Source organism: Oncorhynchus kisutch, linkage group LG8 (genome assembly GCF_002021735.2).
Source record: "Oncorhynchus kisutch isolate 150728-3 linkage group LG8, Okis_V2, whole genome shotgun sequence".
Lineage (NCBI taxonomy): Eukaryota > Metazoa > Chordata > Actinopteri > Salmoniformes > Salmonidae > Oncorhynchus > Oncorhynchus kisutch.
The window spans coordinates 6,417,385-6,489,077 of record NC_034181.2 but is presented as its reverse complement, the minus strand read 5'-3'; the positions used below and the strand labels follow the sequence as shown (position 1 = coordinate 6,489,077).

The following is a 71,693-nucleotide window of genomic DNA, read 5'->3' as shown; positions in this document are numbered from 1 at the left end:
CTACTATGTATTACCTGTCTCTACTACTATGTATTACCTGTCTCTACTACTATGTATTACCTGTCTCTACTACTATGTATTACCTGTCTCTACTACTATGTATTGCCTGTCTCTACTACTATGTATTACCTGTCTCTACTACTATGTATTACCTGTCTTCTACTACTATGTATTACCTGTCTCTACTACTATGTATTACCTGTCTCTACTACTATGTATTACCTGTCTCTACTACTATGTATTACCTGTCTCTACTACTATGTATTACCTGTCTCTACTACTATGTATTGCCTGTCTCTACTACTATGTATTACCTGTCTCTACTACTATGTATTGCCTGTCTCTACTACTATGTATTGCCTGTCTCTACTACTATGTATTGCCTGTCTCTTTTACCTGTCTCTACTACTATGTATTACCTGTCTTCTACTACTATGTATTACCTGTCTCTACTACTATGATTACCTGTCTCTACTACTATGTATTACCTGTCTCTACTACTATGTATTACCTGTCTCTACTACTATGTATTACCTGTCTCTACTACTATGTATTACCTGTCTCTACTACTATGTATTACCTGTCTCTACTACTATGTATTACCTGTCTCTACTACTATGTATTACCTGTCTCTACTACTATGTATTACCTGTCTCTACTACTATGTATTACCTGTCTCTACTACTATGTATTACCTGTCTCTACTACTATGTATTGCCTGTCTCTACTACTATGTATTGCCTGTCTCTACTACTATGTATTACCTGTCTCTACTACTATGTATTACCTGTCTCTACTACTATGTATTGCCTGTCTCTACTACTATGTATGCCTGTCTCTACTACTATGTATTGCCTGTCTCTACTACTATGTATTGCCTGTCTCTACTACTATGTATTACCTGTCTCTACTACTATGTATTGCCTGTCTCTACTACTATGTATTACCTGTCTCTACTACTATGTATTGCCTGTCTCTACTACTATGTATTGCCTGTCTCTACTACTATGTATTACCTGTCTCTACTACTATGTATTACCTGTCTCTACTACTATGATTGCCTCTACTACTAGTATTGCCTGTCTCTACTATATACCTGTCTCTACTACTATGTATTTACCTGTCTCTACTACTATGTATTACCTGTCTCTACTACTATGTATTACCTGTCTCTACTACTATGTATTTACCTGTCTCTACTACTATGTATTAACCTGTCTCTACTACTATGTATTACCTTCTCTACTACTATGTATTACTGTCTCTACTACTATGTATTACCTGTCTCTACTACTATGTATTACCTTCTCTACTACTATGTATTGCCTGTCTCTTTTACCTGTCTCTACTACTATGTATTGCCTGTCTCTTTTACCTGTCTCTACTACTATGTATGCCTTGTCTCTTTTACCTGTCTCTACTACTATGTATTACCTGTCTCTACTACTATGTATTACCTGTCTCTACTACTATGTATTGCCTGTCTCTTTTACCTGTCTCTACTACTATGTATTGCCTGTCTCTTTTACCTGTCTCTACTACTATGTATTACCTGTCTCTACTACTATGTATTACCTGTCTCTACTACTATGTATTACCTGTCTCTACTACTATGTATTGCCTGTCTCTACTACTATGTATTACCTGTCTCTACTACTATGTATTACCTGTCTCTACTACTATGTATTACCTGTCTCTACTACTATGTATTGCCTGTCTCTACTACTATGTATTACCTGTCTACTCTATACCGTCTACTACTATGTATTACCTGTCTCTACTACTATGTATTACCTGTCTCTACTACTATGTATTACCTGTCTCTAACTATATGTATTACCTGTCTCTACTACTATGTATTACCTGTCCTCTACTACTATGTATTACCTGTCTCTACTACTATGTATTACCTGTCTCTACTACTATGTATTACCTGTCTCTACTACTATGTATTACCTGTCTCTACTACTATGTATTACCTGTCTCTACTACTATGTATTGCCTGTCTCTACTACTATGTATTACCTGTCTCTACTACTATGTATTACCTGTCTCTACTACTATGTATTACCTGTCTCTACTACTATGTATTACCTGTCTCTACTACTATGTATTGCCTGTCTCTACTACTATGTATTACCTGTCTCTACTACTATGTATTACCTGTCTCTACTACTATGTATTACCTGTCTCTACTACTATGTATTACCTGTCTCTACTACTATGTATTACCTGTCTCTACTACTATGTATTACCTGTCTCTACTACTATGTATTACCTTGTCTCTACTACTATGTATTACCTTGTCTCTTTTTTTACATTGTAGCATTTCATTTATAGCCCGGTCTTTATAATTAAGGTATTTCACATGTTAGAATTATGTTTGCCAAAATAATGTGGAATAAGTTATCTAGGCTAGTTCATTCTCAATAATGCCCTGTTAATGTAAAACCATAAAAAACAAAAAAGGAGTGATTCCGTCAGTCCAGTTATTTGTCTCGGCTACTAATTACAAGGCATAGCCAAAGATTTATATAACTAACCCAGATAGACCACAGCCTGCTGTTTCCAATAGGAACAAATGAGTCATAGTGGGCAGATCAAGCAAGGGATGGGCAGAGTCAAGCACGAGCTAACGAGTTTCCTATTGGTGCATTCTAGCATCTATCTGCATATTTCCATTACAGAACGCCTCTTCTGTGAAGTGCGCCGTGTGCAATAAATCAATTCGCCTTTGAACTCCTTCTAAACAAACTTTTGCAAAGGGTGAAGTCTACAAAACTATTGAGATTAAATGTTTCATTGATGAGAAAATGTGCAGAATATTGGCCAAAAGCCATTTCCTCCCATTTTCTCCCACTCCCAGCCGCTGAGCTTCCTCTCACTACCATATTTGGTAGTGAGTGGAAACGCCAAGCAGATTCACATTTATACATCTGGTGAAATATCTGTCTTTGTTCTATCTGTTGCATAGCCTACTTGAACAGGGGGAGTGGGAGAGTACACACGTTCAGCCTCCGTATGGCAACACCCCAGATGCACAAAAGTTTGCAGTTAGGGAGGTGTTTTAGCATGGGGACACCCCCGGGTGTTTTAGCATGGGTACACCCCCGGGTGTTTTAGCATGGGGACACCGCCAGGTGTTTTAGCATGGGGACACCCCCGGGTGTTTTAGCATGGGGACACCCCCGGGTGTTTTAGCATGGGGACACCCCCGGGTGTTTTAGCATGGGGACACCCCCGGGTGTTTTAGCATGGGGACACCGCCAGGTGTTTTAGCATGGGGATACCCCCGGGTGTTTTAGCATGGGGACACCCCCGGGTGTTTTAGCATGGGGACACCGCCAGGTGTTTTAGCATGGGGACACCCCCGGGTGTTTTAGCATGGGGACACCGCCAGGTGTTTTAGCATGGGGACACCCCCGGGTGTTTTAGCATGGGGACACCCCCGGGTGTTTTAGCATGGGGACACCGCCAGGTGTTTTAGCATGGGGACACCCCCGGGTGTTTTAGCATGGGGACACCCCCGGGTGTTTTAGCATGGGTACACCCCCGGGTGTTTTAGCATGGGGACACCCCCGGGTGTTTTAGCATGGGGACACCCCCTGGTGTTTTAGCATGGGGACACCCCCGGGTGTTTTAGCATGGGGACAGCCCTGTGAAAATACGTCATTGAAGTGAGTATAAAAGGTATTTAGCCCGTCTGGTAGGCTCGCGTCACTGGGCAACTCGCAGAATGGTTTTCCTTTGTAGTCCTTAATAGTGATAAGCTGAGCTGAGTGATAAGCTGAGTGATAAACTGAGCGTGTAGAGAACTTGATAAGGAAGCTCAAGCTTAATATAGGTTTTTATTACTGGCATAAGGCTTGTTTTTCTTTTGAGGCCAGGAAGGAGCTGGTACGATGTACATTACTGGAGGTTATAGATTTTAGCGATGTTATATATGTGCAGGCCTCAGCCACGACCCTGAGAGCACTTGATTCAGTGTATCATGCAGCTCTCAGGTTCATTACATATCAGAAACGTCTAACACATCATTGTGATGTCAACAGCGCTGTTGGCTGGTCGTCATTGACCTTGCGTAGGCTTCAACACTGGTATACACTGATTTATAAGGCCATATTGGGTAAAATGACATTTTATCTCTGTTCTTTTGTAGTCAGGTAGGTAAATAAATATCAATTACGGTCCCATTCTCATTTGCTTCTTAACAGTACCAAAAATTAGAACAGGTCATGGTAGAAATAGTTTTAGTTACTAAGCAACGTGGTCCTGGAATTCTCTCCTGAACATTTTAAAATGTGATGATCTAGTTTCGTCGGTGGAGTTTAAACACTTGATCGATGTATATCATAGAAGAGTGGATTTGTTTTTAGTCCAGATGTTTTTAGGCCAGATGTTTTTAGGCCAGATGTTTTTAGGCCAGCTGTTTTTAGTCCAGATGTTTTTAGGCCAGATGTTTTTAGGCCAGATGTTTTTAGGCCAGATGTTTTTAGGCCAGATGTTTTTAGGCCAGCTGTTTTTAGGCCAGATGTTTTTAGGCCAGATGTTTTTAGGCCAGCTGTTTTTAGGCCAGATGTTTTTAGGCCAGATGTTTTTAGGCCAGATGTTTTTAGTCAAGACTTTCGTGTTTTTAATGTACAATGTTTTTGTTATACTGTATGTGTGTTTATAGTTGTGTTTAATGGTGTGTTAGTGTATGTAGTGTGTGTTAGTGTATGTAGTGTGTGTTAGTGTATGTAGTGTCTGTAGTGTGTGTTAGTGTATGTAGTGTGTGTTAGTGTATGTAGTGTGTGTTAGTGTCTGTAGTGTGTGTTAGTGTATGTAGTGTGTGTTAGTGTATGTAGTGTGTGTTAGTGTCTGTAGTGTGTGTTAGTGTATGTAGTGTGTGTTAGTGTATGTAGTGTGTGTTAGTGTATGTAGTGTGTGTTAGTGTATGTAGTGTGTGTTAGTGTCTGTAGTGTGTGTTAGTGTATGTAGTGTGTGTTAGTGTCTGTAGTGTGTGTTAGTGTATGTAGTGTCTGTAGTGTGTGTTAGTGTATGTAGTGTGTGTTAGTGTCTGTAGTGTGTGTTAGTGTATGTAGTGTGTGTTAGTGTATGTAGTGTGTGTTAGTGTCTGTAGTGTGTGTTAGTGTATGTAGTGTGTGTTAGTGTATGTAGTGTGTGTTAGTGTATGTAGTGTGTGTTAGTGTATGTAGTGTATGTAGTGTATGTAGTGTGTGTTTGTGTATGTAAGTTGTTTTGTCTGAAACGTTGTTCCCCCTGCTGCTATTGGACCAGGTCTCTCTTGGAAAAGAGATGTTATCTCAATGAGAAAAAACCTGTATAAAAAAAGGTAAAATTACAAATTAAAACATAGTTTGCAAGCCCTGCACATCCGACGAGCGTCAGAGCCGGTGTACTACAATTTAATCTTAGTTCTGTATTGAATCTTTACCTATTTGATGGTTCGTCTGAGGGCATAGCAGGATTTCTTATAAGCGTCCGGACTAGTGTCCCCCTCCTTGAAAGCAGCAGCTCTACCCTTTAGCTCAGTGCAGATGTTGCCTGTAATCCATTGCTTCTGTGGGGAGGACGTCGTCATCGATGCACTTATTGATGAAGCCGGTGACTGAGGTGGTGTACTCCTCAATGCCATTGGATGAATCCCAGAACATATTCCAGTCTGTTCTAGCAAAACAGTCCTGTAGTGTAGCATCCGTGTCATCTGACCACTTCCGTATTGAGCGTGTCCCTGGTACTTCCTGCTGTAGTTTTTGCTTATAAGCAGGAATCAGGAGGATAGAATTATGGTCAGATTTGCCAAATGGAGGGCGAGGGAGAGCTTTGTATGCATCTCTGAGTGTGGAGTAAAGGTGGTCTAGAGTTTTTCCACTGGTTGCACATGCTGGTAGAAATGAGGTTAAATGGATTTAAGTTTGCGGCCACTAGGAGCGTCACTTCTGGATGAGCATTACAGCTCATTGAGTGTGGTCTTAGTGCCGGCATTGGTATACGATGGTAAATAGACAGCTACGAAAAATATAGATGAAAACTCTCTTGGTACAGTAGATAGTGTGGTCTACAGCTTATCATGAGGTACTCTACTTCAGGCGAGCAATGCCACGAGACTTCCTTAATATTTGACATTGCGCACCAGCTGTTATTGACAAATAGACGCACACCACCACCCCTCGTCTTACCGGACATAGCTGTTCTGTCCTGCTGACGCATGGAAAACCCAGCCAACTGTATATTATCTGTGTTGTTGTTCAGCCACGACTCGGTGAAACATAAGATATTACAGTTTTGTCCCGTTGGTAGGATAGTCTCAAATGGAGCTCATCCAGTTTATTCTCCAGTGATTGGCCATAAAATGGATGAATTCGCTGACGAATTCTCACAAGGCACCCCATTCTGCACCCCATTCTGCACCCCATTCTGCACCCCCTGTACCTCCGTCTTTTCTTCATGTGAATGGGCCTGGTCTCGGAGAAACAGTACAGCCAAAGGTTTGGAGAATGACACAAATATGAATTTTCACAAAGTCTGCTGCCTCAGTTTGTGTGATGGCAATTTGCATATAATCCAGAATGTTATGAAGAGTAATCAGATGAATTGCAATTAATTGCAATGTCCCTCTTTGCCATGCAAATGAACTGAATCCCCCCCAAATATTCCCCTGCATTTCAGCCCTGCCACAAAAGGACCAGCTGACATCATGTCAGTGATTCTCTCGTTAACACAGGTGTGCGTGTTGATGAGGACAAGGCTGGAGATCACTCTGTCATGCTGATTGAGTTCGAATAACAGGCTGGAAGCTTCAAAAGGAGGGTGGTGCTTGGAATCATTGTTCTTCCTCTGTCAACCATGATTACCTGCAAGGAAACATGTGCCGTCATCATTGCTTTGCACAAAAAGGGCTTCACAGGCAAGTATACTGCTGCCAGTAAGATTGCGCATAAATCAAACATTTATCGGATCATCAAGAACTTCAAGGAGAGCAGTTCAATTGTTGTGAAGAAGGCTTCGGGGTGCCCAAGGAAGTCCAGAAAGTGCCAGAACCGTCTCTTTGATTCAGCTGTGGGATCAGGGCACCACCAGTACCACCAGTACAAAGCTTGCTCAGGAATGGCAGCAGGCAGGTTCGAGTGCATCTGCATGCACAGTGAGGCAAGACTTTTGTAGGATGGCCTGGTGTCAAGAAGGGCAGCAAAGAAGCCACTTCTATCAATGAAAAACATCAGGGACAGACTGATATTATGCAAAAGGTACAGGGATTGGACTGCTGAGGACTGGGGTAAAGTCAATTTCAAAGATGAATCCCCTTTCCGATTGTTTGGGGCATCCAGAAAAAAGCTTGTCCGAAGAAGACAAGGTGAGCGCTACCATCAGTCCTGTGTCATGCCAACAGTGAAGCATCCTGAGACCATTCATGTGTGGGCTCACTCACAATTTTGCCTAAGAACACAGCCATGAATAAAGAATGGTACCAACACATCCTCCGCTGAGCAACTTCTCCCAACCACCCAGGAACAGTTTGGTGACAAACAATGCCTTTTCTAGCATGATGGAGCACCTTGCCATAAGGCTAAAGTGATAACTAAGTGGCTCGGGGAACAAAACATTGTTATTTTGGGTCCATGGCCAGGAAACTCCCCAGACCTTAATCCCATTGAGAACTTGTGGTCAATCCTCAAACTCCAAGCATTGATTATGCAAGAATGGGCTGCCATCACCCAGAACTTAATTGACAGCATGCCAGGGCAGATTGCAGAGGTCTTGAAAAAGAAGGGTCAACACTGCAAATAATGACTCTTTGCATCAACTCAATGTGTCACGCCCTGGTCTTAGTATTTTGTGTTTTCTTTATTATTTTGGTCAGGCCAGGGTGTGACATGGGTTTATTATGTGGTGTGTTTTGTCTTGGGTTTTTTGGAGGTATTGGGATTGTGAATTAGTAGGGTTATCTAGAAAGGTCTATGGTTGCCTGAAGTGGTTCTCAATCAGAGGCAGGTGTTTATCGTTGTCTCTGATTGGGAACCATATTTAGGCAGCCATATTCTTTGAGTGTTTCGTGGGTGATTGTTCCTGTCTCTGTGTTTGTTGTCACCAGATAGGCTGTTTAGGTTTGTTAGTATATTCATGTATAGTTTCTTTATTAAAGAACCATGAATAATAACCACGCTGCATTTTGGTCCTCCTCTCCTTCATCGGAAGAAAACCGTAACATCATGTAATTGTCAATAAAAGTCTTTGAGACTTATGAAATGCTTGTAATTATACTTCAGTATTCCATAGTAACATCTGACAAAAATATCTAAAGACACTGAAGCAGCAAATTTTGTGAAAATTAATATTTGTGTCATTCTCAAAACTTTTGACCACGACTCTATATTCTTCGCATCAGACTCATTAAAGAAAAAATATTTGTCAAGTTCGAAGTGAGTAATCGCTGTTCTGAAAGCACTACAAACGATTATGTTAGGTCCCCACCAAGCCACAGAATGAACACAGCCATTTTTCCAGCCAAAGATAGGAGTCACAAAAAGCACAAATAGAGATAAGATTAATCACTAACCTTTGATGATCTTCATCAGATGACACTCATAGGACATCATGTTACACAATATATGTATGTTTTGTTTGATAAAGTTCAAAAATCTGAGTTTACATTGGCATAAAACAAGTTATACACATGGAATTATAGATATACCTCTCCTTAATGCAACCGCTGTGTCAGATTTTTTAAAAACTTTACAGAAAAAGCAAACCATGCAATAATCTGAGACGGAGCACAGAAATATAATAAAATTAGCCACCATTTTGGAGTCAACATAAACCACAAATTACATGATAAATATTCCCTTACCTTTGATGATCTTCATCAGAATGCATTCCCAGGAATCCCAGGTCCACAATAAATGCTTGATTTGTTCGATAATGTCGCGTTTGGTACACCTATCCAAACGCTGGTGCTGGTCGACCATATCGTCGGACAAAAACTTCAAAAAATTATATTACAGGTCGAAGAAACATTTCAAACTAAGTACTGAATCAATCATTGGGATGTTTTTATCATAAATCTTCTAAAGTTCCAACCGGAGAATTCCTTTGTGTCTTGAGGACGTCCTAGTGGAAGCCCCAGGAAGTGAATCTTCATTCATATTACAAGGGGATTTCAATAGGGAATGGGTTGAAAATATACCAACCTCAGATTTCCTACTTCCTGTTTGGATTTCTTCTCAGGTTGTTGCCTGCCATATGAGTTCTGTTATACTAACAGACATCATTCAAACAGTTTTAGAAACTTCAGAGTGTTTTCTATCCAATACTAATAATAATATGCATATATTAGCAACTGAGACTGAGGAGCAGGCCGTTTACTCTGGGCACCTCTGTGCACCTTTCATCCAAGCTACTCAGTAGTGCCCCTGCAGCCATAAGAAGTGAATGACTCCCCCCAGTCAATGGAAGACCAATCCCCATCTGTTAATGACTCCCCCAGTCAATGGAAGACCAATCACCATCTGTTAATGACTCCCCCCAGTCAATGGAAGTCCAATCCCCATCTGTTAATGACTCCCCCCAGTCAATGGAAGACCAATCCCCATCTGGGAAACTCCCCTGGTAGTGGGTCTTGACACCATAGGAGCGGCAGATAGTCTAATTAGATTGTTGGGACAGTAACTGAAAGGTTGCTGGATGGAATCCCGGGGCTGACAAGGTTCAAATCTGTCGTTCTGCCCCTGTACGAGGCAGTTAACCCACTTTCCCCTATGCTGTCCTTGTAAATAAGAATTTGTTCTTAACTGACTTGTGTAGTTAAATAAAGCTTAAATCATTTTTTATTTAATTTTTATTTTAACCATTCTCCTCAGCCTAACAACCTGGCCATTGACATCTTTATGTGTGTCTACTTCCTGAATCATCAAACATCACAACATGTATCAATGATGTCGTTCCTGCGTGCCATTCGACACTTCAAATCAAATCAAATCAAATGTATTTCTATAGCCCTTCTTACGTCAGCTGATATCTCAAAGTGCTGTACAGAAACCCAGCCTAAAACCCCAAACAGCAAGCAATGCAGGTGTAGAAGCACGGTGGCTAGGAAAAACTCCCTAGAAAGACCAAAACCTAGGAAGAAACCTAGAGAGGAACCAGGCTATGAGGGGTGGCCAGTCCTCTTCTGGCTGTGCAGGGTGGAGATTATAACAGAACATGGCCAAGATGTTCAAATGTCCATAAATGACCAGCATGGTCAAATAATAATAGTTGTTGTCGAGGGTGCATAAATGTCAGTTGGCTTTTCATAGCCGATCATTAAGAGTATCTCTACCCCTCCTGCTGTCTCGAGAGAGTTGAAAACAGCAGATCTAGGACAGGTAGCAAGTCCGGTGAACAGGTCAGGGTTCCATAGCCGCAGGCAGAACAGTTGAAACTGGAGCAGCAGCATGGCCAGGTGGACTGGGGACAGCAAGGAGTCATCATGCCAGGTAGTCCTGAGGCATGGTCCTAGGGCTCAGGTCCTCCGAGAGAGAGAGAAAGAAAGAGAGAATTAGAGAGAGCATACTTCAATTCAAACAGGACACCGGAAAAGACAGGAGAAGTACTCCAGATATAACAAACTGACCCTAGCCCCCCGACACATAAACTACTGCAGCATAAATACTGGAGGCTGAGATAGGAGGGGTCAGGAGACACTGTGGCCCCATCCGAAGATACCCCCGGACAGGGCCAAACAGGAAGGATATAACCCCACCCACTTTGCCAAAGCACAGCCCTCACACCACTAGAGGGATATCTTCAACCACCAACTTACCATCCTGAGACAAGGCCGAGTATAGCCCACAAAGATCTCCGCCACGGCACAACCCAAGGGGCTGCACCAACCCAGACAGGAAGATCACGTCAGTGACTCAACCCACTCAAGTGACGCACCCCTCCTAGGGACGGCATGAAAGAGCACCAGTAAGCCAGTGACTCAGCCCCTGTAATAGGGTTAGTGGCAGAGATTCCCAGTGGAGAGGGGGGGGAACTGAAGCTTGCTTCAGAGCTCGGGTATTTTCTGTATACCAGGGAGCTAGTTTCTTATGACAAATGTTTTTAGTTTTTAGGGGTGCAACTGCATCTAGGGTATTGCGCAAGTTTAAATTGAGTTCCTCAGTTAGGTGGTTAACTGATTTTTGTCCCCTGACGTTCTTGGGTAGACAGAGGGAGTCTGGAAGGGCATCAAGGAATCTTTGTGTTGTCTGAGAATTTATAGCACGACTTTCGATACTCCTTGGTTGGGGTCTGAGCAGATTATTTGTTGCGATTACAAACGTAATGAAATGGTGGTCTGATAGTCCAGGATTATGAGGAAAAACATTAAGATCCACAACATTTATTCCGGCAACCACCAGGCCAATTCTTCTACCTGCATCATAAACTTTACTTTATATGACTGAAACATTTGTTCAGCATATCAGAACACCGACCACAACATTTGCAACACTTTCCCAATACCACAAAAGTCAGAGCTTTCAAACACGCACACACACTTGCTGCTTTTTGTCCTATGTTGCTCTGTCTGTATGCTATGTCTTGCTTGTCCTATGTTGCTCTGTCTGTATGCTACGTCTTGCTTGTCCTATGTTGCTCTGCGTGTGCTCACTGCTCATTGATTGTCTGTATTGTAATTGTTTTTAATAACCTGCCCAGGGACTGAGATTGAAAATGAGTCTGCTGGCTACAACAGGCACTTTTACTGAAACGTTGATTAGTGTGCACTGTCCCTGTAAAAATAAACTCAAACTCACACACACACACACACACACACACACACACACACACACACACACACACACACACACACACACACACACACACACACTGGATAGGCCTTTGGTGTTTGCTTGGTTTGATTTGATTACAGGAATGTTGACATGTGCCGAAGGGGGGAAAGGTGTGTGTTTGTGGTGACCTCCTGTCATTCAGAGGGGGTTTCCTCACCTGGCCCCTGACCCCTGACCCCTGTGATGTCACCACGACGTATCATTCAAAAACACACACAACAAGGATGAAATTGAGGAAGGCAGGGCGCAGAATGTAGCTTTTTCCACACAGGCACAGTAGGCAACTTTCTATCTACTCCCCGCTGAGCAATAAAACTCCCCCCCCCACACACAGCTAGATGACCAAGCCGCAAAGTCAAAACGGTCTATATCGTTAATATGTATGAAAACAAAATGTTGCTTTTTTTATCTTAGTTTAAGGTTAGCAGTGTGGTTACGGTTAGGTATAATTTAAGGTAAGGTTTCAAATCCGATGTTAAGAAGAGAACTAGGAGGAGCTTCCTACTTTGCAACTTGGCCAGACAGTGACAACTCTCTTGATTGACATTTTTTAAATGTATATTTTACCTTTATTTAACTAGGCAAGTCAGTTATGAACAAATTCTTATTTTCAATGACAGCCTAGGAACAGTGGGGTTAACTGCCTGTTCAGGGGCAGAACGGCAGATTTGTACCTTGTCAGCTCGGTGATTTGAACTTGCAACCTTCCGGTTACTCGTCCAACGCTCTAACCACTAGGCTACCCTGCCGCCCCAATAATGAGGATATGATATAAAAAATCTAACATTGACATATTTCACCTTTATTTAACCTTTATTTAACTAGGTAAGTCAGTTAAGAACAAATTCTTATTTACAATGACGGCCTACCCCGTCCAAACCTGGACGACGCTGGGCCTATTGTGCGCCGCCCTATGGGACTCCCAATCACGGCCGGTTGTGATACAGCCTGGAATCGAACCAGGGTGTCTGTAGTGACGCCTCTAGCACTGAGATGCAGTGCTTTGGAGCCCTGATATGATAGGATATTATACGATTGACATGATGGGAATATGATTGGATATAGATAGAGATGATGTTACAACAGTGATAGTGTACAACACAGGGATATGTTTAAAGAATGTCCAAATTGTCCTAATGATGATGTTATATAATAGCCTAGAACAGATTAGAGTGGAATAGAGTAGAATAGAATGTTCCGAAGAGTTCACATTGCTTAAATTATTAAAGGTGTGATTATATTTGTGGTTTCGCTTAAGTAAGCATATCACGTTTCTTTTTAATATAAATTGAAATGTTCATAGTTGGTATCCTTGATGCCGTTAGTAAATAAAACAAGACGCTTGCTGTCAGAAATAATGGGCTTCCTCCTTTGATAAACTACTTTCGAGTCAGCTTGTATGGCCAAAGAGTGGCTTGGGCTATTCTTCTAGAAAACGAATAATTTTCTCACTGATGATGAACACTCAGAACAATGAACAGCGGGCAGTTCAGCACAAGTGCCGCTGAAGGGTCCATCGGTTACTACCGAACTGCGGGAGAGAATGCGGGAAAGAAAATGCGTCTCCAAGGCAACTGAATTAGGAAGTATTTCAGCGGGTGAAATGAATGGTAGACTAAATAGGCCTATAAATGTAATCAGTAACAGATTAAACCGCTGAGGAGGAGGAGAAAAAGAAGGATGATGACGATAGCGGTGACGATGATAAAGACAAAGGTGATGATGATGATAATAAAACATACATTTAGATAAAATACATGCCTGCTGAAAATATCCATTCTCTCTCTGTAATGACATTAAGGGAGAAGCATCTGTTGTCTCTCCTGTCATTGAGCGCACCTGTAACATCAAGGCCAGACTGAGGCTGAGGATCAGGGTGTGAGGAAGAGAGGCATATGGGAGTGGGATGCGGTTCTATAATCAAATCCCTCTCTTCCGCGGTTCAGTCAGGTTGATTCGTAAGGAATTGCCCGCGAGCAACCGAGGGCTTTCTGGGTTGATCTCATTCTCATAGCCAATCAGGACCACTTTATCTTCGTGTAAGTTTACAACAAAGATGGCAACAACAAAAATGGTAGCCTCTAGTCTAGTAGGTCTAGACAATGATAGACTAATTGTAATAACATATTCATAATAATAACCTCATAATAAGATGCATAATTGATTCGTCAACATGTTATTGTTAGTAAAAACACGAATACATAAGTCTAATTTGTTTTCTATCCCAAACCATTCGATTTTCATTTTTTTACTAGTCGAAGTTGAAAAGCTGAAATAATATATTTTGGCATCAGGTAAATCAGGTTCACTTGGTGCAGAGTGAGATTCTTTTTGGGCTACAATAAAACATACAAAAACGAAAAATACAAAATCAATTAAATGTGCAAAATCGAATTATTATTGCAGAGCATTTTCAATTGTCTCTAACTATCCCCTGCTGATCAAATTAAATGTTATTTGTCACATGCTTAGGTATAGTAGACCTTACAGTGAAATGCTATTTGTCACATGCTCAGGTGTAGTAGACCTTACAGTGAAATGTTATTAGTCACATGCTCAGCTGTAGTAGACCTTACAGTGAAATGCTTACTTACAAGCCTTTAACCAACAATGCATTTTTAATAAATAAATAAATAGATAAGTAAACAATAAGAAAGGAAAGTAACAAATAATTCAAGAGCAGCAGTAAAATAACAGTAGCGGGGCTTTTTACAGGGGGGTACTGGTTCGTCTAGGTAATTGAGGTAATATGCACATGTAGGTAGAGGTAAAGTGACTATGAATAGATCATAGACAGAGAGTAGCAGCGGTGTAAAAGGGAGGGGGACAGTACAAATAGTCTGGGTAGCCATTTGACTAGATGTTCAGGAGTCTTATGGCTTGGGAGTAGAATCTGTTTAGAAGCCTCTTGGACCTAGAGTTGGTGCTCCGGTACCGCTTGCCTTGTGGTAGCAGAGAGAACAGTCTATGACTAGGGTGGCTGGAGTCTTAGACAATTTTCAGGGCCTTCCTCTGACACCGCCTGGTATAGCTCCATAGCTGGATGGCAGGAAGCTTGGCCCCAGTGATGTCCTGGGCCGTACGCACTACCCTCTGTAGTGGCTTGCAACTAGTCAGGATGCTCTCGATGGTGCAACTGTAGAACATTTTGAGGATCTGAGGACCCATGCCAAATATTTTCAGTCTCCTGAGGGGGAATAGGTTTTGTCGTGCCCTCTTCACTACTGTCTTAGTGTGCTTGGACCATGATAGTTTGTTGGTGATGTGTTGTTACCTACCCTTACCACCTGGGGGCGGCCCATCAGGAAGTCCAGGATCCAGTTGCAGAGGGAGGTGTTTAGTCCCAGGGTCCTTAGCTTAGTGATGAGCTTTGAGGGCACTATGGTGTTGAACGCTGAGCTGTAGTCAATGAATAGCATTCTCACATAAGTGTTCCCTTTGTCCAGGTGTGAAAGGGCAGTGTGGAGTGCAATAGAGATTGCATCAATTGTGGATCTGTTGGGGCGGTATGCAAATTGGAGTGGGTCTAGGGTTTCTGGGATAATGGTGTTGATGTGAGCCATGACCAGCCTTTCAAAGCACTTCATGGCTAAAGACATGAGTGCTACGGGTCGGTAGTCATTTAGGCAGGTTACCTTAGTGTTCTTGGGCGCAGGGACTATGGTGGTCTGATGCAGTTAATTACAGTTTATGGCGGAGACCGACAGTTTGAAATCAATTAAGACTATATTTTAATTTATTTTTTAGTCAGTTAAGAACACATTCTTAATTTATAATGTCGGCCTACCAAAAGGCCTCCTGCAGGAACGGGGGCTGGGATTAAAAATAAAATAAAACTATTTGACAAAACACACATCAAGACAAGAGACACCACAACACTACATAAAGATAAATTCGCTCTGGCTATCTACTCCGATTTCAGAGCACTCTCGTCTTCTGAGTGTAACAGAGCGCAGAATAACTGATGAATTTACGGACGCTCAACACCAGTTAAATATGGCCGGTGTCAGTAAACGTTGGCACAAAAAAAGGCGTGTTTAAATTGTTGCCAGCGGGACAGTTACAGTCACCAACGCTCTAGATAACATGAAAACAGCCCAAAAACAGCCTGGCGGGCGTAAAATTGTCAGTATGAGGTGTTCTCTTATTAAAAATAAATAAAAGGTGTTCTCTAATTTGTGTCTGGAAATAGCTAGCCAGTTAACGGGTGATTGACTGCTGTTGTGAGGTTAGAAAACGTCAGTGTGCGTCTCTGAACGCTCTGAATTTACCGAACGCCCAGAGCGCACTCTGAACACATCGCACATCATTGCTGCGTTTGGCTCTGTTGCTTCTTTAGGTCACTGTGGTAGTTCTTGTCAGTCTCCAGGGCAACCAGGACGCGTTTACTGAGGGGATCCTGCTAGTGACTGAGAAACACGTTTCTGTCCACCAATGGCCAGCCGGGGAACAGGCTTCCCGCTCCATCAACCGCCCCTGCGCGTATTTGTACGAGGCACAGAGAACAGGCACAGGTGCACATTCAGCCACAGTGAATTGAAGGGTAACAAGTGACTACTACCAGACAGTAAAGTTTTCACCTGAATTATTTCAGTTATATGGACTTGAAGTTAAATAGATATTCTAATTGTAAAGTTAATACCGAGGACAGTTGTGTGTTGTTGTGGTCTAATACCCGTCGTCGAATTCACCTGTTGCTGTTGTAGTGTTGTTGTCTAATACCGTCAGCAATAAGGTCATGTAAACTAATGTCTTTCTGACTGGCAGGATAACATCACGAGGAGATTGCTGGGGGATTTCAGGACGAAGAGGAGACATTGCTCCAGCCAGAGGGTAAGGAGGTGTTATCAACATTGTACACATTCCCATTTAAAGCAACGACCTGGGGAATAGTTACAGGGGAGAGGAGGGTTAGTAGGCAGTGTAATGTAACATGTGATTGGTTAGTAGGCAGTGTAATGTAACATGTGATTGGTTAGTAAGCAGTGTAATGTAACATGTGATTGGTTAGTAAGCAGTGTAATGTAACATGTGATTGGTTAGTAGGCAGTGTAATGTAACATGTGATTGGTTAGTAGGCAGTGTAATGTAGCATGTGATTGGTTAGTAGGCAGTGTAACTGTAGCATGTGATTGGTTAGTAGGCAGTGTAATGTAGCATGTGATTGGTTAGTAGGCAGTGTAATGTAGCATGTGATTGGTTAGTAGGCAGTGTAATGTAGCATGTGATTGGTTAGTAGACAGTGTAATGTAACATGTGATTGGTTAGTAAGCAGTAATGTAACATGTGATTGGTTAGTAAGCAGTGTAACTGTAGCATGTGATTGGTTAGTAGACAGTGTAATGTAACATGTGATTGGTTAGTAAGCAGTAATGTAACATGTGATTGGTTAGTAAGCAGTGTAACTGTAGCATGTGATTGGTTAGTAGGCAGTGTAATGTAACATGTGATTGGTTAGTAGGCAGTGTAATGTAACATGTGATTGGTTAGTAGACAGTGTAATGTAGCATGTGATTGGTTAGTAGGCAGTGTAATGTAGCATGTGATTGGTTAGTAGGCAGTGTAATGTAACATGTGATTGGTTAGTAGACAGTGTAATGTAACATGTGATTAGTTAGTAGGCAGTGTAATGTAACATGTGATTGGTTAGTAGGCAGTGTAATGTTAACTGACTGTTATCTGATTCGTCAGCTCACGCTACAGCTGCCCTCTAAACTCTCACCTGAAACTCCGCCTCCACCTGGGTGTGAACTCTGCATGCAGGGGTTTTCTCCATCCCTGCACTACCACACCTGATCCTATTACTCCGCTGTTCCTTGTGACATTGATTAGCTCAGGGATGGGCAACTCCAGTCCTCAGGGGCCTGATTGGTGTCACACTTTTGCCCCACACATAAATAATCAACTAATCATGATGTTCAGTTAATCAACTGAGGACTGGATTTGCCATCTTTGGGTTATCTGAATTAGGTGTTAGAGCTGAATTAGGTGTTAGAGCAGAGCTGAATTAGGTGTTAGAGCAGAGCTGAATTAGGTGTTAGAGCAGAGCTGAATTAGGTGTTAGAGCAGGGCTGAATTAGGTGTTAGAGCAGGGCTGAATTAGGTGTTAGAGCAGGGCTGAATTAGGTGTTAGGACTGAATTAGGTGTTAGAGCAGGGCTGAATTAGGTGTTAGAGCAGATCTGAATTAGGTGTTCGGCTGAATTAGGTGTTAGAGCAAGGCTGAATTAGGTGTTAGAGCAGGGCTGAATTAGGTGTTAGAGCAGGGCTGAATTAGGTATTAGGGCAGGGCTGAATTAGGTGTTAGAGCAAGGCTGAATTAGGTGTTAGAGCAAGGCTGAATTAGGTGTTAGAGCAAGGCTGAATTAGGTGTTAGAGCAGGGCTGAATTAGGTGTTAGAGCAGGGCTGAATTAGGTGTTAGAGCAGATCTGAATTAGGTGTTTGAGCTGAATTAGGTGTTAGAGCAGGGCTGAATTAGGTGTTAGAGAAAGGCTGACTTAGGTGTTAGAGCAGGGCTGAATTAGGTGTTAGAGCAGGGCTGAATTAGGTGTTAGAGCCGGGCTGAATTCGGTGTTAGAGCAGGGCTGAATTCGGTGTTAGAGCAGAGCTGAATTAGGTGTTAGAGCAGGGCTGAATTAGGTGTTAGAGCAGGGCTGAATTAGGTGTTAGATCAGGGCTGAATTAGGTGTTAGATCAGGGCTGAATTAGGTGTTAGAGCAAGGCTGAATTAGGTGTTAGAGCAGGGCTGAATTAGGTGTTAGAGCAGGGCTGAATTAGGTGTTAGAGCAGATCTGAATTAGGTGTTAGAGCTGAATTAGGTGTTAGAGCTGAATTAGGTGTCAGAGCAGATCTGAATTAGGTGTCAGAGCAGATCTGAATTAGGTGTTAGAGCAGGGCTGAATTAGGTGTTAGAGCAGATCTGAATTAGGTGTTAGAGCTGAATTAGGTGTTAGAGCAGGGCTGAATTAGGTGTTAGAGCAGATCTGAATTAGGTGTTAGAGCAGGACTGAATTAGGTGTTAGAGCAGGGCTGAAAGAAGGAAACACATGCACCTGCTACGTTAGGCTAGGCTGCCCATTCCCTCTCCTCTGTTCTGATTGGGCGGCTGGGAGGCAGTGTCTCGTTAGCTGATTGGTCTGTTTTATCAGTTTACCTGCTGCTGCCCTCTAGCTGTCCATGTAAACCGTCACTGGGGTTGAAATGAAACGGTACACTCATCAATTTCCCTCATTAGGATCAACAAAGTACTGCTACCAAGTGTTGAGTCCACACAGACCATCTGAGAAAAATCGAGACTCATCAACTGGTTCAAATATTGTCAGTTGAATTCAGATTTTTTTAAATCTTGGAACCACAGAGGTTGTCCGATTTTGTTATTATTATTTTTTCTTCTCCTTCACTTTTCTCAGGTGGTCTGTGTGGACTCGGCTTTGTTTCCATCATGCGTCACGATGAGGCAGTGCTGTGTTAGCTGACTGTTCTCACTTCAGCTGTTACATACTTCCATGTCACCACACGTGACTGACTACCTGACCACGATGGAATAAGATAAATTAATTAATTTACATTGCATAAACGTTTCAGAGTCTATTCCTTCTATAAAATCAACTCATTCAAGTGTCATCTGAATATTTGAAATCCAACCTTTGTAAACATTTATCTATAAATCCAATAGTGGTAGAGATGTTATACGTTACATTATTTTTCTACATTACTGTAAACGTGGATTAACATGTGTAAAGAACAGTCTTTTAATCTGAAAATTACAAAACAAGTAACAACCTGCTTTAAATCAGACATATCTATGTTACACATAATAGTGGTTCTTTGAGGGGATTATACTGGTTTAACAAGCCATGGTGGTTGTCAGGGAATTCACTATGGACCTGGTGGTTGTCAGGAAATGTCAGTGTCACCCTCTTAGTGGCACAACACACACACCCTTTAATCTCTTATTGCAATAGTCATCATCTTCAGTCTTCATCTTCAGAAAAATAATGGCAAATCCTTTCCCATACCACAAGGCACTAGCCCTAAAGTCACCACTCAGCACCGAACAACAGAGTTGACTTTGTATCTTAATTAATACCTCATAACCTTTAATTCTTACTCTGAAACTATCAGAGGTGTCCTTATTCCACTCCTCGCCATCCCGTCAGAGCTCTGTCCTTTTCTTTAGAATAATCTGACGCACCATGGTTATGGCCTCCTGACGAATGCTGTCGACTGGCTCCTCTGCCTTCCAGAACCTCACCACCTGGCCTTCAGGGTTCACCAGGAACTTCCAGAAGTTCCACTTCGGAACCTTCTTCACAGAATCTGTATGGTGAATGGAAACAAATGGTTACTAGGCCCAACGTCTTTGTTGTGTTGTGTGCCAATGTGCCATAATAACTGCAATTCCTCCCACACCCACATTTCCCATGAAAAATATTATCTTGAATATAATATTTTACTATTTTAAAAACGTTAGACTAAATATAGGCATGTATGGCTAGGCTTGGTTAAACTACCCTTCGTTTTTCTTGTCCTTAGAAATAGCATAAACTGTCTTTATTAAATATCAGACTTATAATAAGCCTACTGTGCTTACCTGTTATGAATTTGAAGGCTGGCTCCGCCTCCGACCCCATGATTTTGACCTTACTGAAGATGGTGAAGGTGACGCCATAGGTGTTCTTGGCGTAGGCCTCGATGTCCCGGCTGGCCCCCATCTCGGTCTCCCCGAACTGGCCGCAGGGAAAAGCCAGGACGTTGAAATGGGACGTACCCAATTCCCGGTGCAGCTCCTGCAGAGAGCGATAGTTCATCTCAGTGTGTTCGCTGAAGCTCGCCACGTTGACAACCAGAGACGCCTGTGCCAGGGGGGAAATATATATATATATATATCGGGGAATTGTAAACATGCTACATCTCAGAAACAAGTTATCAACCTTATAGATAAACTCACTGACTTTTGCAGTAGACAGGGTTAGAGTTTTGCTGATGTGGACTTACTTTGCCTCGGTATCTCTCCAAAGAAACGCTTCTCCCTTTGGCGTCCTTCACCTCAAAAGAATAGAAATCTTGCGGCTTCCGGGACTTGGAGATTTTGAGAAAACTATGTAGCATTAATAAACATCCCATGCACACCGTCATACTCAGTAGAACCCTGACCATTCGGGCTCTCGGGTTTAAGGGCTTGGTCGGGTAGCCCCCCAAAACCTCCAGCGCCTCCATCTTGGAGGGGGAATAAGGAAGGTTTGGGGCGGGGGAAGGAGTTTGGGAACGGGGGTTGAATCTGGTTGGGCGGCGGGAACATAGTGGATTTCACGATTGAGGAGGTCTCTTCCGTTTTAGGGATCAGATTTCTGTAAGGGAATTCCGTGTTTTTGGGGCGATTTAGCAGCACTTTAATCTCATCATCTAATTTTATCTGAGATTTTACAGCCATTCCAGATATGATTCGTTTTTTAAGACCTGTAATCATTATTAAAAAGAACATTTAAAAAAAGAACATGGAGAGTCAGGCAGGCAAATCTGGAAATGTTTACTTTAGTCTAACCTACTTTTTTTTAAAAGTGAAAATTATGTAAAAATAGGCCGATAATTTATCCAATGGCTTTCAGTTAATAAGTCATCTTTTATCAGACATTATTCTAATGTTAAGTAAATCGTTTTTTCTGTTTTTCTTTAAACAAGAATTGAGGCATCTTGATCATCTCACAAGCTCTTTTAAATCGGATGGTGAGCAGGAGGCTGAGCGCAGAGCAGACTTTAGCCAATATCCCCGTAGCCACCAGATGGCGCCATTCTCCCTGCCTGGAATTCCACGTTCTGCCAGAGACTGTCTGTATTCACCGCAAGAAGAGAGCACAGAGACACTCTTCAAGGCTTGAGTGAATGAATCAATAAATACTGTAATATCCAATAGGGGAAATTGCATTGCAATGTAAATACTACTAAGGCAAATAAGTTTACACACCTTCAAATTCACACACTATTGGTCAGGTGCAAAACGGCCAAATCTATTGTACACCCAAAAGACTGTAAAGGTATACAAACACCCATGATGCAAGCTGATGGTGTGACCTTTCTCTGTCAGACACAGTGGTGGAGGCCGGACTGTCACACAGGTAATATGACACCTGTCATAAGATTAACCACCTACAGGAGGAATGTGCCTAAACAGGTCTGTCCGTACACACACACACACGCGCATCACAACACACCACACCAAAACTCTTGATTGGCGTTAAAAGTTCTAAAATTGTCCTCCTGAAAATATATGCACTCGTTGGACTGTAAGTCTCAATAATTGTTTGTGTTGGTGGACGTGTTGTTGTTGGACTGGGTTTGATCTGATTCTAGAGAACAGGGCATGTTGTTGGACTGGGTTTGATCTGATTCTAGAGAACAGGACATGTTGTTGGACTGGGTATGATCTGATTATAGAGAACAGGACATGTTGTTGTTGGACTGGGTTTGATCTGATTCTAGAGAACAGGGCATGTTATTGGACTGGGTATGGTCTGATTCTAGAGAACAGGGCATGTTGTTGGACTGGGTATGATCTGATTCTAGAGAACAGGGCATGTTGTTGTTGGACTGGGTTTGATCTGATTCTAGAGAACAGGGCATGTTGTTGTTGGACTGGGTATGATCTGATTCTAGAGAACAGGGCATGTTGTTGTTGGACTGGGTTTGATCTGATTCTAGAGAACAGGGCATGTTGTTGTTGGACTGGGTATGATCTGATTCTAGAGAACAGGGCATGTTGTTGGACTGGGTATGGTCTGATTCTAGACAACAGGACATGTTGTTGTTGGACTGGGTATGATCTGATTCTAGAGAACAGGGCATGTTGTTGGACTGGGTATGGTCTGATTCTAGAGAACAGGACATGTTGTTGTTGGACTGGGTTTGATCTGATTCTAGAGAACAGGGCATGTTGTTGGACTGGGTATGGTCTGATTCTAGAGAATAGGACATGTTGTTGTTGGACTGGGTATGATCTGATTCTAGAGAACAGGGCATGTTGTTGGACTGGGTTTGATCTGATTCTAGAGAACAGGACATGTTGTTGGACTGGGTTTGATCTGATTCTAGAGAACAGGACATGTTGTTGTTGTTGGACTGGGTTTGATCTGATTCTAGAGAACAGGACATGTTGTTGTTGGACTGGGTTTGATCTGATTCTAGAGAACAGGACATGTTGTTGTTGGACTGGGTTTGATCTGATTCTAGAGAACAGGGCATGTTGTTGTTGGACTGGGTTTGATCTGATTCTAGAGAACAGGACATGTTGTTGTTGTTGGACTGGGTATGGTCTGATTCTAGAGAACAGGACATGTTGTTGTTAGACTGGGTATGATCTGATTCTAGAGAACAGGACATGTTGTTGGACTGGGTATGGTCTGATTCTAGAGAACAGGACATGTTGTTGTTGGACTGGGTATGGTCTGATTCTAGAGAAGAGGACATGTTGTTGTTGGACTGGGTATGGTCTGATTCTAGAGAACAGGACATGTTGTTGTTGGACTGGGTATGATCTGATTCTAGAGAACAGGGCATGTTGTTGGACTGGGTATGGTCTGATTCTAGAGAACAGGGCATGTTGTTGGACTGGGTTTGATCTGATTCTAGAGAACAGGACATGTTGTTGGACTGGGTATGGTCTGATTCTAGAGAACAGGACATGTTGTTGTTGGACTGGGTATGGTCTGATTCTAGAGAAGAGGACATGTTGTTGTTGGACTGGGTATGGTCTGATTCTAGAGAACAGGGCATGTTGTTGGACTGGGTTTGATCTGATTCTAGAGAACAGGACATGTTGTTGGACTGGGTTTGATCTGATTCTAGAGAACAGGACATGTTGTTGTTGTTGGACTGGGTTTGATCTGATTCTAGAGAACAGGACATGTTGTTGTTGGACTGGGTTTGATCTGATTCTAGAGAGCAGGACATGTTGTTGTTGGACTGGGTTTGATCTGATTCTAGAGAACAGGGCATGTTGTTGTTGGACTGGGTTTGATCTGATTCTAGAGAACAGGACATGTTGTTGTTGTTGGACTGGGTATGGTCTGATTCTAGAGAACAGGACATGTTGTTGTTAGACTGGGTATGATCTGATTCTAGAGAACAGGACATGTTGTTGGACTGGGTATGGTCTGATTCTAGAGAACAGGACATGTTGTTGTTGGACTGGGTATGGTCTGATTCTAGAGAAGAGGACATGTTGTTGTTGGACTGGGTATGGTCTGATTCTAGAGAACAGGACATGTTGTTGTTGGACTGGGTTTGATCTGATTCTAGAGAACAGGGCCTGTTGTTGTTGGACTGGGTATGATCTGATTCTAGAGAACAGGGCATGTTGTTGGACTGGGTATGGTCTGATTCTAGAGAACAGGGCATGTTGTTGGACTGGGTTTGATCTGATTCTAGAGAACAGGACATGTTGTTGGACTGGGTATGGTCTGATTCTAGAGAACAGGACATGTTGTTGTTGGACTGGGTATGGTCTGATTCTAGAGAAGAGGACATGTTGTTGTTGGACTGGGTATGGTCTGATTCTAGAGAACAGGGCATGTTGTTGTTGGACTGGGTATGGTCTGATTCTAGAGAACAGGGCATGTTGTTGGACTGGGTTTGATCTGATTCTAGAGAACAGGACATGTTGTTGGACTGGGTTTGATCTGATTCTAGAGAACAGGACATGTTGTTGTTGTTGGACTGGCTTTGATCTGATTCTAGAGAACAGGACATGTTGTTGTTGGACTGGGTTTGATCTGATTCTAGAGATCAGGGCATGTTGTTGGACTGGGTTTGATCTGATTCTAGAGAACAGGACATGTTGTTGTTGTTGGACTGGGTATAGTCTGATTCTAGAGAACAGGACATGTTGTTGTTGGACTGGGTATGATCTGATTCTAGAGAACAGGACATGTTGTTGTTGGACTGGGTATGGTCTGATTCTAGAGAAGAGGACATGTTGTTGTTGGACTGGGTATGGTCTGATTCTAGAGAACAGGACATGTTGTTGTTGGACTGGGTATGGTCTGATTCTAGAGAAGAGGACATGTTGTTGTTGTTGGACTGGCTTTGATCTGATTCTAGAGAACAGGACATGTTGTTGTTGGACTGGGTTTGATCTGATTCTAGAGAACAGGACATGTTGTTGTTGGACTGGGTTTGATCTGATTCTAGAGATCAGGGCATGTTGTTGGACTGGGTTTGATCTGATTCTAGAGAACAGGACATGTTGTTGTTGTTGGACTGGGTATAGTCTGATTCTAGAGAACAGGACATGTTGTTGTTGGACTGGGTATGATCTGATTCTAGAGAACAGGACATGTTGTTGGACTGGGTATGGTCTGATTCTAGAGAACAGGACATGTTGTTGTTGGACTGGGTATGGTCTGATTCTAGAGAAGAGGACATGTTGTTGTTGGACTGGGTATGGTCTGATTCTAGAGAACAGGACATGTTGTTGTTGGACTGGGTATGGTCTGATTCTAGAGAAGAGGACATGTTGTTGTTGGACTGGGACAACTGATATGTTTCACTTCTATTTACTACTATCTATGGGTTGACTGTGTATCTGTAGGTTGACTGTGTATCTATGGGTTGACTGTAGATCTATGGGTTGACTGTATATCTATGGGTTGAATGTGTATCTATGGGTTGACTGTGTTTCTATGGGTTGACTGTATATCTATGGGTTGACTGTATATCTATGGGTTGACTGTGTATCTATGGGTTGACTGTATATCTATGGGTTGACTGTGTATCTATGGGTTGACTGTGTGTCTATGGGTTGACTGTGTGTCTATGGGTTGACTGTGTATCTATGGGTTGACTGTGTATCTATGGGTTGACTGTGTATCTATGGGTTGACTATGTGTCTATGGATTGACTGTGTATCTATGGGTTGACTGTGTATCTATGGGTTGACTGTGTGTCTATGGGTTGACTGTGTGTCTATGGGTTGACTGTGTATCTATGGGTTGACTGTGTATCTATGGGTTGACTGTGTATCTATGGGTTGACTGTGTGTCTATGGGTTGACTGTGTGTCTATGGGTTGACTGTCTATCTATGGGTTGACTGTGTATCTATGGGTTGACTGTGTATCTGTAGGTTGACTGTATATCTGTGGGTTGACTGTGTATCTGTAGGTTGACTGTGTATATGTGGGTTGACTGTAATCTATAAGTTGACTGTGTATCTGTAGGTTGACTGTGTATCTGTGGGTTGACTGTGTATCTGTAGGTTGACTGTGTATATGTGGGTTGACTGTAATCTATAAGTTGACTGTGTATCTGTAGGTTGACTGTGTATCTGTGGGTTGACTGTATCTATGGGTTGACTGTGTATATGTGGGTTGACTGTGTATATGTGGGTTGACTGTGTATCTACGGGTTGACTGTATATCTATGGTGTGACTGTGTCTCTATTTGTTGACTGTGTTTCTATGGGTTGACTGTATTCTATGTGTTGACTGCCTATCTATGGGTTGACTGTGTTTCAATGGGTTGACTGTTTGTCTATGGGTGACTGTCTGTCTATGGGTTGACTTTGTATCTATGGGTTGACTGTATATCTATGGGTTGACTGTGTGTCTATGGGTTGACTGTATATCTATGGGTTGACTGTGTGTCTATGTGTTGACTGTGTATCTATGTGTTGACTGTATATCTATGGGTTGACTGTATATTTTAAAGGTTGACTGTATATCTATGGGTTGACTGTATATCTATGGGTTGACTGTATCTATGGGTTGACTGTATATTTTAAAGGTTGACTGTATATCTATGGGTTGACTGTGTCTCTATGGTTTGACTGTATATTTTAAGGTTGATTGTATCTATGGGTTGACCTTATATTTTAAGGTTGATTGTATCTATGGGTTGACTGTATATTTTAAGGTTGACTGTATCTATGGGTTGACTGTGTATTTTAAGGTTGACTGTATATATTTAAGGTGGACTGTGTATCTCTTTGTGTGATTCTGTCCTGCAGCCGTTCTCTGTGCTGAATATGCCTAGTCTATACCATAGCTGAGTCTGGCAGTTGTGTGTGTGTGTGTGCGTGCGTGCGTGCGTGTGTGTGTGTGTGTGTGTGTGTGTGTGTGTGTGTGTGTGTGTGTGTGTGTGTGTGTGTGTGTGTGTGTGCGCGAGTTTGTGAGTGAGTGAGTGAGTGAGTACCACAAAATAACTTTGAACAGAGTGCTTATCCATTGTGTTATGGTGATCGATAGAATAGATAAGGTTTAACCTTTACCCTTTACAGGTTAAACCTTGACCTAGATCTTTGTCAGATTATGTATTTCCAGGAGTGTGTGTGTGTGTGTGTGTGTTGGTATCGGTTTGTTAATGCTTGTGTTTACAGCGGTTTTGGAGCAGTGGCCAATGGTTCTTCCTTGCTGAGCGGCCTTCCAGGTTATGGCGATATAGGACACGTTTTACTGTGGATATAGATACTTTTATAGCACCTGTTTCCTCCAGCATCTTCACAAGGTCCTTTGCTGTTGTTCTGGGATTGATTTGCACTTTTTACACCAAAGTACGTTCGTCTCTAGGAGACAGAACGCGTCTCTTTCCTGAGCGGTATGACGGCTGCGTGGTCCCATGGTGTTTATACTTGTGTACTATTGTTTGTACAGATGAACATGGTACCTTCAGGTGTTTGGAAATTGCTCCCAAGGATGAACCAGACTTGTGGAGGTCTACAATTTTTTTTCTGAGGTCTTGGATGATTTATTTTGATTTTCCCACGATGTCAAGCAAAGAGGCACTGAGTTTGAGCCTGAAGGACACGACATCATAGTCGTCTGTCTCTGGGTCCTCACTATTCTCCCATTGTATCTGCACACAGGTAAGAGTCTCTGTGTGCCTGTGTATGTGTGGGGTACATGCACGCCATCATATCTGATCTTCTCCGTTGTCTTGGTGCTCAGTGTCTGTATATGTTCATTGTCTGTCAGTATGTACCATGTTCCCTGTCCTCACTGATCCACGTCAATGTATACATACTATATACATGTATATATATAGTCTGTGGAGGGTGATCTAGTCTGTGGAGGGATCCTCATCCCATGATTCGTTGATCCTCATCAACGAATCATGGGTCCTGACTGCGGCCCACTGTCATTTGTAGGTTGTCACAATACTAAATGTTTTTTTGTGCATCTTTTGCAATATTGTTTTTGTTTAATTGCTGAGAAAGTATGTATTAATAAAAAATAAAATAATTATGCAAAGCTGAAATGAATCAAGTCAAACTGTATTGTGGCCGAATCCTATACTAATTATCCTATACTGTGATCCTGTACTGTATATTCAGAGCAGCAAGTGTATCCAACACGTCTCCATGTACATTTTTCTAAGGAATGTATTGTCTAACGAATCGGATTCTGGACATTGTCTTTAGAACAAAGACGGTCAATCTGGGTGTCCACCTCGTAAATGAAACCGAGAAGGCTTACAGACAGGTCAGAGATGTGGAGGAGCACGTTCCTTATCCTTACTACAATGCTGCGGACCACCGCCACAATATCATGCTGCTACATACAGGTCAGAGATCATTCATAAACAATAAATTGCACCAAACATAATTAGGTGTAAAAACAGATTGAGAGACCCACCACATGTATTTGGGAATAATGTTGTTTTTAATTTAAAGTAATAATAACAACAACCATAAAAAATGGATTGGACTCAAAGCGCTTTACGTAGTAAGGGGGAAACTCACCTCGTCCACGGTCAATGTGTGGCACCCAGTTGGGAGATGTGGGCTACCACTGTTTGTACCAGAACCGGCCTCTATGTTATGTGTGATTGTGAGGAGCTATTCAAATTCCACAGTCACAACACGACCGAGGTAAAGACAGTTTAAAGTTGGATATTCAACGGATATTAGCGCTTTCAAACCACTTGAGCCACAGACTCCAAATCAGTGTCATGATGTTGGAAAAATTGCACACAACATTGCACAGGTCTTATTGGAAAGCATTAATTTGCTTTCCAAAGCTAATAAACACGTGGAAAAGTGAGCAGCATTTTGTATTCCTAGTTGAATTAGTTAGGGAGCGTAAACAAAGTACAAACTTTTTTTACATTTGAATTTCAATAGCTCCTTGGTCATGTGACCTACTTGACTTAAACAAGGTCCAGAATGTCCACTGACTACCCTTCTATATTGCACACCCTTTAGTTTGTCCAATTTCATCTCACATGATTTTACATTCATTTTTCAAAATGTTACATTTCAATAGCTCCTTGGTCATGTGACCTACTGACTTCAAACAAGGTTCAGAATGTCCACTCAGTGGGCCTACACATTGCACATCCTTTGGTTTGTCCATTTTCATCTCAGGTGATTTTACATTAACTCTGTGAACCTTTGTAATTTCAATAGTTCCTTGGTCATGTGACCTACAACCCTCATACTACTTTCAGAATATCCATTGACTAGCCTTATACATGGCACACCCTGTTGTCTGTCCATTTTCATCTCACATGTCTTTACATACATTTTTCAAACATTCTAATTTCAATAGCTAATTGGTCATGTGACCTATTGGACTCAAACAAGGTTCCGAATGTACACTCAGTGGGCCTACACTTTGCGCATCCTTTAAATTTGTCAATTTTCACCTCATAAGATTTTACATACATTTTTCAAACTTTCTCATTTGTGACCTACTGACCTCAAACTACTTTCAGAATGTCCACAGACTAGCGGAGACGGGCACTGCTAGACGTCTAGTGTGGTAACGCGACCTATCCCGGAGAAGCTGGCGGGAGCCCCAGGGAGAGTTCTCTTTTCTTTGTGAAGGGCAGGGCGCCCTGGAATGGGTTCGCCCCAAGAGATGGGCCCAAGCCCTGGAAAGCGTCGCGGTTCCGGCGGCGTCCGGTGAGCTCTCGCTGGTCCTTGAAAATCCGGGGGAAGAGGGTGTAAATCTCTCGCCGGGCCGTACCCATATCCGCAACAGGTCTCCAAGGTGAACAGCCTCTGACATGTTAAAACAATGTAGGTAAGGGAAGTCGGAAACTCAGATCAGCTAGGGCCTAGCAGGTGACTTTGAACTGGTGCGGACCAGGGGAATCCGACTGTTTAATTAAAACAAAGCATTGCGAAGGCCCGAGGTGGGTGTTGATGCGATGTGATTTCTGCCCAGTGCTCTGAGTGTCAAAGTGAAGGAATTCAATGAAGCGCGGGTAAACGGCGGGGGTAACAATGACTCTCTGAAGGAGTCCTTCGCCTTAGTAATGTAGATACCGAGGTAGCCCTCTATAGCAGGGCTCTTCCAATCCCTCCCTGTATGCCATCTGTTTTCAGGTGTCGCTAACAATGCAAACCAAAATGGGAGTTAACTCGGTACTAGTCCGTACGCGAAGAGAGCCCTGCAGATGGTGACGGCTGTTGACTGTTAAAAGGCGTAAGAGTCGTGTCCTTCGGGTATGTATGTGGTCGCAAGACCAAACCTGGAGTGTGCACACTCCCATCTAAATACCAGGACTGGATCAATACAACCATCCAAATCGCTGGCTGATATAGCCAACTTCTGTCTATTCTGAAAAACATTGATATACTGTGAGGAAAAATGCCATTTAATATAATTATTTTTTAGCAACTGGAAAACACGAATTGTCTTGCTCCTTAAATATGAATTAATATCATTATTATTATTATCATTATTATAATTAATATCATTATTATCATTAATATCATCATTATTATTAATATCATCATTATTTTTATTATTATAATAATAATAATTATTAATATCATTATAATTATAATTACAATTCATATTATTATCATTATTATTATAATTATTATAAATAATATCATTATTATAATTAATAACATTATTATTATTATCATTATTATAATTAATAACATTATTATTATTATTATCATTATTATAATTAATATCATGATTATAATTAATATCTTTAGCATTATTATTATAATTATAATTAATATCATTATTATTATTATCATTATAATTAATATCATTATTATTATTATCATTATAATTAATTGATATTATTATTATCATTATTATAATATCATTCAAAAACCAATAATCAAATGAGCATGTTGTGAACAGTCAAGTAGTGAAAGTATAACATTGTTCTCTGAATTATTGGGTGATGTAACGCAACAATTTGATTTACATCATTGCTTCTGTATGCTTACTTTTGTACTTTTCCTGCATTTTATAATCAATAAAAAAACATCTAAATGCTACAATTATTATACAAATTATTTTAATACCACTATAAGCCCCGCCCATCACAACATCAGAGGTGCGTTCAGTTCTCTTGAACGTCTGCCATGTTGCTGAACGTTTCCCCCCCCCAAAAACGTTCTTGAACAGACTGAGGTATGTTTGCTCCCGTTTGGTGGGTGGCGAGGTGCAGCTTAATGCAATAAGTGATGCATTTACAGGGCAGTGGCCATGCTGACAGCGTTCCCCAACCCACAACACGAACCAGGTTTTCTAACTGGTCGTTTAGTACAGACCCGTTTCCGTTCAACTGAACGTTTCAGAACGTAAAAACATACTGAATGCAGCCCTGTTGTAAGCCCTGCCCACTAGCATCACGTCTTCTGCAGTGAGAAAGACAAAGAATGAAAGTGAGAGAAACGTAAAAACAACCCATATTTATGTTTATTTATTTTCCCTTTTGTACTTTCACTATTTGCACATTGTTACAACACTGTATATATACTCATCATCAAGCTGGAGGCCCTAGGTCTCAACCCCACCCTGTGCAATTGAGTCCTGGACTTCCTGATGGGCCGCCCCAAGAAGGTGAAGGTAGGAAACAACATCTCCACTTCACTGACCCTCAACACTGGGGCCCCACAAGGGTGCATGCTCAGCCCCCTCCTGTACTTTCTGTTCACCCATGACAGCCTACAGGGAGGAGGTGAGGGCATTCGGAGTGTGGTGTCAGGAAAACAACCTCTCACTCAACGTCAACAAAACAAAGGAGATGATCGTGGACTTCAGGAAAGAGCAGAGGGAGCATCCCCCCATCCACATCGAAGGGACAGCAGTGGAGAAAGTGGAAAGTTAAGTTCCTGGGCGTACACATCACTGACAAACTGAAATGATCCACCCACACAGACAGTGCTGTGAAGAAGGCGCAACAGCACCTCTTCCAACATCAGGAGGCTGTAGAAATTTGGCTTGTCACCCAAAACCTTGACAAACTTTTACAGATGCACAATCGAGAGCATCTTGTTGGGCTGTATCACCGCCTGGTACAGCAACTGCACCTCCCTCAACCCCAAGGCTCTCCAGAGGGTAGTGAGGTCTGCACAACGCATCACCGGGGGCAAACTACCTGCCCTCCAGGACACCTACACCACCTGATGTCACAGGAAGGACAAAAAGATCATTAAGGACCACCACCACCCGAGTCTCTGTCTGTTCACCCCGCTATCATCCAGAAGGCGAGGTCAGTACAGGTGCATCAAAGCTGGGACCAAGAGACTGAAAAACAGCTTCTATCTCAAGGCCATCAGACTGTTAAACAGCCACCACTAACACAGAGAGGCTGCTACCTACATTGAGACCCTATCACTGGCCACTTTAATAAATGGATCAATAGTCACTTTAAACAATGACACTTTAAATAATGCCACTTTAATAATGTTTATATATCTTACTTTACTCAAATGATGTGGCAGGTAGACTACTGGTTAGAGACTTGGGCTGGTAACCAAAAGGTTGGTGGATCGAATCCCCGCGCTGACAAGGTAAAACTCTGTTGTTTTGCCCCTGAACAAGGCAGTTTAACCCACTGTTCCTAGGCCGTCATTGTAATTAAGAATTTGTTCTTGACTGACTGCCTAGTGAAATAAAGGTTAAATAAATAAATCAAATATATGAATATACTGTATTTTATACCATTTATTGCACCTTGCCTGTGCCGCTCAGCCATCGCTCATCCATATATCTATATGTACATATTCTCGTTCACCCCTTTCGATTTGTGTGTATAAGGTAGTTGTTGGGAAATTGTTAGATGACTTGTTAGACATTACTGCACTGTCGGAACTAGAAACACAAGCATTTCACTACACTCGCATTAACATCTGCTAACCATGTCTGTCACAAATTAAATTTGGTTTGCTGAACTTAATGACAATTGAAATGTCTTTATTATTTAGGAACTTCTGTTAGTGTAATGTTTACTGTCAACTTCTGTTTGTTTCACTTTTGTTTGTTACCTACTGCTCTTGCTTTTACAATGTTAACATATATTTCCCATGCCAATAAAGCCGTTGAATTGAAATGGACCGAGAGTGCTGCCACGTTCAAAACAGCTCAGAACTGGGAAGTTGGACATTTCCGACTTCAGTGCATTCAAAACAACTGGGAACTCGGAAGAAAATGAGCTCCGACTGGGGAAAATCCAACTAGGGAACTCTGGCCTCTTTCTAGAGCTCCGACTTTCCTACCTGAAGATCACTGACGTCGTGATTTGACCTCGTATTCTTCCGAGTTCCCAGTTGTTTTGAACGTGGCTTGCATCACAAGGGGTCAGGAGGAGATGAGAGACAACCCACCTACCCAGGAACAGTGGGTTAACTGGTCTAGGAACAGTGGGTTAACTGGTCTAGGAACAGTGGGTTAACTGGTCTAGGAACAGTGGGTTAACTGGTCTAGGAACAGTGGGTTAACTGGTCTAGGAACAGTGGGTTAACTGGTCTAGGAACAGTGGGGTTAACTGGTCTAGGAACAGTGGGTTAACTCGTCTAGGAACAGTGGGGTTAACTGGTCTAGAAACAGTGGGGTAACTGGTCTAGGAACAGTGGGTTAACTGGTCTAGGAACAGTGGGTTAACTGGTCTAGGAACAGTGGGTTAACTAGTCTAGGAACAGTGGGTTAACTGGTCTAGGAACAGTGGGGTAACTGGTCTAGGAACAGTGGGGTAACTGGTCTAGGAACAGTGGGTTAACTGGTCTAGGAACAGTGGGTTAACTGGTCTAGGAACAGTGGGTTAACTGGTCTAGGAACAGTGGGTTAACTGGTCTAGGAACAGTGGGTTAACTGCCTCGTTCAGGGGCAGAACAACAGATTTTTACCTTGTCAGCTCAGGGATTCGATCTTGCAACCTTTCAGTTACTAGTCCAACACTCTTAACCACTAGGCTACCTAATTTTCATTAGGGAGCTGGGACACAAGGTGAGTGGGTCATTGACATAATTGGACACCTTGAGGACAGTAGATGAATGATCTCGATAGGATTACAAAAAATATAAATCAGGGAGGGAATAAGCAGGAAATGTGGGAATACTCCAACCAGGATTCCTGTAAAAACAGGGAGTTTGGGGACAGTTACGGGGAATTGTGTCACGCCATCTCTAGATAACGTACTGTATCTCATAATAGATATCAGGGTTAAAGATCTCATAATGACGTGATGACGTCTGCACCATATAAATATAATCTAAAGGATGGAGTAAAACCTGAAGCCGTTGAATAGTGGATGCGTCATATTCCTTTTAAAAACACGGAAATAGTCCCAATGGTTTCCCCCCGTTCATTTTTCACATTTTGAATTTGATTTTTTTTAAATGCAATTAATTGTTACTTTGGCGTGATTATTTTGATACCCGTGTAATTCTCTCTCGGACAAGGTGCATTTTATCAATATATTCGCCTCAATTTACTCTCAAATGCGCAATGATAATTATTGATTAAAAAATGACCTTGTCCGAGAGATTTGCAAGGTTATCAAAACATCACGCCAGGGTAAGCCTATGTAACCAACTTCACATAGCCCCCAAGAAGATGGGACACACGGACACCAACACTTCAGATTGACTTGTTTTTTCTATCTGCAGTAAAATATATAAAACAAGTGAAGACATGCATTAAAACAGGACTTTCACAGCCACACGTTCACTGCTCGCAGAAAATCTCTCTCAGACTGAAGAGCAGACAGACCAACTTCCCAAATAAGGAAGAAAGAAGCACTCGAAACCCACTAGTTGTTCTTTCAAAGAAAATGGTTAATCCTGAAGACCTCTCGTATTGCTAACCTTACTACAATGACAGCAAATATTTGTATGAATTCGACAACACATAACGAAACTTTATTTTATATCACAGCTTTTCGTGAAGTGAATGGTTTCACCCACTACTCTACCCGCGACCTGCTGTGTTCTTTGATATCTACATCGCGCAGGAGGTTGGAAAGAAACTCTAAATGTTCACTCTGTCACACCTACACGAAATACAGACCGTATAGTTCTAAAATCCCTGATGGAAAAATGATTCGTGTAAAAACGATTGGAACCATTTCGGGGTTTTATGACTCCATACTGTGTGACTCAATAGCCTTGATCTAGATCAGTAATTTTGTTGTAGCCCTGAACCAGCTCACCTGATTCACCCAATCAAGGGCTTGATGATTAGTTGATAAATTGAATCAGGTGTGATAGATCAAACACATGTGGAAAATCTCAATTGCACACTCCTCACTTCCTCTCTCCCTTCTCTAAACCCATTGGAGTTTTGTCATCCAATGGGTTTTGAGAAGGAGGTGAGTGCAGTATGGAACATTGAGCGATGGTGGAAGCATTGTGTGAATCTGTTGTCTCCAGTACAGTTGGTGAGAATGACTGGAAGATGGTAAAGAAGAGGGGAGAAAAAAAGGGATGGAAATTAACAGCAGTTTATGGTTGGAGTGTGATTCACAAGAAATTCCTAAACCTCCTCACCCCCCTCGACCACCTCACCCTCCTAGACCTCCTCACCCTCCTCGACCACCTCATCCTCCTAGACCACCTCGCCCTCCTAGACCTCCTCACCCTCCTAGACCTCCTTACCCTCCTAGACAACCTCACCCTCCTCGACCACCTCACCCTCCTGGACCTCCTCACCCTCCTAGACCTCCTCACCCTCCTCGACCACCTCATCCTCCTAGACCACCTCACCCTCCTAGACCACCTCGCCCCCCTCGACCACCTCACCCTCCTGGACCTCCTCACCCTCCTAGACCACTTCACCCTCCTAGACCACCTCACCCTCCTAGACCACCTCTCCCTCCTAGACCACCTCACCCTCCTAGACCACCTCACCCTCCTCTCGCTCCTAGACCACCTCACCCTCCTAGACCACCTCACCCTCCTCTCCCTCCTAGACCACCTCCTCTCCCTCCTAGACCACCTCCTAGACCACCTCACCCTCCTCTCCCTCCTAGACCACCTCACCCTCCTCTCCCTCCTAGACCACCTCACCCTCCTAGACCACCTCACCCTCCTAGACCACCTCACCCTCCTCTCCCTCCTCTCCCTCCTAGACCACCTCACCCTCCTCTCCCTCCTAGACCACCTCACCCACCTAGGGAAAATAACGAGTGAAAGGTGAAACCTCTGTCAATGATGTAACTTTCTTGTGTAACTGAGTCATTGGGTTTTCATATGAATGGAATGACTTCGTTGTTGGCGTTCTGTCTCTACTATTGGTGAACATATTCTCTTCTTCAACAGACTGAGTGGGCTAACAGTGTTATGATGCACTTCTATATTAGAAACTAAACTAGACAGTAAACAACTTTTTGTGGACCGAGGGTCATTTTGTAAAGCTCTAATACTACTGGAGAAAATGATAAACTCTTGTTTCTCCTTTTTATAATTTGTCTTGTCATTGTCATCTTGTTTTACACATTCAGTCATCTTGTTTTAATGAAATAGGGATTTAAAGTGTTCAATGGTGACATTTAAGTAAAATGGTAGAAGATGTGACCGTGTGTGTGTGTGTGTGTTTCCACTTTGAGGTGAACATCAGACCACATCCTCTAGTATAAAGAGAGAGATCAGAGAGCATCACAGCACAGTAGACCCTGAACTACTGAGGTTACATCAGTTAAATAACCATGATCCTCTCCACAGCAGCCAGTTTCTGGACCTCTACCATGATCCTTCTATATCTGCACTCAGGTAGGTGTGTGTTTGTGTGTTTATGTTATCTGACAAATATATATATATGATTATTTCTCTAATTAGTTACTGTTGGTGTTTTGTCCAATGCTCCTAGGTGACTGTGCAGAGATCATTGGTGGAAAGGAGGTGAAGCCTCACTCCTTACCCTACATGGCTCTACTGGAGGACAACAAAGGAAACAAAATGTGTGGAGGAATCCTGATCCACCAGCAATGGGTTCTGACTGCGGCCCATTGTACTGAGTAGGTCCAATATCTGTCACACCCCGAAGGCTCTCTATGGTGTTTTAGGTCAGGGCGTGATTAGGGGGGTTTCTAGGTATTATATTTCTATGTTGGTGTGTGTGTGTATGGTTCCCAATTGGAGGCAGCTGATAGTCGTTACCTCTAATTGGGGATCATACTTAGTTTGTCCTTTTTCCCAGCTGCGATGTGGGATATTGTTTCGTATGAGTGCCTATGTGTGCGATGTAGTTCACGATTGTTATATCATCATCATCATCATCATCATCATCGTCGTCGTCGTCGTCGTCGTCGTTGTTTTTTAAGTTTCACTATCATTAAAATGTGGGACTCTACTCACGCTGCGCCTTGGTCCAATTATTCATACGATGGTCGTGACAATATCAGTGTTGTTGTCCTTGTACAGATGCTGCCACTGTAATGGTTTGCTTAGCAACTCCGTTTCAAATGTTAGATTTTTTTATACATTGTGCTTCTGAGATTGTGTCATTATAGTTGTTGGGCTGCTTCCTTCAGCTGATCTAACCAGAAGGTTGTGTTTCTGTCTGAAGCATCAACAAGGTGTTTCTAGGGGTCCACTCCATCAAACAGGAGGAGAAGGAGACTAGACAGGTCCGTAAGGTGAAAGGTCGCGTCCCTCATCCCTGTTATGACCCCGAATTCAAAGTCAACGACATCATGCTGCTGAAGGTCAGTCACTACCGTGGTGTCAGCCATTATTCAAAATCTAGAGACGGTTGAAGGAGAATTGACACGACCCTCTTCTTCTTCTATCCAGTTGGATAAGAAAGTAAAGCTGACTAAGGAGGTGAGACCTCTAGCGTTACCTGTCCCTGTGCCAGACGTCCAAGCAGGGACCCCCTGCTCAGTGTCTGGCTGGGGAGCCACCGAGAACAATGCTAAAACCATGTCTGACGTCCTGAAATCTACCAACGTCACCGTGATCGACAGGAGAAAGTGTAACTCTGCAGACTACTACAACATGACCCCAATCATCACCTACAGCATGCTGTGTGCCGGCTCTGTGGACAAGACCAGGGTGGACTCATGTCAGGTGTGTGTGTGTGTGTGTGTGTCAGAGGAGGCTGGTGGGAGGAGCTGTAGGAGGACGGACTCATTGTAATGACTAGAATGGAATTACTGGAAAGGTGTCAGACATGGAAACCACATGTTTGACTCCATTCCATCGATGCCGTTCCAGACATTACAATGAGCCCATCCTCCTAAAACTCCTCCTACCAGCCTCCTGTGTGTGTACTCGCTGGTGAAGTTGTAATATATTTTGCAGGGAGCCAATGATCAACCATTGATACATGTGTGAAACTGTATATATTGTTTGTAAATGACAAAGTAATCATGTATGAATTGATGTGCTGTGTGTTTCAGGGAGACTCTGGTGGCCCGTTGGTGTGTGGAGGTGAACTAAGGGGAGTCGTGTCGTTCGGTACAAAATGTGGCATCAAGACCAAACCTGGGGTGTACACACTCATATCGAAAATGTACCTTGACTGGATCAACAAAACCATGAGGAAGTCACTGATTGACTGATTGATACCTGCTTTCTCAGGCTTTTCTCAATAATTTGTGAAACTATTTAATATTTACTGAATTTGAATTATAGCTCATGTGCTGGAAGCTGTGAAGTATGTTTGAACTCTGGCCAAGCTTTGTGTGAAGATGTGCAGTGATGTAATGAGAACCTAGGCATGTGATGTAGGTACAAAATGGGAAAATATGTGTAACTGATGTGAACTCTCTCTGAGACCTTGAAGTTGCTGTTGCTCTGCAAGGCTCTTTTGTGGAGCGATGGGTAACGATACTTCGAGGGTGGCTGTTGTCGATGTGTGCCGAGGGTCCCTGGTTCGAGCCCAGGTCGGGGCGAGGAGAGGAGAGGGACGGAAGCTATACTGTTACATATGGACAAAGGAATTGCTGACAAAAATTAAAATGTGAAAACAGACATTTCAGGTGTTTTATTATCCTTTTAAATGGACTACTATGTTTTCACCCTGACATGTCACGTCTTGTTCTAGTTGGAAATTTAGTTAGTAGATACTTCCAGTCTTGAACTGTCGTCTTTTTTAAACATGAGAGTCACACCGTGAGAAACTATTATGGACATTTTCAGAAATTACAACAAAAAAATTATCTATGGGTAGCACCTTCAATACATGCATTTCTATAGCCCCCAAGGTATATTTTTTACAACCAATGGCTTTGTGGTGACTTGAAAACAGCGACCCCTGTTATTCATCTGGTGTTAACAAAATCCCCCCAAAAAATTGTCACATGCACCTCATACAACAGTTGTAGACATTACTGTGAAATTCTTACTTACAAGCCCTTAAAATGCAGTTCAAGAAATTGAGTTAAGAAAATATTTAATAAATAAAATGTAACATTTTTTTTATCTAAAGTAACACAATAAATAACGGTACTATGTACAGGGGGTACCGGTACCGACTCAATGTGCTGTGTTACAGGTTAGTTGAGGTAATTTGTACATGTAGGTAGAGGTAAAGTGACTATGCATAGATAATAAACAGAGAGTAGCAGCAGTTTATAAAGAAAGGAGGGAGGGGGTGTCAATACAAATAGTCCGGATGACCATTTGATTAATTGTTCACTAGTCTTATGGATTGGAGGTAGAAACTGTTAACAAGCCTTTTGGACCAAGACTTGGAGCTCCAGTACTACTTGCCATGATGTAAGAGAGAGAACAGTCTATGACTTGGGTGACTAGAGTCTTTGACAATTTTTTGGGGCCTTCAGTACAGGACTAAGATCGAATCGTACTACGCTCTAAAGCTCGTTGGATGTGGCAGGGCCTGCAAACCATTACAGACTACAAAGGGAAGCACAGCCGAGAGCTGCCCAGTGACACGAGCCTACCAGACGAGCTAAACTACTTCTATGCTCGCTTCGAGGCAAATAACACTGAAACATGCATGAGAGCACCAGCTGTTCCGAAAGACTGCGAGATCACGCTCTCCGCTTTCGATGTAAGACCTTATAACAGGTCAACATTCACAGGGCCGTAGGGCCAGATGAATTATCAGGACATGTACTGCGCGCATGCACTGACCAACTGGCCAACAACAGCTCCCTGTCCAAGTCTGTAATGCCACCATGTTTTAAGCAGACCACCATAGTCCCCGTGTCCAAGAACACTAAGGTAACCTGCCTAAACGGCTACCGACTTGGTGCACTCACGTCTGTAGCCACGAAGTGCTTTGAAAGGCTGGTCATGGCTCACATCAACACCATCATCCCAGAAACCCTAGACCCACTCCAATTTGCATACTGCCCCAACAGATCCACAGATGATGCAATCTCCATTGCTCTCCCTTTCCCACCTGGACAAAAGGAACACCTATGTGAGAATGCTATTCATTGACTACAGCTCAGCATTCAACACCATAGTGCCCTCAAAGCTCATCAATAAATTAAGGATCCTGGGTCTGATCACCAACAATTATGAGACAGCCTATATGGAGGAGTTCAGAGACCTGACCGTGTGGTGCAAGGACAACAACCTCTCCCTCAGCGTGATCAAGACAAAGGAGATGATCTGCTCGGCCTCCGACCGCAAGGCACTACAAAGGGTAGTGCGAACGGCCCAGTAAATCACTGGGGCGAAGCTTCCTGCCATCCAGGACCTCTATAACAGGCAGTGTCAGAGGAAGGCCCTAAAAATGTTCAAAGACTCCAGCCACCCTAGTCATAGACTGTTCTCTCTGCTACTGCACAGCAAGCGGTACTAGGTCAAAGAGGCTTCTAAACAGCTTCTACCCCCAATCCATAAGACTCCTGAACATCTAGTCAAATGGCTTCCCAGACTATTTGCAGTGCCCACCCCCCCTTCACACCCCCTCTCACCACCTCATTACACCATTGCTACTCTCTGTTGTCAACTATGCATAGTCACTTTAATAACTCTACCTACATATACATATGACCTCAAATAACCGGCACATCAAACTCTGTATCGGTACCCCTCACTGTATATAGTCTCGCTACTGTTATTTTACTGCTGCTCTTTAATTACTTGTTACTTTTATCTCTTATTCTTATTTTTTTAACTGCATTGTTGGTTAGGGGCTCGTAGGCTCAGCATTTCACTGTATGGTCTACAGCTGTTGTATTCAGCATTTCACTGTATGGTCTACACCTGTTGTATTCAGCATTTCACTGTATGGTCTACAGCTGTTGTATTCAGCATTTCACTGTATGGTCTACACCTGTTGTATTCAGCATTTCACTGTATGGTCTACAGCTGTTGTATTCAGCATTTCACTGTATGGTCTACACCTGTTGTATTCAGCATTTCACTGTATGGTCTACACCTGTTGTATTCAGCATTTCACTGTATGGTCTACAGCTGTTGTATTCAGCATTTCACTGTATGGTCTACACCTGTTGTATTCAGCATTTCACTGTATGGTCTACACCTGTTGTATTCAGCATTTCACTGTATGGTCTACACCTGTTGTATTCAGCATTTCACTGTATGGTCTACAGCTGTTGTATTCAGCATTTCACTGTATGGTCTACAGCTGTTGTATTCAGCATTTCACTGTATGGTCTACAGCTGTTGTATTCAGCATTTCACTGTATGGTCTACAGCTGTTGTATTCAGCATTTCACTGTATGGTCTACACCTGTTGTATTCAGCATTTCACTGTATGGTCTACACCTGTTGTATTCAGCATTTCACTGTATGGTCTACACCTGTTGTATTCAGCATTTCACTGTATGGTCTACAGCTGTTGTATTCAGCATTTCACTGTATGGTCTACAGCTGTTGTATTCAGCATTTCACTGTATGGTCTACACCTGTTGTATTCAGCATTTCACTGTATGGTCTACACCTGTTGTATTCAGCATTTCACTGTATGGTCTACACCTGTTGTATTCAGCATTTCACTGTATGGTCTACAGCTGTTGTATTCAGCATTTCACTGTATGGTCTACACCTGTTGTATTCAGCATTTCACTGTATGGTCTACAGCTGTTGTATTCAGCATTTCACTGTATGGTCTACACCTGTTGTATTCAGCATTTCACTGTATGGTCTACACCTGTTGTATTCAGCATTTCACTGTATGGTCTACAGCTGTTGTATTCAGCATTTCACTGTATGGTCTACACCTGTTGTATTCAGCATTTCACTGTATGGTCTACACCTGTTGTATTCAGCATTTCACTGTATGGTCTACACCTGTTGTATTCAGCATTTCACTGTATGGTCTACAGCTGTTGTATTCAGCATTTCACTGTATGGTCTACAGCTGTTGTATTCAGCATTTCACTGTATGGTCTACACCTGTTGTATTCAGCATTTCACTGTATGGTCTACAGCTGTTGTATTCAGCATTTCACTGTATGGTCTACAGCTGTTGTATTCAGCATTTCACTGTATGGTCTACACCTGTTGTATTCAGCATTTCACTGTATGGTCTACAGCTGTTGTATTCAGCATTTCACTGTATGGTCTACAGCTGTTGTATTCAGCATTTCACTGTATGGTCTACAGCTGTTGTATTCAGCATTTCACTGTATGGTCTACACCTGTTGTATTCAGCATTTCACTGTATGGTCTACACCTGTTGTATTCAGCATTTCACTGTATGGTCTACACCTGTTGTATTCAGCATTTCACTGTATGGTCTACAGCTGTTGTATTCAGCATTTCACTGTATGGTCTACACCTGTTGTATTCAGCATTTCACTGTATGGTCTACAGCTGTTGTATTCAGCATTTCACTGTATGGTCTACACCTGTTGTATTCAGCATTTCACTGTATGGTCTACACCTGTTGTATTCAGCATTTCACTGTATGGTCTACACCTGTTGTATTCAGCATTTCACTGTATGGTCTACAGCTGTTGTATTCAGCATTTCACTGTATGGTCTACAGCTGTTGTATTCAGCATTTCACTGTATGGTCTACAGCTGTTGTATTCAGCATTTCACTGTATGGTCTACAGCTGTTGTATTCAGCATTTCACTGTATGGTCTACAGCTGTTGTATTCAGCATTTCACTGTATGGTCTACACCTGTTGTATTCAGCATTTCACTGTATGGTCTACACCTGTTGTATTCAGCATTTCACTGTATGGTCTACAGCTGTTGTATTCAGCATTTCACTGTATGGTCTACAGCTGTTGTATTCAGCATTTCACTGTATGGTCTACACCTGTTGTATTCAGCATTTCACTGTATGGTCTACACCTGTTGTATTCAGCATTTCACTGTATGGTCTACAGCTGTCGTATTCAGCATTTCACTGTATGGTCTACAGCTGTTGTATTCAGCATTTCACTGTATGGTCTACACCTGTTGTATTCAGCATTTCACTGTATGGTCTACAGCTGTTGTATTCAGCATTTCACTGTATGGTCTACACCTGTTGTATTCAGCATTTCACTGTATGGTCTACAGCTGTTGTATTCAGCATTTCACTGTATGGTCTACACCTGTTGTATTCAGCATTTCACTGTATGGTCTACACCTGTTGTATTCAGCATTTCACTGTATGGTCTACACCTGTTTTATTCAGCATTTCACTGTATGGTCTACAGCTGTTGTATTCAGCATTTCACTGTATGGTCTACACCTGTTGTATTCAGCATTTCACTGTATGGTCTACACCTGTTGTATTCAGCATTTCACTGTATGGTCTACACCTGTTGTATTCAGCATTTCACTGTATGGTCTACAGCTGTTGTATTCAGCATTTCACTGTATGGTCTACAGCTGTTGTATTCAGCATTTCACTGTATGGTCTACACCTGTTGTATTCAGCATTTCACTGTATGGTCTACACCTGTTGTATTCAGCATTTCACTGTATGGTCTACACCTGTTGTATTCAGCATTTCACTGTATGGTCTACACCTGTTGTATTCAGCATTTCACTGTATGGTCTACAGCTGTTGTATTCAGCATTTCACTGTATGGTCTACACCTGTTGTATTCAGCATTTCACTGTATGGTCTACAGCTGTTGCATTCAGCATTTCACTGTATGGTCTACAGCTGTTGTATTCAGCATTTCACTGTATGGTCTACAGCTGTTGTATTCAGCATTTCACTGTATGGTCTACAGCTGTTGTATTCAGCATTTCACTGTATGGTCTACACCTGTTGTATTCAGCATTTCACTGTATGGTCTACACCTGTTGTATTCAGCATTTCACTGTATGGTCTACACCTGTTGTATTCAGCATTTCACTGTATGGTCTACAGCTGTTGCATTCAGCATTTCACTGTATGGTCTACAGCTGTTGTATTCAGCATTTCACTGTATGGTCTACAGCTGTTGTATTCAGCATTTCACTGTATGGTCTACAGCTGTTGTATTCAGCATTTCACTGTAAGGTCTACTACACCTGTTGTATTCAGCATTTCACTGTATGGTCTACACCTGTTGTATTCAGCATTTCACTGTATGGTCTACAGCTGTTGTATTCAGCATTTCACTGTATGGTCTACACCTGTTGTATTCAGCATTTCACTGTATGGTCTACACCTGTTGTATTCAGCATTTCACTGTAAGGTCTACACCTGTTGTATTCGGCTCATGTGACTAATAACATTTGATTTGATTTGATCTGCTCATACATTAGAATCCATCCACGTAGTTTCTGAGAAACTACGGGATGGTTTAGTTTCATCTCAGATCTCATCACATTGACAATCATGGTTTCTCAGGAACGTTGTGGTTTCACCTCATGGGGGTCTGTGGTGAATCTGCCATCAAAGTATTTCATCATGTCAGCAATTTCTCTGAACTAGCTGGCACTAACCCTATCCCTGCAACCAAGCTTGAGACACACTTCTTCCGGCCGTGGTTGTAAATAAGAACTTGTTTTCCATTGACCTACCTGGTAAATTAAAAGGTAAAAATGAAAAAAGGAATAAACGCTGGAGATCATTACACCACCCTTGTACGACACAGAAACATCTTCTTTTATGGATGTGCTGTGTGCTTTCACATTTCATCAGTGAAGCTGGAAGCTGATTGATAAGCTGATTGATAAGCTGATTGATAAGCTGATGGATAAGCTGATGGATAAGCTGATTGATAAACTGATTGATAAGCTGATTGATAACCTGATTGATAACCTGATTGATAAGCTGATTGATAAGCTGATTGATAAGCTGATTGATAAGCTGATTGATAGCTGACGATGTTTAAGTAATAAAGTTGATTTGTCTCGGTAAAACAGCAGCATTTGTGTTAAAGCCTTCTGGTAAACAGGAAGTTCAACAGGAAGCTACAAACGGCACTCTGTTCCCTGTGTGCATTACTTGACCAGGGTTCATATGGATTGGGTGTCATTTGGGACACCCCACCCCTTGTTAGCGTGAGATACTTCTGAAGAAACCAATGGTCTTTGCAGATGCAGATAGAGTCAGAAGTAAACCCTGACTGTTTCTGTGGGTTAGTTTACTGACAGCCTGTGAGCTACAGGGGAGAGGATGTCAATACAGGCAGGCAGTTATGCTGACTCAGTGTTCCAGGGTAGGTAGTGATGTAGTGTGAGAGGAAACTAGCGAGATGGGGGGGTCTTCAGTTTCACAACCACTGATAGGCTTGGTGTTCCACTGAGTGCCTCACACCTCAATCTGCCCAGTGTTATGGAAATTGGTCATGATCACACAGTGCATGTATACTGGATCCTGGACTACTGTCACTGTGGGGACGACGCCATCGATGCACTTATTGACGATGCCAATGACTGATGTGGTGTACTTCTCAATGCCATCGGAGGAATCCCAGAACATATTCCAGTCTGTGCTAGCGAAACAGTCCTTTAGCTTAGCATCTGCTTCCTCTGACCACTTTTTTATAGATCTGGTCACTGGTGCTTCCTGCTTTAATTTTTAGCTTGTAAGCAGGAATCAAGAGGATAGAATTATGGTCAGATTTGCCAAATGGAGGGCGAGGGAGAGATTTGTATGTGTCTCTGTGTGTGGAGTAGAGGTGGTCCATACACATTTAACATTTAACATGCTGATAGAAAATTGGTTAAACGGATTTAAGTTTCACCTGCATTAAAGTCCCCGGCTACTAGGAGCACCGCCTCTGAGTGAGCGTTTTCTCATTCAAAATTGTCTTAGTGCCAGCATCTGACTGTGGGGGTATGTAAACAGCTACAAAGAATACAGATGAAAAATATCTCGGTAGGTAGTGTGGTCTACAGCCTATCATGAGATACTCTACCTCAGGCGAGCAATAGCTCGAGACTTCTCTAGAGATCGTGCACCAGCTGTTTTTCAAAAATACAAAGACCGCCGCCCCTTGTCTTACCAGATGCAGCTGTTCTATCCTGCCGGTACATCGTATAACCAGGCAGATGTTTGTTGGTAAATACCTGTATGATGTTAAATACATAGACTGCCCCCCCCCCCAATGGTCATGCTAGTCCCTCTATGGTCATCCCCCCCCAATGGTCATGCTAGTCCCTCTATGGTCACCCCCCCCCCCAATGGTCATGCTAGTTCCTCTATGGTCATTCCCCCCCCCCCCCCCCAATGGTCATGCTAGTCCCTCTATGGTCATTCCCCCCCCCCAATGGTCATGCTAGTCCCTCTATGGTCATTCCCCCCCCCCCCCCCCAATGGTCATGCTAGTCCCTCTATGGTCATCCCCCCCCCCCCCAATGGTCATGCTAGTCCCTCTATGGTCATTCCCCCCCCAATGGTCATGCTAGTCCCTCTATGGTCATCCCACCCCCTCAACAGTCTTTACTTTGGCTTCACCCCAATGGATATTTATTTATTCATCATTGTTACAGTTGTTATGCTGTATATAGTGATGTATAAAGTGGTGTATGTAGTGGTGTATATAGTGGTGTATATAGTGGCATATATAGTGATGTATATAGTGGTGTATATAGTGATGTATATAGTGGTGTATATAGTGATGTATATAGTGGTGTGTATAGTGGTGTATAAAGTGGTGTATATAGTGATGTATATAGTGGTGTATACAGTGGTGTATATAGTGATGTGTATATAGTGATGTATGTAGCGGTGTATATAGTGATGTATATAGTGATGCATGTAGTGATGTATATGGTGGTGTATATAGTGATGTACATGGTGGTGTATATAGTGATGTATAAAGTGGTGTATATAGTGTTGTATATAGTGGTGTATATAGTGATGTATGTAGTGATGTATATAGCGGTGTATATAGTGGTGTATGTAGTGATGTATATAGCGGTGTATATAGTGGTGTATACAGTGGTGTATATAGAGATGTATACACTCCCTCTCCAAGGTGGCATAGCAGTTCAGACGTCTTTTGTCCTCGTCTTGTCGTGTCCTGTATATATATATATTTACAACTTTTTTTCACATACATTTAATTTTTATTTTCCATCAACTCATCTTCAAAACACTCTCCTGCAACCCGCCTCACCAATTTATATTTATAAAAAAGTATTATTTACCTCAAATCTGTAATCCTCCAAGAAGCTAGCCAGAAACTCCAAGAAGCTAGCCTGAAACTAGCCAGAGGCTAATCCAGAAGCTAATCAGAAGCTAGTTCAGAAGCTAGTTAGCTCCTTTACTGGCAAATCGTTAGTATTCAGCTAACCACGGTTTGTGGTCATCAGCTATCCTTTAGCTCGAAAATCTATCGCCAGTTCTGTACGGCGCAGCGCGGCTCGGAACGGAACATACCGGACCAATTTTTCTCTCCATGTCCCTGGATTTCGACTGCTCTCTGGACATTCATACCCGGATCTCACAGCTAGCTAGCCGCTATCCGTGTGACTATCGGCCTTCGTCGATTCCGGAGCAAACATCAATTATTCCGGAGCTAGCCAGCTCCTTCAATCACTCCTGAGTTCCATCAATCACTCCTGGGCTGCAGTCACCTATCCGGACCCATTTTACTGCCTACGCGGAGCCCCACTGGGCCTTCACAACTGGACTGAAGACGTTATCTACCCGAAGGAGATCTGGCTGGCTCCTCCGTCGCGACGTTACCTGAACGCCCATCTGCGGCCTGCTAACCGTTAGCTGTCTTACCGGCTGCTATCTGAATAGACAATCGGACAATTTATTTATTTTTATTATTATTATGTTTTCTTCTTGGGCCTCTATAACTATATCTATTGTTTACATTTTTGTTGTTGTTGTGTGATTTGGATTAATCCCCTCTACCACACGGAACCCCACTAATCTACTGACGGAACGCAAGAGGTGGCTAACAACAGACCTCCATCCTATGCTAGCTTGCTACCGATGGCCTGGCTAGCTGTCTAAATCACCAACCAACCTCTCCACTCACTGGACCCTTTTGATCACTCGACTAAGCATGCCTCTCCTTAATGTCAATATGTCTTGTCCATTGCTGTTCTGGTTAGTGTTTATTGGCTTATTTCACTGTAGAGCCTCTAGTCCTGCTCACTATACCTTATCCAACCTATTAGTTCCACCAACCACACATGCAATGACATCTCCTGGTTTCAATGATGTTTCTAGAAACAATATCTCTCTCTTCATCACTCAATACCTAGGTTTACCTCCACTGTATTCACATCCTACCATACATTTGTCTGTACATTATACCTTGATGCTATTTTATCGCTCCCAGAAACCTCCTTTTACTCTATGTTCCAGACGTTCTAGACGACCAATTCTCATAGCTTTTAGCCGTACCCTTATTCTACTCCTCCTATGTTCCTCTGGCGATGTAGAGGTGAATCCAGGCCCTGCAGTGCCTAGCTCCACTCCTATTCCCCAGGCGCTCTCTTTTGACGACTTCTGTAACCGTAATAGCCTTGGTTTCATGCATGTTAACATTAGAAGCCTCCTCCCTAAGTTTGTTCTATTCACTGCTTTAGCACACTCTGCCAACCCGGATGTTCTAGCTGTGTCTGAATCCTGGCTTAGGAAGACCACCAAAAATTCTGACATTTTAATTTCAAACTACAACATTTTCAGACAAGATAGAACGTCCAAAGGGGGCGTTGTTGTAATCTACTGCAAAGATAGCCTGCAGAGTTCTGTCCTACTATCCAGGTCTGTACCCAAACAATTTGAACTTCTACTTTTAAAAATCCACCTCTCTAAAAACAAGTCTCTCACCGTTGCCGCCTGCTATAGACCACCCTCTGCCCCCAGCTGTGCTCTGGACACCATATGTGAACTGATTGCCCCCCATCTATCTTCAGAGTTCGTGCTGCTAGGCGACCTAAACTGGAACATGCTTAACACCCCAGCCATCCTACAATCTAAACTTGATGCCCTCAATCTCACACAAATTATCAATGAACCTACCAGGTACCTCCCCAAAGCCTTAAACACGGGCACCCTCATAGATATCATCCTAACCAACTTCCCCTCTAAATACACCTCTGCTGTCTTCAACCAAGATCTCAGCGATCACTGCCTCATTGCCTGCATCCGTAATGGGTCAGCGGTCAAACGACCTCCACTCATCACTGTAAAACGCTCCCTGAAACACTTCTGCGAGCAGGCCTTTCTAATCGACCTGGCCGGGGTATCATGGAAGGATATTGATCTCATCCCGTCAGTAGAGGATGCCTGGATATTTTTTTTAAATGCCTTCCTAACCATCTTAAATAAACATGCCCCATTCAAGAAATTTAGAACCAGGAACAGATATAGCCCTTGGTTCTCCCCAGACCTGACTGCCCTTAACCAACACAAAAACATCCTATGGCGTTCTGCATTAGCATCGAACAGCCCCCGTGATATGCAGCTGTTCAGGGAAGCTAGAAACCATTATACACAGGCAGTTAGAAAAGCCAAGGCTAGCTTTTTCAAGCAGAAATTTGCTTCCTGCAACACTAACTCAAAAAAGTTCTGGGACACTGTAAAGTCCATGGAGAATAAGAACACCTCCTCCCAGCTGCCCACTGCACTGAAGATAGGAAACACTGTCACCACTGATAAATCCACCATAATTGAGACATTCAATAAGCATTTTTCTACGGCTGGCCATGCTTTCCACCTGGCTACTCCTACCCCGGACAACAGCACTGCACCCCCAACAGCAACTCGCCCAAGCCTTCCCCATTTCTCCTTCTCCCAAATCCATTCAGCTGATGTTCTGAAAGAGCTGCAAAATCTGGACCCCTACAAATCAGCCGGGCTAGACAATCTGGACCCTTTCTTTCTAAAATTATCTGCCGAAATTGTTGCCACCCCTATTACTAGCCTGTTCAACCTCTCTTTCGTGTCTTCTGAGATTCCCAAAGATTGGAAAGCAGCTGCGGTCATCCCCCTCTTCAAAGGGGGGGACACTCTTGACCCAAACTGCTACAGACCTATATCTATCCTACCGTGCCTTTCTAAGGTCTTCGAAAGCCAAGTCAACAAACAGATTACCGACCATTTCGAATCTCACCATACCTTCTCTGCTATGCAATCTGGTTTCAGAGCTGGTCATGGGTGCACCTCAGCCACGCTCAAGGTCCTAAACGATATCTTAACCGCCATCGATAAGAAACATTACTGTGCAGCCGTATTCATTGATCTGGCCAAGGCTTTCGACTCTGTCAATCACCACATCCTCATCGGCAGACTCAAATGATTGCCTCGCCTGGTTCACCAACTACTTCTCTGATAGAGTTCAGTGTGTCAAATCGGAGGGTCTGCTGTCCGGACCTCTGGCAGTCTCTATGGGGTTGCCACAGGGTTCAATTCTTGGACCGACTCTCTTCTCTGTATACATCAATGAGGTCGCTCTTGCTGCTGGTGAGTCTCTGATCCACCTCTACGCAGACGACACCATTCTGTATACTTCCGGCCCTTCTTTGGACACTGTGTTAACAACCCTCCAGGCAAGCTTCAATGCCATACAACTCTCCTTCCGTGGCCTCCAATTGCTCTTAAATACAAGTAAAACTAAATGCATGCTCTTCAACCGATCGCTACCTGCACCTACCCGCCTGTCCAACATCACTACTCTGGACGGCCCTGACTTAGAATACGTGGACAACTACAAATACTTAGGTGTCTGGTTAGACTGTAAACTCTCCTTCCAGACCCATATCAAACATCTCCAATCCAAAGTTAAATCTAGAATTGGCTTCCTATTTCGCAACAAAGCATCCTTCACTCATGCTGCCAAACATACCCTTGTAAAACTGACCATCCTACCAATCCTCGACTTTGGCGATGTCATTTACAAAATAGCCTCCAATACCCTACTCAACAAATTGGATGCAGTCTATCACAGTGCAATCCGTTTTATCACCAAAGCCCCATATACTACCCACCATTGCGACCTGTACGCTCTCGTTGGCTGGCCCTCGCTTCATACTCGTCGCCAAACCCACTGGCTCCATGTCATCTACAAGACCCTGCTAGGTAAAGTCCCCCCTTATCTCAGCTCGCTGGTCACCATAGCATCTCCCACCTGTAGCACACGCTCCAGCAGGTATATCTCTCTAGTCACCCCCAAAACCAATTCTTTCTTTGGCCGCCTCTCCTTCCAGTTCTCTGCTGCCAATGACTGGAACGAACTACAAAAATCTCTGAAACTGGAAACCCTTATCTCCCTCACTAGCTTTAACCACCAACTGTCAGAGCAGCTCACAGATTACTGCACCTGTACATAGCCCACCTATAATTTAGCCCAAACAACTACCTCTTTCCCAACTGTATTTAATTTTTATTTATTTATTTATTTTGCTCCTTTGCACCCCATTATTTTTATTTCCACTTTGCACATTCTTCCATTGCAAAACTACCATTCCAGTATTTTACTTGCTATGTTGTATTTACTTTGCCACCATGGCCTTTTTTGCCTTTACCTCCCTTCTCACCACATTTGCTCACATTGTATATAGACTTGTTTATACTGTATTATTGACTGTATGTTTGTTTTACTCCATGTGTAACTCTGTGTCGTTGTATCTGTCGAACTGCTTTGCTTTATCTTGGCCAGGTCGCAATTGTAAATGAGAACTTGTTCTCAACTTGCCTACCTGGTTAAATAAAGGTAAAATAAAATAAAAAATTAATATGGTGATATAACTCTCTACTGAGGAATGCATTGTAGACCTGATTAGACCTGGTCCTAGATCAGTGGAGCTCCTTTCTTAAGAATTCAGTGTTGCTCTGGCATCCTGATATGACCTGGTCCTAGGTCAGTGGAGCTCCTTCCTGGAGAATGAAATGTTGCTCTGGCATCCTGATTAGACCTGGTCCTAGATCAGTGGAGCTCCTTTCTTAAGGAGCTCCTTTCTGGCATCCTGATTAGACCTGCCCAATACATGAAGTAATACCAAGCCCACACAAAAGGACCGAAATACATAAAACAACCACGCACAAAAACAGGGAAAACATGGGGGAAACAGAGGGTTTAATAATGATGTAATTGGGGAATTGAAACCAGGTGTGTAAAACAAAGACAAAACAAATGGAAAACGAAAAGTGGATCGGCGATGGCTAGAAGGCCGGTGACGTCGACCGCCGAACGCCCCCGAACAAGGAGAGGGACCGACTTCCTCCGAAGTCGTGACAATGTGTGTGTGTGTGTGTGTGTGTGTGTGTGTGTGTGTGTGTGCGTGCGTGCGTGCGTGCGTGTGTGCATGCCTGTGTGTTTCCACTTTGAGGTGAACATCAGACCACATCCTCTAGTATAAAGAGAGAGATCAGAGAGCATCACAGCACAGTAGACCCTGAACTACTGAGGTTACATCAGTTAAATAACCATGATCCTCTCCACAGCAGCCAGTTTCTGGACCTCTACCATGATCCTTCTATATCTGCACTCAGGTAGGTGTGTGTTTGTGTGTTTATGTTATCTGACAAATATATATATATGATTATTTCTCTAATTAGTTACTGTTGGTGTTTTGTCCAATGCTCCTAGGTGACTGTGCAGAGATCATTGGTGGAAAGGAGGTGAAGCCTCACTCCTTACCCTACATGGCTCTACTGGAGGACAACAAAGGAAACAAAATGTGTGGAGGAATCCTGATCCACCAGCAATGGGTTCTGACTGCGGCCCATTGTACTGAGTAGGTCCAATATCTGTCACACCCCGAGGGCTCTCTATGGTGTTTTAGGTCAGGGCGTGATTAGGGGGGTTTCTAGGTATTATATTTCTATGTTGGTGTGTGTGTGTATGGTTCCCAATTGGAGGCAGCTGATAGTCGTTACCTCTAATTGGGGATCATACTTAGTTTGTCCTTTTTCCCAGCTGCGATGTGGGATATTGTTTCGTATGAGTGCCTATGTGTGCGATGTAGTTCACGATTGTTATATCGTCGTCGTTGTTTTTTAAGTTTCACTATCATTAAAATGTGGGACTCTACTCACGCTGCGCCTTGGTCCAATTATTCATACGATGGTCGTGACAATATCAGTGTTGTTGTCCTTGTACAGATGCTGCCACTGTAATGGTTTGCTTAGCAACTCCGTTTCAAATGTTAGATTTTTTTATACATTGTGCTTCTGAGATTGTGTCATTATAGTTGTTGGGCTGCTTCCTTCAGCTGATCTAACCAGAAGGTTGTGTTTCTGTCTGAAGAATCAACAGGGTGTTTCTAGGGGTCCACTCCATCAAACAGGAGGAGAAGGAGACTAGACAGGTCCGTAAGGTGAAAGGTCGCGTCCCTCATCCCTGTTATGACCCCGAATTCAAAGTCAACGACATCATGCTGCTGAAGGTCAGTCACTACCGTGGTGTCAGCCATTATTCAAAATCTAGAGACGGTTGAAGGAGAATTGACACAACCCTCTTCTTCTTCTATCCAGTTGGATAAGAAAGTAAAGCTGACTAAGGAGGTGAGACCTCTAGCGTTACCTGTCCCTGTGCCAGACGTCCAAGCAGGGACCCCCTGCTCAGTGTCTGGCTGGGGAGCCACCGAGAACAATGCTAAAACCATGTCTGACGTCCTGAAATCTACCAACGTCACCGTGATCGACAGGAGAAAGTGTAACTCTGCAGACTACTACAACATGACCCCAATCATCACCTACAGCATGCTGTGTGCCGGCTCTGTGGACAAGACCAGGGTGGACTCATGTCAGGTGTGTGTCAGAGGAGGCTGGTGGGGGGAGCTGTAGGAGGACGGACTCATTGTAATGACTAGAATGGAATTACTGGAAAGGTGTCAGACATGGAAACCACATGTTTGACTCCATTCCACCGATGCCGTTCCAGACATTACAATGAGCCCATCCTCCTAAAACTCCTCCTACCAGCCTCCTGTGTGTGTACTCGCTGGTGAAGTTGTAATATATTTTGCAGGGAGCCAATGATCAACCATTGATACATGTGTGAAACTGTATATATTGTTTGTAAATGACAAAGTAATCATGTATGAATTGATGTGCTGTGTGTTTCAGGGAGACTCTGGTGGCCCGTTGGTGTGTGGAGGTGAACTAAGGGGAGTCGTGTCGTTCGGTACAAAATGTGGCATCAAGACCAAACCTGGGGTGTACACACTCATATCGAAAATGTACCTTGACTGGATCAACAAAACCATGAGGAAGTCACTGATTGACTGATTGATACCTGCTTTCTCAGGCTTTTCTCAATAATTTGTGAAACTATTTAATATTTACTGAATTTGAATTATAGCTCATGTGCTGGAAGCTGTGAAGTATGTTTGAACTCTGGCCAAGCTTTGTGTGAAGATGTGCAGTGATGTAATGAGAACCTAGGCATGTGATGTAGGTACAAAATGGGAAAATATGTGTAACTGATGTGAACTCTCTCTGAGACCTTGAAGTTGCTGTTTCTCTGCAAGGCTCTTTTGTGGAGCGATGGGTAACGATACTTCGAGGGTGGCTGTTGTCGATGTGTGCAGAGGGTCCCTGGTTCGAGCCCAGGTCGGGGCGAGGAGAGGAGAGGGGCGGAAGCTATACTGTTACATATGGATAAAGGAATTGCTGACAAAAATTAAAATGTGAAAACAGACATTTCAGGTGTTTTATTATCCTTTTAAATGGACTACTATGTTTTCACCCTGACATGTCACGTCTTGTTCTAGTTGGAAATAAAGTTAGTTAGTAGATAGTTCAAGACTGGAAGTGTCGTCTTTTTTTAAAACATGAAAGTCACACCGTGAGAAACGTCTTTCATCTGCAAAACCACACTTCCTGTCACCGTCTCAACCTTAGTTACAGAAACACACACATCCTCAGGGCCCAACGTAGTCATCTGAGAAAAAAACTGTGATAGAACCGCCACCGTCATACATGAGGTCCAATCCAATGATGTGTATAAACCCTGGAGGGAGTGGTTATCATCTAGTAAGCAATACTATACACATTAAAAATAAATATTTTAAAACTGTAGAAATCATTAGGAGAATATCACAGCACTGGCAGTTAAGTAAATCATGTGAAACACAATCATTCCACTAGAACTGCAGATGTATTATGGACAATTTCAGAAATTACAACGCAAAAATGAATCCTATGGGTAGCACCTTCAATACATGCATTTCTATAGCCCCCCAAGGTATATTTTTACAGTGGAGTATCAAAAATGGCTTTGTGGTGGCTTAAAAACAGAGTCATCTGGTGTTAACAAAATAAAAATAGTTGTAGACATTACCGTGAAATTCTTACTTACAAGCCCTTAAATGCAGTTCAAGAAATTGAGTTAAGAAAATATTTACTAAATAAAATGTTTTTTTAATATAAAATAACACAAACAATTGGGGCGGCAGCGTAGCTTAGTGGTTAGAGCGTGTGACTAGTAACTGGAAGGTTGCGAGTTCAAACCCCCGAGCTGACAAGGTACAAATCTGTTGTTCTGCCCCTGAACAGGCAGTTAACCCACTGTTCCTAGGCCGTCATTGAAAATAAGAATTTGTTCTTAACTGACTTGCCTGGTTAAATAAAGGTAAAAAATAAAAATAATGGTACTATGTACAGGGGGTACCGAATCAATGTGCTGTGTTACAGGTTAGTTGAGGTAATTTGTACATGTAGGTAGAGGTAAAGTGACTATGCATAGATAATAAACAGAGAGTAGCAGCAGTGTAAAAAGAAAGGAGGGAGGGGGTGTCAATACAAATAGTCCGGATGACCATTTGATTAATTGTTCACTAGTCTTATGGATTGGGGGTAGAAGCTGTTAACGAGCATTCTGGACCAGGACTTGGCGCTCCAGTACCATTTGCCGTGAAGTAAGAGAGAGAGAGAACAGTCTATGACTTGGGTGACTAGAGTCTTGGACACTTTTTTGGGCCTTCCTCTGACACTGCCTAGTATATAGGTCCTGGATGGCAGGAATCTTGGTCCCAAGTGATATCCTGAGCCATAGCATCTTACGGTCGGATGGCAAGCAGTTGCCATACCAGGCGGTGATGCAACAGGCCAGGAGGCTCTCGATGGTGCAGCTGTATAACTTTTTTGAGGATCTGGAGACCCATGCCAAATCTTTTCAGTCTCCTGCAGGGGAATAGGTGTTGTCGTGACTTCTGCGCGACTGTCTTGGTGGGTTTGGACCATGATAGTTTGTTGGTGATGTGGACACCAATAAACTTGAAACTCTCAACCCGCTCCACTACAGCCCTGTTGATGTGAAGGGGGGGGTGTTCGGCCTTCCTTTTCCTATAGTCCACCATCAGCTCCTTTGTCTTTCCCATGTTGAGGGAGATTGTTGTTGTCTCGGCAACACACTACCAGTTCTCTGACCTCCTCCCTATAGGCTGTCTTATCGTTGTCAGTGATCAGGCCTACCACTGTTGTGTCATCAGCAAACTTAATGATGGTATTGGAGTCGTGCTTTGCCACGCAGTACAGGGGTACGGAAGTACAGGAGGTGACTAAGCATGAACCCCTGAGAGGCCCCCATGTTGAGGATGAGCGTGGCAGATGTGTTGTTGCCTACCCCACCTGCGGGCGGCCCGTCAGGAAGTCCAGGATCCGGTTGCAGAGGGAGGTGTTTAATCCCAGGGTCCTTAGCTTAGTGATGAGCTTCGTGGGCACTATGGTGTTGAACGCTGAGCTGTAGTCAATGAACATCATTCTCACATGCAGAGCGATTTAGATTCCGCCATCTGTGGTTCTGTTCAGACTGTATGCAAATTGGAGTGGGTCTAGGGTGTTGATGTGAGCCATGACCAGCCTTTCAAAGCACTTCATGGCTACCGACTGAGTGCTATGGGTGGTAGTCATTTAGGCAGGTTGCCTTTGCTTTCTTGGACACAGGGACTATGGTGGTCTGCTTGAAACATGTAAGTATTACAAATTCGGCCAGGGACAGGTTGAAAATGTCACTGAAGACACTTGCCATTTGGTCCGTGCATGCTCTGAGTACACGTCCTGGTAATCCGTCTGGCACCGTGGCCTTGTGAATGTTCACCTGTTTAAAGGTCTTGCTCATATCGACTAGGGAGAACGTGATTACACAGTCGTCCAGAACAGCTGATGCTATTATGCATGCTTCAGTGTTGTTTGCCTCGAAAGGGAGCATAAAAGTCATTCAGCTCATCTGGTAGGCTCGCGTCTGGTGGCTGGGGTTCCCTTTGTAGTCCGTAATAGATTGCAAGCCCTGCCAGATTCAACGAGCTTCAGAGCCGGTGTAGTAGGATTCAATCTTAGTCCTGTTTGATGGTTCATCTGAGGGCATAGGGGAATTTCTTATAAGCATCCGGATTAGTGTCCCGCTCCTTCTTTTTTTAACCAAGTCAGTTAAGAACAAATTCATATTTTACAATGACGGCCTAGGAACAGTGGGTTAACTGCCTGTTCGACAGATTTGTACCTTGTCAGCTCAGAGATTTGAACTTGCAACCTACCGGTTACTAGTCCAACGCTCTAACCACTAGGCTACCCTGCCGCCCCAAAAATCAGCAGCTCTAGCCTTTAGCTCAGTGTGGATGTTGCCTGTAATCCATGGCTTCTGGTTGGGATTCTGGTTACTATTATTTCACCATGCTGGTCATTTATGAACATTTGAACATCTTGGCCATGTTCTGTTATAATCTCCACCCGGCACAGCCAGAAGAGGACTGGCCACCCCTTATAGCCTGGTTCCTCTCTAGGTTTCTTCCTAGATTTTGGCCTTTCTAGGGACATTTTCCAAGCCACCTGCATTGCTTGCTGTTTGGGGTTTTAGGCTGGGTTTCTGTACAGATCTTTGATATATCAGCTGATGTAAGAAGGGCTATAAAAATACATTTGATTTGATTCTGGTTGGGATATATACTTACTGTCACTGTAGGGACGACGTCATCATTAATGAAGTCAGTGACTGAGGTGTTATACCCCTCACTCCGTGAGATCATCCCGTTTTTTCCCCAGTGATTACGCATTGGTCAATTGAACGAATGGAAGGGGCAGACTACCCACTCGCTGACTAATTCTCACAACCCGATCTCTTCCCCCTGTATTTCCGTCTTTTTAATTTCACGCTAATGATGGGAATTTGAGCCTGGTTTCGGAGAAGCAGTATATCTTTTGCGTCGGACTCATAAAAAACGAAAATCTATATCCAGTTTGAGATGAGTAACGCTTTTCTGAGATCCAGAAACTATTTTCGGTCATAAGAGACAGTAGCAGAAACATTATGTACAAAATAAATTACAAACAATTCAGAAAAAAAAAACACAGAAAATTGCACAGTTGGTTAGGAGCCCGTAAAATGGCAGCCATCCCCTCCGGGCACCATTACCAAGCCAGCAGTGTTTCAGTTATTAATGCATGCTGTAAAGGAGAATCAACAAAGGGCTATGCACTCTGTTGAAAATAATGCATGAGAGGTATACCACGACACTCTAGCAAGTGGCATTATCCTTCCAACAGAGTTTCATTATTTTCCTAGAGAATGCATACAGCCCTAAGTTGATTATCCATTATAAATGTGTTCAACATCCACTGATGTAGATTAGCTAGCAAGAATACCAGATAGCTACGGTAGTTGCCTTGGTAACCAAACGAACAGACATACTAGCTTAGCTAACCAGTGCTGCTGACTTGCTATTACCAAAATCGGAAAAATCAACAACGCCAATAATATTTTCAATTCGACTTTTGCTTTCAAAAGCAGCTCAAACGAGGAACACGTAAGAACAAACGTCATAGCCGTTGAATTCTACCGTGCATTATTAGGGAAACAGTGCACATTCTAGAATGCCCTTACAAGCCAATCAGAAAGAATTCAGCAATGCCATGGTATAAAACCCATATAAATCAATGAAATAGAATGTATACACGCACTGTGTGATCATGACCAATTCCCATAACACTGGGTAGATTGAGGTGTGAGGCACTCAGTGGAAAACCAAGCCTATCAGCGGTTGTGAAACTGAAGACCCCCCCCCCCCCCACCACCACCACCACCACCCCAGCCCCCATCTCGCTAGTTTCCTCTCACACTAACTCACTAACTCCCCTGAAACACTGAGTCAGCATAACTGCCTGCCTGTATTGACATCCCCTCCCCTGTAGCTCACAGGCTGTCAGTAAACTAACCCACAGAAACAGTCAGGGTTTACTTCTGACTATATCTGCATCTGCAAAGACCATTGGTTTTCTTCAGAAGTATCTCACGCTAACAAGGGGTGGGGTGTCCCAAATGACACCCAATCCATATGAACCCTGGTCAAGTAATGCACACAGGGAACAGAGTGCCGTTTGTAGCTTCCTGTTGAACTTCCTGTTTACCAGAATGCTTTCACACAAATGCTGCTGTTTTACCGAGACAAGTTATCTTTATTACTTAAACATCGTCAGCTTATCAATCAGCTTATCAATCAGCTTATCCATCAGCTTATCCATCAGCTTATCAATCAGCTTATCAATCAGCTTCCAGCTTCACTGATGAAATGTGAAAGCACACAGCACATCCATAAAAGAAGATGTTTCTGTGTCGTACAAGGGTGGTGTAATGATCTCCAGCGTTTATTCCTTTTTTCATTTTTCCCTTTTAATTTACCAGGTAGGTCAATGGAAAACAAGTTCTTATTTACAACCACGGCCTGAAGAAGTGTGTCTCAAGCTTTCCACTAGCTAGCATGTCTGGCCCTTGGTTGCAGGGATAGGGTTATTGCCAGCTAGTTCAGAGAAATTGCTGACATGATGAAATACTTTGATGGCAGATTCACCACAGACACCCATGAGGTGAAACCACAGCGTTCCTGAGAAACCATGATTGTCATTGTGATGAGATCTGAGATTAAACTAAACCATCACGTTTCTCAGAAACTACGTGGATGGATTCTAATGTATGAGCAGATGTCAAATCAAATCAAATTGTATTTGTTGTTAATTGCTCCCACTATGGTCATTGCTCCCACCCCCCCAATGGTCATGCTGCTCCCACTATGGTCATTCCCCCCACCCCTCCAATGGTTATGCTGCTACCTCTATGGTCATCCCCCCCACCCCCCCAATGGTCATGCTGCTCCCACTATAGTGATGTATATAGTGGTGTATATAGTGGTGTATATAGTGATGTATATAGTGGTGTATATAGTGGTGTAAATAGTGGTGTATATAGTGATGTATATAGTGATGTATGTAGTGGTGTATATAGTGATGTAAATAGTGGTGTATATAGTGGTGTAAATAGTGGTGTATATAGTGATGTATATAGTGATGTATATAGTGGTGTATATAGTGGTGTATATAGTGGTGTATATAGTGATGTATATAGTGGTGTATATAGTGCTGTATATAGTGGTGTATACAGTGTTGTATATAGTGATGTATATAGTGGTGTATATAGTGATGTATATAGTGGTGTATGTAGTGGTGTATGGGGCGGCAGGGTAGCGTAGTGGTTAGAGCGTTGGACTAGTAACCCGGAAGGTTGCAAGTTCCAATTCCCGAGCTGACAAGGTACAAATCTGTTGTTCTGCCCCTGAACAAGGCAGTTAACCCACTGTTCCTAACTGACTTGCCTAGTTAAATAAAGGTAAAAAATACAAATACAAAAAAATGTATGTAGTGATGTATGTAGTGCAATTTGTATATAGTGATGTATATAGTGATGTATGTAGTGGTGTATATAGTGATGTAAATAGTGGTGTATATAGTGGTGTAAATAGTGGTGTATATAGTGACGTATATAGTGATGTATATAGTGGTGTATATAGTGGTGTATATAGTGATGTATATAGTGGTGTATATAGTGATGTATATAGTGATGTATATAGTGGTGTATATAGTGGTGTATATAGTGATGTATATAGTGATGTATATAGTGATGTATGTAGTGGTGTATGTAGTGGTGTATATAGTGATGTATATAGTGATGTATATAGTGATGTATATAGGGCAATTTGTATATAGTGATGTATATAGTGATAGTGATAGTGATAGTGATAGTGAATATAGTGATGTATATAGTGATAGTGATGTATATAGTGATGTATATAGTGGTGTATATAGTGATGTATATAGGGCAATTTGTATATAGTGGTGTATATAGTGCAATTTGTATATAGTGATGTATATAGTGGTGTATATAGTGGTGTATATAGTGATGTATATAGTGGTGTATATAGTGATGTATATAGTGATGTATATAGTGATGTATATAGTGGTGTATATAGTGGTGTATATAGTGATGTATATAGTGATGTATATAGTGATGTATGTAGTGGTGTATGTAGTGGTGTATATAGTGATGTATATAGTGATGTATATAGTGATGTATATAGTGATGTATATAGGGCAATTTGTATATAGTGGTGTATATAGTGCAATTTGTATATAGTGATGTATATAGTGATGTATATAGTGATGTATGTAGTGGTGTATATAGTGATGTATATAGTGATGTATATAGTGATGTATATAGTGGTGTATATAGTGGTGTATATAGTGATGTATATAGTGATGTACATAGTGATGTATGTAGTGGTGTATGTAGTGGTGTATATAGTGATGTATATAGTGATGTATATAGTGGTGTATATAGTGGTGTACAGAGTGATGTATATAGTGATGTATATAGTGGTGTATATAGTGATGTATATAGTGGTGTATATAGTGGTGTATATAGTGATGTATATAGTGATGTATATAGTGGTGTATATAGTGGTGTATATAGTGATGTATATAGTGCCATAGTGCTATTTCTGTATGTATATAAACTCAGCAAAAAAGAAACATCCTCTCACTGTCAACTGTGTTTATTTTCAGCAATCTTAACATGTATGAACATAACAAGATTCAAAAACTGAGACATAAACTGAACAAGTTCCACAGACATGTGACTAACAGCATACTTCATTAAAATTTTCAAAAAGATTTCCACTGCATCAGGGATAGTACTACCTCCTGTTATGAAGTGTTCTGTGGGCGGACGGCCAATCAGATAATACCTCCTATTATGAAGTGTTCTGTGGGCGGACGGCCAATCAGATAATACTTCCTATTATGAAGCGTTCTGTGGGCGGACGGCCAATCAGATAATACTTCCTATTATGAAGCGTTCTGTGGGCGGACGGCCAATCAGATAATACTTCCTATTATGAAGCGTTCTGTGGGCGGACGGCCAATCAGATAATACCTCCTATAAAGAAGTGTTCTGTGGGCGGACGGCCAATCAGATAATACCTGTTTATTATCTATGCATTCCCCTACCTACATGTTCAAATTACCTCAACTAACCTGTAACACCGCACATTGATTTGGTACCGGTACCCCCTGTATATAGCCACCACATTGATTTGGTACCGGTACCCCCTGTATATAGCATCATTATTGTTATTTATTGTGTTACTTTATAAACTCAGCAACAACAAAAAAACATCCTCTCACTGTCAACTGAGTTTATTTTCAGCAAACTTAACATGTGTAAATATTTGTATGAACAACAAGATTCAACAACTGAGACATAAATTGAACAAGTTCCACAGACAAGTGACTAACATAAATGGAATAACGTGTCCCTGAACAATGGGAGGGTCAAAATCAAAAGTAACAGTCAGTATCTGGTGTGGCCACCAGCTGCATTAAGTACTGCAGTGCATCTCTTCCTCATGGACTGCACCAGATTTGTAAGTTATTGCTGTGAGATGTTACCCCACTCTTCCACCAAGGCACCTGCAAGTTCCTGGACATTTCTGGGAGGAATGGCCCTAGCCCTCACCCTCCGATCCAACAGGTCCCAGACGTGCTCAATGGGATTGAGATCCGGGCTTTTCGCTGGCCATGGTAGAACACTGACATTCCTGTCTTGCAGGAAATCACGCACAGCGTGAGCAGTATGGCTGGTGGCATTGTCATGCTGGAGGGTCATGTCAGAATGAGCCTGCAGGAAGGGTACCACATGAGGGAGGAGGATGTCTTCCCTGTAACGCACAGCGTCGAGATTGCCTGAATTGACAACAAGCTCAGTCCGATGATGCTGTGACACACCGCACCAGACCATGACGAACCCTCCACATCCAAATCGATCCCGCTCCAGAGTACAGACCTCTGTGTAACGCTCATTCCTTTGAAGATAAATGTGAATCCGACCTGGTGAGACAAAACCGTAACTTGTCAGTGAAGAGCACTACGTCGCCCATAGGCGACGTTGTTGCCGGTGATGTCTGGTGAAGACCTGCCTTAGAACAGGCCTACAATCCCTCAGTCCAGCCTCTCTCAGGCTGTTGCGGACAGTCTGAGCACTGATTGAGGGATTGTGCGTTCCTGGTGTAACTCAGGCAGTTGTTGTTGCCATCCTGTACCTTTCCCACAGGTGTTATGTTTGGATGTACCAATCTTGTGCAGGTGTTGTTACACGTGGTCTGCCACTGCAAGGACAATCAGCTGTCCATCTTGTCTCCCTGTAGCGCTGGTTTAGGCGTCTCACAGTACAGACTTTGCCATTTATTGCCCTGGCCACATCTGCAGTCCTCATGCCTCCTTGCAGCTTGCCTAAGGCACGTTCACGCAGAAGAGCAGGGACCCTGGGCATCTTTCTTTTGGTATTTTTCAGAGTCAGTAGAAAGGCCTCTTTAGTGTCCTAGGTTTTCATAACTGTGACCTTAATTGCCTACCGTCTGTAAGCTGTTAGTGTCTAAACGACCGTTCCACAGGTGCATGTTCATGAATTGTTTATGGTTCATTGAACAATCATGGGAAACAGTGTTTAAACCATTTACAATGAAGTTATTTGGATTTTTACAAATTATCGTTGAAAGACATGGCCCTGAAAAGGGACGTTTCTTTTTTTGCTGACTTTATTATTTTTTTGTTATTAAAAAAAAAAATTACCATCTTATTTAATTTAATTTAGTCCTGCATGTTGAAGCTCGGAGCCTAATTTTTTCACTGTACCCTGCAATCACACCTGCGACCCTGTACCTAGTGGTTAGAGCATTGGACTTGTATCCCGAAGGTTGCCGGATCGATTCCCTGAGCTGACAATGTAAAAGTCTGTTGTTCTGCCCCTGAGCAAGGCAGTTAACCCACTGTTCCCCGGGTGCTGTGGATGTCGATTAAGGCAGCCCCCTGCACCTCTCTGATTTGGGTTGAATGCAGAAGACACATTTCACTTGTACAACTGACTTCACATGTTACTATTAAACACTCTGAATCTCTGTATTCTCCCTGAGTTCCTCTAGGTGGTGCTATTAGTAAACATTCATGTCTATTTCTTTATATATTTTACCTTTATTTAACCAGGCAAGTCAGTTAAGAACAAATTATTTTTAATGACAGCCTAGGAACAGTGGGTTAACTGCCTGTTCAGGGGTAGAACGACAGATTAGTACCTTGTCAGCTCGGGGGTTTGAACTTGCAACCTTCCGGTTCCTAGTCCAACTCTCTAACCACTAGGCTACCCTGCCTTAAGAAACAGTGTGGTGTTAAATGCACACTGACAACAACACATACCTGGAAGCTGTTGACACTGGAAATACCAACAACACAGTAATTTATTTACTTGTCCAAGACATCATCAAGGGTAACAGACTGACCCAATGCCATCAATGTATTTACCCAGTCACCATGGAGACACTCACCTCACCAACACTACCACCATCATCACATCCTACATTTTTTTTAAATTATAAAATGTAACTTTTATTTAACTAGGGAAGTCAGTTAAGAACAAATTCTTATTTACAATGATGTCTGACTGGGGAACAATGGGTTAACTGAATGGTTCAGAGGCAGAATGCCAGATTTTTACCTTGTCAGATCAGGGATTTGATGCAGCAACCGTTTCGGTTACAGGCCCAACGCTCTAACCACTAGGCTACCTGTCACCCCGTAAGCAACTGTGTCTCTGGGCTCTGTTTTCAGGTGGTGATAAGGAGGCGCAGGTGTCAGATCCACGTTAGTTTTCCATTTCGTCATGTAAAAACTGCCGCACTGGCATTTTCCTAACGCCAGGTTTGGCAATTTACCTGTCTAACATCTGCAGGCTTGCGCTGAGGTGGGAGTGGTGGACATATTGGAGGTGTGTCCTTAGGGAGGGGTGGACATATTGGAGATGTGTCCTTAGGGAGGGGTGGAAATATTGGAGGTGTGTCCTTAGGGAGGGGTGGACATATTAGAGGTGTGTTCTTAGGGAGGGGTGGAAATATTGGAGTTTTTTTTTAAAGGCAGTAAATGAGGCTGAATGAACTGTTTCGCTGCCAGACAAGGCTCCGCTGATAGCCAGGTGTAGCAGAGGTAAGGTGTTGGGACTCTGCTGATAGCCAGGTGTAGCAGAGGTAAGGTGTTGGGACTCTGCTGATAGCCAGGTGTAGTAGAGGTAAGGTGTTGGGACTCTGCTGATAGCCAGGTGTAGCAGAGGTAAGGTGTTGGGACTCTGCTGATAGCCAGGTGTAGTAGAGGTAAGGTGTTGGGACTCTGCTGATAGCCAGGTGTAGTAGAGGTAAGGTGTTGGGACTCTGCTGATAGCCAGGTGTAGCAGAGGTAAGGTGTTGGGACTCTGCTGATAGCCAGGTGTAGCAGTGGTAAGATGTTGGGACTCCGCTGATAGCCAGGTGTAGCAGAGGTAAGGTGTTGGGACTCTGCTGATAGCCAGGTGTAGCAGAGGTAAGGTGTTGGGACTCTGCTGATAGCCAGGTGTAGTAGAGGTAAGGTGTTGGGACTCTGCTGATAGCCAGGTGTAGCAGAGGTAAGGTGTTGGGACTCTGCTGATAGCCAGGTGTAGTAGAGGTAAGGTGTTGGGACTCTGCTGATAGCCAGGTGTAGTAGAGGTAAGGTGTTGGGACTCTGCTGATAGCCAGGTGTAGCAGAGGTAAGGTGTTGGGACTCTGCTGATAGCCAGGTGTAGCAGTGGTAAGATGTTGGGACTCCGCTGATAGCCAGGTGTAGCAGAGGTAAGGTGTTGGGACTCTGCTGATAGCCAGGTGTAGCAGAGGTAAGGTGTTGGGACTCCGCTGATAGCCAGGTGTAGCAGAGGTAAGGTGTTGGGACTCCGCTGATAGCCAGGTGTAGCAGTTGTAAGATGTTGGGACTCCGCTGATAGCCAGGTGTAGCAGAGGTAAGGTGTTGGGACTCCGCTGATAGCCAGGTGTAGCAGAGGTAAGGTGTTGGGACTCCGCTGATAGCCAGGTGTAGCAGTGGTAAGATGTTGGGACTCCGCTGATAGCCAGGTGTAGCAGAGGTAAGGTGTTGGGACTCCGCTGATAGCCAGGTGTAGCAGAGGTAAGGTGTTGGGACTCCGCTGATAGCCAGGTGTAGCAGAGGTAAGGTGTTGGGACTCCGCTGATAGCCAGGTGTAGCAGAGGTAAGGTGTTGGGACTCTGCTGATAGCCAGGTGTAGCAGTGGTAAGGTGTTGGGACTCTGCTGATAGCCAGGTGTAGTAGAGGTAAGGTGTTGGGACTCGGCTGTTGGGACAGCTTTATGTAGGCCCTAACAGTTTGTGGGCACAGTTTGTCACCATTACAGTGCCATGAATGTATTGTTTTGTGTTGTGTTGTGTTGTGTTGTGTTGTGTTGTGTAGTGGCTTTGCTGGCATCCATCCCCCCAAAATTGTCTGTTTGTTTGTTTGCCCCACCAAGAGTTTCATGCTAAAATCGCCACTGAGAGGAGGGGCTAAATACAGTATTCTATGTTGCATGTCTAGTTAGTATGTTTCTATGTTTTGTTTGGTCAGGGTGTGATCTGAGTAGGCATTCTATGTTGAATGTCTAGTTTGTCTGTTTCTGTGTTTGGCCTGATATGGTTCTCAATCAGAAGCAGGTGTTAGTCGTTGTCTCTGATTGGGAGCCATATTTAGGTAGCCTGTTTTGTCATTGTGGGTTGTGGGTGATTGTCTTTGTCTGGTTGCATGTTAGCGCTATGGTTCATTAGCAGTCACGGTTGTTGTTTTGTTAGCTTGTTCAGTTTACGGCGTGTTTTTCGTCATTCAATAAAAGAATGCATTCATACGACGCTGCGCTTTGGTCCACTTCATACGATGCTGCGCTTTGGTCCACTTCATACCACGCTGCGCTTTGGTCCACTTCATACCACGCTGCGCTTTGGTCCACTTCATACGACGCTGCGCTTTGGTCCACTTCATACCACGCTGCGCTTTGGTCCACTTCATACCACTCTGCGCTTTGGTCCACTTCATACCACGCTGCGCTTTGGTCCACTTCATACCACGCTGCGCTTTGGTCCACTTCATACCACGCTGCGCTTTGGTCCACTTCATACCACGCTGCGCTTTGGTCCACTTCATATGACGATCGTGCCAGAAGCTACACAAATGTTGTAAATATCAATAAGCATGAAGATATGCATATACAGACCATATGAATATTGTATACTGTATATACTGAAAAATATAGAAACTCAACATACAACAATTTACACGATTTTAACTGAGTTATAAGGAAATCAGTCAATTGAAATAAATTCATTAGGCCCCAGTATATGGATTTCACATGACTGAGAATACAGATATGCATCTGTTGGTCACAGATTATCTGGTGTGACCACCAATTGCCTCATGCTGCGTGACAGTTCTCTTTCACATAGAGATGATCAATGCTGTTGATTGTGGCCTGTGGAAGGTTGTCCCACTCATCTTCAATGGCTGTGCGAAGTTGCTGGATATGAAACCAACTGTATTACACATCGATCCAGAGCATCCCAAACATGCTCAATTATATGCAGTCCATGGACGAACTGGGACATTTTGTGTACAGATCCTTGCGACATGGGGCTATGCATTATCATGAAACATGAAGTGATGGCAGCGAATGAATGGCACAACAATGGGCCTCAAGAACTTGTCACGATGTCGCTGCGCATTCAAATTGCTATTGAAAAAATGAAATTGTGTTCATTGTCTGTAGTTTATGCCTGCCCATACCATAACCCCAATGCCACCATTGGGAATTCTATTCACATCTTTGACATCAGCAAACCGCTTGCCCAACACAACGCCTTTACACGTGGTCTGCGGTTGTGAGGCTGGTTGGACGTACTGCCCAAATTCTCCAAAAGCAAGTTGGAGGCGGCTTATGGTAGAGAAATAAACATTACATTCTCTTGCAACAGCTCTGGTGGACATTCCTGCTGTCATCAGCGTGACAGTTGCACACTCCCTCAAAGCTTGAGGCATCTGTGGCATTGTGTTGTGTGACAAAACAGCACATTTTAAGAGTGGCATTTTATTGTCCCCTGTGTAATGATCATGCTGTTTAGTCAGCTTCTTGATATGCCACACCTGTCAGGTGGATGGATTATCTTGGCAAAGGAGAAATACTCACTAACAGGGATGTAAACAAATTTGTGCACAAAATTTGAGAGAAATACTTTTTTTGTGCATATGGAACATTTTGTGGATCTTCTATTTCCGCTCATGAAACATATGACCAACACTTTACATGTTGTGTTTATATTTTTGTTCAGTGTATATAGGCCATCCTAAACGAGGCACATGGTATACAACATTACGAGCTAGCATGACTGGCTAACATCATGGCTAGCAGGCTAGAAGTAGCACCTTGCACATGGAAAAGCACATGTGTGTGTGGTCCCATGTTTACAGTACCTGACTGACTGGCTGACTGGCAAACTGGCTGACTGGCAAACTGGCTGACTGGCTGACTGACATATTGGCTAACTGAATGGCTGACTGACAGACTGGCTGACTGCCTGACAGACTGGATGACTGACAGACTGGCTGACTGAATGGCCAACTGGCAGACTGACTGACTGACTGACTGGCTGGCTGCCTGACTGATTAACTGACTGACTGATTAACTGACTGACTGACTGACTGACTGATTAACTGACTGACTGACTAACCGACTGACTGACTGATTAACTGACTGACTGACTGATTAACTGACTGACTGGCTGGCTGACTGACTGGCTGGCTGGCTGACATATTGGCTAACTGACTGGCTGACTGACAGACTGGCTGACTGAATGGCCAACTGACAGGCTGATGGGCCAACTGACTGGCTGACAGGCTGCATCATGTGAGTAAATCCTTGTAGCCACACTCACCTGCACTCACCTTTCCCCCAGTTAGTCTGCCCAGTCTTATCTTGGTAGATCACACACACACACACATTTTGCACACTGTGTGACATGGGTCAGTAAAAGACGACACAATAAAACAGCAGTCCAAATATGGTCATGAGATGATGCAGCTTTTAATAAACCTTATAAGGCTTCATACAGCGGTTCCCAAACCTTTTCTGCAGTGCACACAACCTCAAATTGTATTCCCTCACTATATTCACTCAACATACAGTATTCACTCACTATATTCACTCACTATATTCACTCACTATATTCACTCACTATATTCACTCAACATACAGTATTCACTCACTATATTCACTCAACATACAGTATTCACTCACTATATTCACTCAACATACAGTATTCACTCACTATATTCACTCACTATATTCACTCAACATACAGTATTCACTCACTATATTCACTCACTATATTCACTCAACATACAGTATTCACTCACTATATTCACTCACTATATTCACTCAACATACAGTATTCACTCACTATATTCACTCACTATATTCACTCAACATACAGTATTCACTCACTATATTCACTCACTATATTCACTCAACATACAGTATTCACTCACTATATTCACTCAATATATTCACTCAACATACAGTATTCACTAAATCTACAGTATTCACTCACTATATTCACTCAACATACAGTATTCACTCACTATATTCACTCAACATACAGTATTCACTAAATATACAGTATTCACTCACTATATTCACTCAACATACAGTATTCACTCACTATATTCACTCAACATACAGTATTCACTCACTATATTCACTCAACATACAGTATTCACTCAATATATTCACTCAACATACAGTATTCACTCAATATATTCACTCCTGTCTCAGCCTCCAGTATTTATGCTGCAGTAGTTTATGTGTCGGGGGGCTAGGGTCAGTTTGTTATATCTGGAGTACTTCTCCTGTCTTATTCGGTTTCCTGTGTGAATTTAAGTATGCTCTCTCTAATTCTCTCTTTCTTTCTCTCTTTCGGAGGACCTGAGCCCTAGGACCATGCCTCAGGACTACCTGACATGATGACTCCTTGCTGTCCCCAGTCCACCTGGCTGTGCTGCTGCTCCAGTTTCAACTGTTCTGCCTTATTATTATTGGACCATGTTGGTCATTTATGAACATCATTCATGTTCTGTTATAATCTCCACCCGGCACAGCCAGAAGAGGACTGGCCACCCCACATAGCCTGGTTCCTCTCTAGGTTTCTTCCTAGGTATTGGCCTTTCTAGGGAGTTTTTCCTAGCTACCGTGCTTCTACACCTGCATTGCTTGCTGTTTGGGGTTTTAGGCTGGGTTTCTGTACAGCACTTTGAGATATCAGCTGATGTACGAAGGGCAATATAAATACATTTTATTTTATTTTATTTGACTCAACATACAGTACTCACTCAACATATTCACTCAACATATTCACTCAACATACAGTATTCACTCAACATATTTACTCAACATATTTACACCTGCAGGCTGTCTCAACAGATAATAATGACAAGAAAGAACATTCTAATAGTGTAAAAGGCTTAGTTGACGCTTAAAGGTTATATGCTATACTCATCTGAGGAGAGAAAATATGTTCTTAATTTGTTTGATAAGATTATAGATTTTTCTCAGGGGACCACATTATTAACTTCAGGTGACCGCTCATGGGGTCCCGACGCCCAAGTTTGGGAATCATTTGACTTAGTAACAAATTTGTAACCACTTCATAACTCCTTTATGAGACGACGGTGAACATTTATAACTGTGTACTTCGGCTTCAACTAATAGCTAGTCTTTGTTCTGAGTGAAGTGGCTGGGCTTGATAAGTCTAAACTACATTTCAGGGTTAGTCTGTTCTTTTTGTTCTGTTGATGTTAGCCTTGTAATTAGAGGCACCTCTCTGTTTACATACCGCAGTGTGTACGTGTCTCCCAAGCACGTCTGACCTGCTTATTGTTGTAGCTCAGAATAGCCCAGTCACTCCCTCTCTCCTAACTCAAACACACATAGCTATTTGTGCTCATTCATGCAATCCGAAATGGGCGTTATTCTTCCATTCAAAACAGCTCTGCACCATGGTAACAGAGAGGCCTGCATGTGAACAGGAAAACAGAGGGAACAACAGAGAGAGAAAGAGGGGAGGGAGGGAGGGAGGGAGGGAGGGGGGAGGGAGGGAGGGAGGGAGGGAGGGAGGGAGGGAGGGAGGGAGGGAGGGAGGGAGGGAGGGAGGGAGGGAGGGAGGGAGGGAGGGAGGGAGGGAGGG

The 71,693-nt window shown here is 42.9% G+C and overlaps 4 protein-coding genes and 1 long non-coding RNA gene across 8 annotated transcripts; 3 read left to right on the top strand and 2 right to left on the bottom strand.

The window, feature by feature from the left end:
• The first annotated feature begins 16,052 nt into the window (after window positions 1-16,052).
• LOC109895184 (uncharacterized) lies at window positions 16,053-19,479 on the top strand. Its single transcript, XR_002255957.2, has 3 exons — window positions 16,053-16,362; window positions 16,587-16,652; window positions 19,229-19,479. It is a non-coding gene; the product is annotated as an uncharacterized LOC109895184 (long non-coding RNA).
• Window positions 19,480-19,554: 75 nt separating this feature from the next.
• gpx8 (glutathione peroxidase 8 (putative)) lies at window positions 19,555-21,087 on the bottom strand. Its single transcript, XM_020488836.2, has 3 exons — window positions 20,817-21,087; window positions 20,413-20,674; window positions 19,555-20,138 (listed from the first exon to the last, which is right to left on the bottom strand). The coding sequence occupies exons 1-3, from the start codon at window positions 21,036-21,038 to the stop codon at window positions 19,975-19,977; spliced, it is 648 nt and encodes a 215-aa protein (XP_020344425.1). The 5' UTR covers window positions 21,039-21,087; the 3' UTR covers window positions 19,555-19,974.
• A 1,160-nt stretch (window positions 21,088-22,247) lies between these two features.
• LOC116374780 (GATA zinc finger domain-containing protein 14-like) lies at window positions 22,248-24,563 on the bottom strand. The gene has a single exon (XM_031829486.1). It carries the CDS (start codon window positions 24,561-24,563, stop codon window positions 22,248-22,250), a length of 2,316 nt encoding a protein of 771 aa, XP_031685346.1.
• Window positions 24,564-36,614: 12,051 nt separating this feature from the next.
• LOC116374795 (granzyme A-like) lies at window positions 36,615-38,979 on the top strand. Of its 3 annotated transcripts, XM_031829602.1 has the most exons (5): window positions 36,615-36,772; window positions 36,870-37,017; window positions 37,569-37,707; window positions 37,796-38,071; window positions 38,404-38,979. In XM_031829602.1, exons 1-5 carry the CDS (start codon window positions 36,709-36,711, stop codon window positions 38,563-38,565), a joined length of 789 nt encoding a protein of 262 aa, XP_031685462.1. In that variant the 5' UTR covers window positions 36,615-36,708; the 3' UTR covers window positions 38,566-38,979. The 3 variants fall into 3 exon arrangements, with proteins under 3 accessions (XP_031685462.1, XP_031685463.1, XP_031685461.1); XM_031829603.1 differs by lacking the exons at window positions 36,615-36,772; window positions 36,870-37,017 and adding an exon at window positions 37,190-37,341; XM_031829601.1 differs by lacking the exons at window positions 36,615-36,772; window positions 36,870-37,017 and adding an exon at window positions 37,205-37,434.
• Window positions 38,980-52,655: 13,676 nt separating this feature from the next.
• LOC109888150 (granzyme A) lies at window positions 52,656-55,040 on the top strand. Of its 2 annotated transcripts, XM_020479344.2 has the most exons (5): window positions 52,656-52,791; window positions 52,889-53,036; window positions 53,549-53,687; window positions 53,776-54,051; window positions 54,370-55,040. In XM_020479344.2, exons 1-5 carry the CDS (start codon window positions 52,728-52,730, stop codon window positions 54,529-54,531), a joined length of 789 nt encoding a protein of 262 aa, XP_020334933.2. In that variant the 5' UTR covers window positions 52,656-52,727; the 3' UTR covers window positions 54,532-55,040. The 2 variants fall into 2 exon arrangements, with proteins under 2 accessions (XP_020334933.2, XP_031685460.1); XM_031829600.1 differs by lacking the exons at window positions 52,656-52,791; window positions 52,889-53,036 and adding an exon at window positions 53,224-53,414 and having other exon boundaries at window positions 54,370-54,945.
• The last annotated feature ends 16,653 nt before the right edge of the window (window positions 55,041-71,693 follow it).

Excerpts from the sequence above, each read along its gene's own strand:
- LOC116374795 (XM_031829601.1), top strand. The coding sequence starts at position 37,205 with ATGTGGGATATTGTTTCGTATGAGTGCCTATGTGTGCGATGTAGTTCA. Across the intron at positions 37,435-37,568 it reads CTTGTACAGATGCTGCCACT|CATCAACAAGGTGTTTCTAG; the intron begins GTAATGGTTTGC and ends TTCTGTCTGAAG. Across the intron at positions 37,708-37,795 it reads ACGACATCATGCTGCTGAAG|TTGGATAAGAAAGTAAAGCT; the intron begins GTCAGTCACTAC and ends TCTTCTATCCAG.
- LOC116374780 (XM_031829486.1), bottom strand. The coding sequence starts at position 24,563 with ATGTCCTGTTCTCTAGAATCAGATCAAAGCCAGTCCAACAACAACAAC.
- LOC109888150 (XM_020479344.2), top strand. The coding sequence starts at position 52,728 with ATGATCCTCTCCACAGCAGCCAGTTTCTGGACCTCTACCATGATCCTT. Across the intron at positions 52,792-52,888 it reads CCTTCTATATCTGCACTCAG|GTGACTGTGCAGAGATCATT; the intron begins GTAGGTGTGTGT and ends CAATGCTCCTAG. Across the intron at positions 54,052-54,369 it reads CCAGGGTGGACTCATGTCAG|GGAGACTCTGGTGGCCCGTT; the intron begins GTGTGTGTCAGA and ends TGTGTGTTTCAG.
- gpx8 (XM_020488836.2), bottom strand. The coding sequence starts at position 21,038 with ATGGAGGCGCTGGAGGTTTTGGGGGGCTACCCGACCAAGCCCTTAAAC. Across the intron at positions 20,675-20,816 it reads TGGAGAGATACCGAGGCAAA|GCGTCTCTGGTTGTCAACGT; the intron begins GTAAGTCCACAT and ends CCCCTGGCACAG. Across the intron at positions 20,139-20,412 it reads AGCCTTCAAATTCATAACAG|ATTCTGTGAAGAAGGTTCCG; the intron begins GTAAGCACAGTA and ends TTCACCATACAG.